Here is a 72,089-nt window from a genome sequence, read left to right as displayed (position 1 = left end):
GTTGAACTTTTTCGTAGATTTGTGTCCCTCAAGCCCGAAAAAGTATAAAATAATACCTGGGGGAACCGCTTGATCTTGCGACCAAGGAGTACTTTCATAATTACTGTCACCGACCTGAAAAGTAAAAAGTGATCAAGGACACGTCGTTTTATTTCCGTATCGAGTTTGAAACGACAAAAACCCGGCAATCTTTTCCTGATTTTACAGTCAGAAAAGAGCTATAAGGGGACCGTCTTTTAATTCCGTTTTAACGAGTGTAAAAGAAACGCTCGGCAATCTTTTCATTTTTTAGGAGTCAGAAAAGGGCTTAAAAGATGACTCTGATATTTTGGTTCGTGAAAAATGACAATTTTCCCTCTAAGTCCCTTTGTACTGCACAAAAGCAACACATTACTCATACCTGTTTAAGATAGGCAAAAATACATCGAAAAACATCTTTCCATGGTGAAAAATGAACTAATTCATCCAAAAAACCTATAAAAAGACTTTTTACAATATCATTTTTACCATTTTACTGTTGAGGTTGAAAAAAGGGCTTTTGGCAAGAAACTTCCCGTGGTTGCTGCGGAAAATCCGACCGTCAGAATCGAACGCCGTCTCTTCCAGGTATTTTACAACATCCTACTCTTCAATTTCATCCAATTAAAATTGTATTTTAGGTTTTAGTTTTGATTTTTGGGGGGTTTTAGGTTTCAAAATGCGCTCTGCGGTGGACGCAGGTGCCCTTCGGGTGACCTGCATCCCCCGACTTTTTTCTATACAGAAAAAAGGTCGGGGGACGCAGCCCACCTTCAGGCCAGCTGCGTCCCGACGCCCTGTGTTATAAAAGCGGGGTACGTCCTCCGCAAAACGCGGATTTTGAAACCCCAAACTCCAAAATCAACCATTCAAATTTCCCAAAATTAATTCTAATGCCTATTTATTCATGTTTCTTGGTGTGTAGGGCATTTACCATGTTGGATTGGAGAGAAAGAGAGCACGAGGACGTTGATTTAGCTGCAATTGAACATCAACCTTCCATTGATGCCCTAAAAGAATGCGGGCTATATAAATACTGGGCCATACCTGGCATGAGGGCTCAGGTGAGATTCTTAGAATGGCTGGTTGAGAGATGGAACGTTCAAGAGCAATGCTTTTACATAGGAGGGCACCAGCTCGAGATAGAGCCCTCGGATGTATACTTTCTCACTGGCTTGCCAAACAGAGGCGAGCAACTCAATCTAGCCGGGACTAGGCCGGGTGGCCAATCCCTTGTTAGTCTCCGGGAAGATTGGTGCACACCTGATGCACACCATTCGAAAGGCGTGGAGATCAAACACATCTCTCTGCGTGAACTCAAAGTTATAGCGTTCACGGTTACCAGAATTTGCGGCGCAGCCGCTTTACACATTGCTTTTGGGTCCCAAATGCGGATGGCAATTGACTGTTACCAAGGCACCATTTTCAACTGGTGTGATGCTGTGTCGGCTAATGTGAAGAGCCAACTAACTAAGGCAAAGAACGGACGACTGAAAAATTTTTGATATGGGCCTTTAGTCGTGAGCTTTGCCTTAGAGAGAGTTCCGATGCTGATCCCTCAGCAACTCACTGTTGATATCTTGGGTCCTCGGGAGCCAAAGCTGGTACGATGGGTTGCGGTGATGGCCCGGCATCCTGACGAGGGCGCGGCAGTTGTTCGATTTTTTGATAGTTACTTTCACTGGTTGGAGGACCAGGTTTTCTCAATCCAGGACTTTCCGTACGCCGGAGTAGATTTTCGACATGATCCGGACATGGTTCTTCCACAGGGAGAACAATGGGATGACAGAGGTACTTTATTTTTCACAAGTTTTCAAATTATGTATTTTTTTGTTTTTATATATATCGTCTTAAAACTAACAGTAAAAATTTTCAAAATGCAGATGTTGGTCCACAGCGCCCAGCCAACCTTCGACCTTTTGAGAGGAGACATCCAATTGCACCGGTACCGGCCCCACAGGACGCGGCGGCTACAGAGGTACTGGCTGAGTTGGAGCATGATCTAGAGCGTCTGACAGCGGATATGCCTGAGACTACCATTGATGATATTCCTATCAAGCTTCAGCGCTATGTAGTCGCGGTCCCTGGACCATTTAGGAGATTTTTGCGCAAGGTAGCCCGTGCAGTGGTGTCGTACAGGGAGCACCACCAGTGATTGGCTAGTCACTTTGTAGACACATGTGACATTTTTGACTTTTTGTACTCTATCATTTTTACCAATCATAAGGTGTTTTTCAACCTATGATCGAAGACGATGTATATTTTTTGACACACTCCTATCTATATATATATCACTATTACCGGCTTATCTTGTTTAACATATGTGATGAAATGTTTTTAAATTTACTTGCATGATTATCGTAAATGTCTCTCTAACATTCGAGAAGCAATTGCATCTGCTAATGTATTTAAAGACCTTGGAATATGCTGATATTCAATGTAATCAAATTCACGTTCCAAGAGACGCACCCTCAAAAACAACCTTAATAACACAGGATTTCTAATGGCATAAACTCTATTAAGCTGTAATACAACAAGTTCAGAATCTAACCTCACTATCAAACGCCGAATTCCAAATGAAATAGATTCGGATAATAATTCAACCACTGCACTGTATTCTGCAATGTTGTTCGTTGTTTGACCAAGGCTTACCCCATGCATAGAAACTAACTCGTCAGAGGGTGAACAGATAACCCAAGCTGCGGAAGAGATATTCCGTGTACTACGACAAGCACCATCAGCAAATCCAATGTATGTTTGGAGAGGCGTCGACATCTGCAATATCAAGAGTGAAACCAAGATAAGCCAGAATAACGACGAAAAACACACTCTCTAAGCTAAACACACTGACTAACTAACAAGCATACTAGCTAGAAAGAAAACCTAACCTAACTAAAAAATTCTCCATACCCACCATATAAGCATAATACCTCTTTAGGTAAAGTTCATTTCTGGGTTTACCCAAAGAGTCCCCATCAAAATCAACCAGCTCATAAGCCCCTTTTGCTAGCTTTCACTTTACAATGTAGGGTCCATGCCACATAGGAACGAATTTTCCAGCACCTAGCTTATCGTTAGCTTGATCATATAATAGCACTAGGTCTCCCTCCGAAAAACTTCGAGGGGTCACATTTCTATCATACTGAGCTTTCATTCGCTTCGCGTGAGTCTCGATTGCCAATGTAGCGTCACGTTGAGTCTCATCTAATTTAGCTAAGTATAATAAACGTTTCTCCTCTTCGGAAGTAGTTGGGAGTAATTCGACAGCCATTTGAAGTGATGGGATTTCGCATTCAATGGGTAACACAGCTTCTAAGCCATAAACTAGCTGGAAAGGAGTGAACCCTGTTGAATTTTTCACTGAGGTTCGGTATGCCCATAGCGCTGAAAATAACATGTTGTGCCAATTCAACCGATGAATACCAATGGTTCGTCGGATCATGATAACCAAAACTTTGTTGATAGACTCAACCAAACTGTTGGCTTGCGGATAATAAGGAGTAGAGCTATCGTGGCGCAAACCAAGCTGGCTTGTAAGCTCAGTCATCATGATGTTTCGAAAATGGCTCCCATGGTCAGTAATGATTGCTTGTGGGACACCAAACCTAGTTATAATATGATTGAATACGAAAACTGCAGCTGTTTTTCCGCTTGCGTCGAATGTAGGCATCGCCTCGGCCCATTTAGTAAAATAATCAACCGCGAGGATGATATACGCATGCCCCCCGGCCGAGTGAGGGTTACAAGTAATAAAGTCGATACCCCATTTGGCGAATGGACCAACGACAATTATAGGGTGGAGAGGAGCAGGTGGTGCGCGCATCTTTCAATCAAACACTTGGCAGTTGTGGCACTTCCGGACTGCAATGATACAATCTTTAAACATAGATGGCCAGAAGTAACCAGCGCGCAACACCTTCTGAGCTGTGGCATACCCAGACATATGACCGCCACATGCTCCAGAGTGACAATCATTTAAAACCTTCTCAGCCTCTTCATGAGTTAAACAACGTCGAAAAACTAAGTCTGCCCCCCGGCGATAAAGTGTATCTCCAATAATTTTATATTGCTGGGATTGAAACCGAATTTTTCGACGGTCCGCTTTGGAAGCTTCAGGCCGAAAGGTTTGGGTTTGGAGATAGATGATTATATCTCCGTACCACGGATCTAAAGTACTGATAAGAAACAAAGATTCGTCCGCAATGGACTCCTCTGCCACAGTCTCTGTGTCAGCACGCGGGAAATCACACATCAATTCCGCAAAAACTAAGGATTTCTTAGACTTGGACTTCTCAAACTCCAAGTCGAACTCTTGCAGGATAACGATCCATTTAGAGTACTTGCCCCCTAGCAGTTGTTTTGTCAAAATATAAATCATAGGGTTGCAATCCGAAATAACTGTAGTTTTACGGAGAAGAATGTAGTGACGAAAACGCTGGACAGCTTGAACGGCTGCCAGGGCCAATTTCTCCACATGCGAATATTTTAACTCAGTGGGATTTAAGGTCCTACTAAGATAATATATCACATGTTCCGCTCCGAATTCATCTTCTTGAACTAACACCATTCCAATGGTGGAATGCGAAGCTGCGAGGTATAAGAAGTAGTCCTGGTTGTAGTTGGGAGGATGCAACAATGGTGCATGGGTCAACGCATGTTTTAGTGCATCAAAAGATTGTTGGGCAATCTCGTCCCAAGAGAATTGAGCGTTCTGTTTCAACAACCGTGTAAAACCTTTAGTGACCTCGGCGTAGTTTGGGATGAATCGGCGTAAAAAGTTTGCTTTCCCTTGCAAACTTTGGAGTTGGCGCAAACTCGAAGGAGGAGGCAATTTGATGATAGCTTCGACCTTCGAGGGATCGACGCGAATGCCGGCTCTTGAAACAACAAATCCCAGCAATCGACCTGTTTCTATACAGAAAACACACTTGTGGGGATTCAACCTAATTCGATAATGCCTACACCTCATAAAGATTGCTCGTAAGTGGACAAGGTGATCAACTCGATTTAAAGAATGAGCAGGCAAATCATCGAGGTACGGTTGCACAATGTGCTTGATGTCATGAAATGCGTAAGACATCACCCGTTGAAAAGTGGCGCCGACATTCTTAAGCCCAAAAGGTAATTTGCAATAAGCAAATGTCCCCCATGGACAAATGAATGTCGTTTTTGGTTGGTCGGCAGGTAGAATATTGATTTGATTATAGCCCGAAAAACCATCCATAAAGGAAAACATTTCACTTCCGGCACAATCATCAATAATTTGATCGATATAAGGCGTAGGATAGTTGTCTTTTGGACAAGCTCGATTGATATCCCTATAGTCGATACAGATTCTTATTGTTCCTTGTTTCTTGTTGACCGGAACAATATTCGATACCCAATCCGTTAACGGGATCGGATATATGAAACCTGCTTTCAACAGCTTTTCGACTTCTGCTTTAATCGCAGCCGCTTTTCGAGGGTGAATCTGACGCAACCGTTGCCGGATGGGTTTAGCATCCGGGTAGGTCTTTATTTCATGAACAACAATGGCAGGATCGATTCCCGGCATTTCCTCGTAAGACCAGGCAAACACATCGCGGAATTCTTGGAATAGGGCCTTGTAAGTTTGGATTTCATCTTCTGTACATGCGGCACCTATATGAATGTTTTCCTCAATTCCGGGCTTCACTGAAATATCAATGGGAATAGTACGAGAAATATTCCCTAAATTCAATTCTGAATCAGAATGTTTCGTTGGATCCTGAGCATCTTTGACATATTCAGCGGTAAAGATAGATGAAAAATCATTTTCAAAAGCATCATCCTTAGGTAAAAACGAAGATCTGTGATGGAGATCTTCCCATGGTAGATTGTCTACACTTAGGATTTCGCGAAGTTGTTCATCAGATGACACGACTTCGGGAAATGCTATCCGTTCTAAGGTTGAGGTGAAAAGTGATTCTTCACTGACCACATTCATTTGGTCGATTTCGGTTGAACGCGAGTCGGTAAAAGACATGACAGCTTCATAAGCAATTTCATATGGACTCAAAGGCATAGCTTCACCGAATGAGTCTATCTCAGATTCAGATGGGACAATCCAAGGATCATCATAAATAATGTTTTCTGATGTAATCATATGAATTGTTGCAAATGAAGGATCTACGCTGAGTGGAGGGAGAGGAAAAGTTCCCAGTAAACCGGAATCTTTAACTAAACCTACACCAACGTCCCTATAAGGGATTGTCGTCTTACCGACATGCTGGATACTCTCTAAAGAGGCTGGGTCGGATGAAAAGTATGTCAGCTGATCAATAGTCACGATCTTACCGTTATGTGGAAACTTAATTACTCTGAAGACCGATGAAACGACCGCTGTCATAGCATATGACCAACTTCGACCCAAAAGAAGGTTGTAGTCTAGAGGGGCATCAACCACCTCCACATCCAGACTAACGGTTTTGCCTTCTACCCCTATAGGCAATTCCTGTAGAATACCAAATGGACGGAACCCACGGCCATCGAAGGCCTTAAGGATGGTGGGGGATTGGTTCAACGAAGGAGAACCAAGAGATCTCCAACATTGAATCGACATAATACACGTAGAGGCTCCCTCATCAATCACAGTCCGATGAATGGGCCTGTTTTTGACTATCACTGGAATTTGGAAAGCCATTTGATGGGGGAGACGTGGTGTACTATTTTCTAGATCGAAGATTATCAGGTTCGGGTCCTGAACATCAACAGCTCCGATAGCCGACAAAAGTAACTTTCGTTGTGCTAGGCATGATTGCAGCACTTCTAAAGTCGACATTGCTGAGGGTGAAATAGCTAAGTCCTCAACAATGTTGTAATTCTGGGCTGCTCTCGCATGTGGATTGAAAACGGACCTTCGAAGTACACCCTTGGCGGGCGGTTTAATTACTAAGTCCGGGTTAGGTTTCTCGATCTGTAGTGGATCGGAACCAGGAGCTGAGGTTGATGGGTTAGAATGAGAAGATTCTGCTTCCTTACCATCAACAGGAGCCTTACTACCATAATCTTGCGATCGAGTCGCAATCCGCACATGAGACATCATCAAAATGGGTTCTTCACTGGCATTTGAGGAAGAACCTATCATCTTATTCTCCTGCTCCGGAAATGGATTTTTTAACACGGCAGGAGTGGGAGAACCTTTGACTATTTTCACAACCTCGGCCCGATGAGGGCAATCTCTCGTAAAATGATCCTCTTCACAAATAAGACAAGGATATCGAGGTTTGCATTTTTCGTCATTGGTTTCCGACTTTTCCATTTTCTCCTTCGGAGCCTTGTCTGCTTTAGCCTTCTTCTTTCCTTTCTTCTTTCCACCGTTTTTTGATTTGGCCGTAGATGTCTCTACAACGTGAATATCGGCGGTAAGTTCAGGAGAAGACTCTCCTGTCGGGGAATCTGGCAAAGTGATAATAGGAGTAGTCGAAGCTTTGGAAGACTTCTTCTTGCTCTTTGTATTCACGATACCAATCATACCATCAGCGGCATGAGATCCCGAAGGAGCAGCAGCAATTTGATTCGACTTTGGAAGATCTAGAATCTTCTCGTGTAACGTACCCGACTGAGTGTAAACTAAGTCAAGGTATTGCGCCTGAGCAATGACTTGCTCCTCAGTAACTACTCCGGCCTTAGCTACATCTTCAGTAATCTTCGGTAATAATGATTTAACAAACCATTCAGCTAAGATTTGGTCCGGGATAAAAACTTTCACTAGCCTTCTTTGACGTCTCCACTCATGAATGTGATCAGAAATATACGTGGACGTTGATTGTTTCAGTGAAGTTAATAGCTCCGTGCCGTTATCGTATCTGACCGGCAACTGAAAGTGAGTTAAGAACGAGGTAGCTAACTGGCTAAAATTGTAAAAAGAGGCCCGTGGTAACTCAATGTACCACTTGGCCGCGAGACCAATGAGTGTACGCTGGAAAAGACGTAAGCAGATCGAATCATCCGAGATAGAATTTGAAGCACACCAGAGGTGGTAAGTCATCACGTGATTGGACGGATCCTCTCCAGACTTACCTTCGAACTTGGGTATATCACTGGGCAACTTATTTGGCATTGGCGGCCAGAACTGAAGATATTGAATTGGATCGTTCGTTAGGCGCGTCAAGTCTGGTAAATCTAAAGTTGCGATAAACGGTAACTGCCGGTTAGGATCTCTAAAACTCTGGGTCACAATACCAGCCCCAGGAGGAGGATATCCAGGATAACTAGGAACAGGAGTCGCATTTGGGATATTATATCCTCCTGGAAAACCAGGATTAACCGGACCGTACTGGGGTTGTTGAGGTTGTTGATAAGTGTACCCAGGATACGATTGATACTGGTAAACCGGTTGTTGGACAGCTTGCCCAGGTTGGTACTGTCCCTGGTACGGTTGGTGAACAAATTGAGGTTGAGTAGTGACAACCGTACTTATACCAGGCTGACCTGCAGGCATCTGGACTGTGGTTTGAATCGTAGATCCAGACAACGATAAAGATGTCTGAGGAGTGGTTACAGAGACAGTAGAAACCGGAGCCGTCGATACTCCAGAAGTAAGTATGGTAGATGTGGCGGTAGTTGCAGCAGCCGTTTGAGATGGAGTACTAGGTGCAATTGGCGGCTGAGTAACTACCGAAGTTACAGAAGTTTGAACATTTGACTGGACAGGTTGCGGTTGCTGGGGTGGACCAGAAACTACGGGTTGTCCAGCTTGAGGTACCAACTGTATACTTGGCTGCAACACCTGTTGACCCTGTGACGGATCCCACACTAACATTCCAGGGTATTGACCCGTAACAGGTTGAGGATACTGAGATCCATAGCCGGATTGAGGATAGGATTGATAATTGTAAGGTGTAGTTCCCACATTTTGACCATATGATTGACCTTGAGGTGGTTGATAACCTTGACCTGAGTATTGACCTTGAGGTTGATAACCTTGAGGTAAATACGGATACTGGGGTTGACCTTGACCTTGAGGTTGGTACCCTTGAGGTTGATACCCTTGGGGTTGATAGCCTTGAGGTTGATACCCTTGAGGTTGTCATCCTTGAGGTTGATATTGATACCGAGGTTGACCTTGGGGTACATATTGAGGCTGGGGTTGACCTTGAGGTAAGTATTGCACCATAGGCGCGTACTGACCTTGAGGTTGTTCCCCAGACACAAATGATGTACCTTGAGGTTGCCCCCCAGGCGTTAACTGAGGCTGCCCCCCAGGCGGTAATTGGCCACCTTGAGGTTGGGAAACGGGAACTGAACCTGACATCATGTAAATGTCTCCTACACCCAATGGTATATTACCATTGTTTCCAACTAATAACCCATGATCAACGGGTTGAGGAGATTCCCCCGCAAAAGTACCAGAAAGAGATTAATACCCGGTGGGAACAGAAGGACCGCCGTGTAAGAAAGATTCAGGATTTTGAGTAAACACGGATGACTGACTAGACATATTTACAGGAGTATGAATACCTCTAGGTGGAAAAGGAGTACGAGGTGTAGAAAAACCTAGCCCAAAATTGTCTAAATAATTGGTTAACGAAAGGTACCAAGTAGTACTTCTAGGAGGACTGTAAAAGATAGATTCACGCTCCCTTAGATCAATAGTAAGTTGATCTTCAAGGTTAGAGACGCCTATTTCTTCCTCTGGAGCAAGTTCTTCAATAGCAATCAAACCAGTAGGAAGATTTTCGGTGATAATTCTTTCTATTCTCGGTGAATCAGGAACACTAGAAGTCGGAGTAACAGGTTCAGATATTTCTGGTTCTTCGCCTGTATCACTAGCAGACGAAAAACTACCAACAAGCTCAGAAACTGTAACAGCTTCGGGATTATAACCTGTCTCTAAACTTTGGTAATCTGGATGGACTACCAAGGAAGATTCCCCTTCTTCAGGTGAACCTACTCTACTGCCACTAGGAGGAGTCACAAGGACCTTCAACCCTTCGTACTGACCCGGAACGTCTTCAGGAGATCCACCCCGCGATCTACGGAGTTTTCTTAACAAATCTGTTCCGCTAACAATTTCAGGTGACTTGCCCCGAAGTCTACGGGACTGTCTCGGTAATTCCGCCACAGCTAAAAACTTTTAACTACTACACACGAAAACAAAATAAAATTTCAAATCAAACCACCTAAAGCCTCTAAAGAACCAAACAAATTTGAATCACATGCCTAAAGAATCTAGGGCGTCAAACCAAGCACAAACAGTAGCCTTCCAAACCGAAAGCGCTAGTTGGTGATGAAGCCCAACATCGCTGGATTCAGTACAGAAGTGGCTGGTGGAACAGTTACCCCGACAACCTGCTTAATGAATAGACTGGACCAAGTTCCTCCACTTTAACCGTCTCGAGTGAAGTGAACCCCCCAGAAAATCCAAGTGAGTATAGCCGACGTCTACTCCAGGTACAGTGGGACCTTCCCTCCACCGTCACCTCGGTAGAATCCTAAAGATAATGGTTACTAAGGTTACCAATCGCAACAAATGCACCTGGGGGAACAGTCTAAACTCCGACAGCACGCAAGGGCAGAGTAGCAAGCTCAATCCCCTTGCCGGCTCCTTGACAATAATCCAAGGTTTACCGACAAGTGACCCCTGGCTCCTCGACAATGGTTAATCCGAGGTTTACCGTTTGTAATACGTGCGTGTCTGGCGTCGTTCCCAACGAGGGGGGAATGATCCCCTCACTGGTTCGGACACGAGCTCGTGCTTCTCCTTTAAGAGGAGCTTTCCCAGAGTACAAATGAGACAATTGGATTTATTCTATCACAAGATAAGCTACTTGTTTGGTTTTGTTGTCTTGGAGAGTTAATTACTCACCTACTCCAAGACACTAGCCTGATCTAAATTGGTGTTTCAGAGCCCTAGTAAATAAAAATTACTACGTCGATTTTACTTTAAGCGTTAATTTTATGGTTTTTCTTAAAGACAAAAGGTAGCGGAAGTGAAACCAATGGTGTGTAGACTCGACTCAAACCACTACAAAGATGCACCTAAGATGATTTACGCTACTTTTCCTTTTTCAATGAATTTCTTAACTAAGAGAGTTGAGAGAATGCAAATTTTAAAGAAAACCACTTCCTTAGAAAAGACAATCAAAGAAACAATTCTCTTTTTCTTTTCAAGCATACAAACATGACCACTCCTTACGTGCACGAAAAAACTCTTTTTCTTTCAAAACTTTTCAAAGCTACTTGAAACAAAACTTTTCAAAGGAGATGTTTTTGTATTTTCTCTTTTTAATAAAGCATATAAATCTATTGTAACGAAAATCAATCTTAAAAGCTATAAAAACTATGAAAACTTGACTCACAAGAAAATCAAAAAGGAAATTACTCTAAGCAAACCTAACAAGGCAAAAGCTCACAAAGATGATTCTAGGTTGTTTTACTTGACCAAAATCAGATCAAGGACCAGCTAATGCAGAATCAAAAGACTAGTCAAAACAAAATTCAAATCTTTTTATTCTTTTTGTAAAATGGAATTCAAGACTTAAACAGCAAGCACTTCGAAATTTGCCCAAAGAGACAACTCAATAGTAAGTTGCTCACACAGGTAGACTTTACGACAGATCTGACTTCTTAGAATGTTGACAAAACTAGAGAGATCTAAGGCTTCACAACTTCTACCGCCAAAGTCACTACAAGACCTACTCAAAAATCAAACCCTAGGGCTTAAACTTCCATGAAATCCACTAAAACACTCAATGCTATCGAAACAAGTTCAGGTGAAGATCTCTGACAAAGGACTAATGAATCTGGGCAGTAAAAACTAAGAAAAAACTAAATCTAAGAGCAAAAATGCAAAAAATGGAATTTTCTCAAATTTTAGCAGGGGACGCAGGCGACCCGTTAGCACACGTGCGGGCCCGCTCTGTGCACACAGCGACAGTGCATCTAGGGACGCACTGTGCAACACTCAGAGGGTGCGTCCTACTGAAAAACTCAAGAAAAACCAAAATGAATCTAATCCTAAGCTAACCCACCCACAGACAAAGTCACAGAGCCAAAACCAGAAAAATAAACCAATTTTCTCAGAGCAAAGTTCACACAAAGGAAAAGACTTTTCACTTTAATGGAATCCCCAGTGGAGTCGCCAATTTGTCAGGTGGAAAGAGTCGATTGTGTGGACACAACCAACCTCCCTAGGAGCCTAAGACTCTCTAGTGACAAACAAGACAAACTAGAACTATCCTTCTCTAAACATGCATTATAATATGAGAAATCAAGTGTTTTGTTCTTACCTTTGTCCAAATGCTGTTGTAGAAGTCCAAGCTTTGTTGATCTGGATGAGCTCCTCCTTTTCTCCAAAACCTGCAATCACCAACAGTCAAACAATTAAATAGCACCTGATTATAAGATAAAACAAAGCATATTCAACATATAGACCAAGGAGTACATGAAATAACTCATAAACAACAAGTTATTGAGAAGAATGGACCAATTTGCATTAAGGGTAATCAAAAGGAACCATTACAACCTGAGCCTTGGTGTTGTGCAAGCTCCTTCCAGGGTCCACAAGAGTCTTCCTTTACTTTGACAAAGCTCACCCACTTCCAAATAGAACAAGCAAAGATGGCAATCTCTCCTCACAAGCTTCTAAATGGGAGTCCTAATTCCTGCAGCATTTACCCTTAGAAATGTTTAGCTTTCAACCTTCTCTCCTTCTGGCCCAATGCCTGTACTTATAGTGCTCAAGAGGAAGTTAATCAGGTCCACCATCAATGGGATAATCCCCTCTTTGGATGGGATAGCTCCCCTATTGATGGGATAAGTTCCTCTTTGGTAGGAGTGCATGAACCATCTGGAGGCGCTCAATACACGTCGAACAACCTTCTAGAATGCTCTAGAAATAACCACAAGTGACTTTTTAAAGATGAAACTTGCGCATTTTAACCTTTTCAGGGGGACGCACCTGCACCTTTACATACAGAGCGTCCAAAGATGCAGTTTTTGTGAACATTGGGTGCGTCCCTGCAGGTAAGGTTGAGAGAACCTGCGTCCCCAGAGATAAATACATTTAGAAAGACTTTCTCTCTTTTTTGGAGTTTGACATGGAAAGCAGAGGCATAAGACTTGCCTAAGAGGGTAGCATGACTGTTGATAGAGTCATCCTAACTGTAAATGGTCATGGTGACATTTTTTTGTGTAACAATTCCTTTCAATGTTACAATACATATTTATACATGCCGAAGCATCCAATACCATGGACCGAAAACCATCGCGTCCAATACCATGGACCGAAAAACCATTGCGTCCAAAAAACATGTGCGAAAATCATGCACAAAACCATAGGTGGGTCCGCCCAACCTAACATATGGTCCAAAACCAAAATTTTCCGAGGCGCTGCCCCAGACCCCATAAAGTGGGGTTACGGGTGTCCTTAAAACCCCCTATTAACTATGTGGAAAGAATATAACACAACCCAACAATCTCCCACTTGTTGTTTTCTTTCCACAGGGGGCCACAGGAGAGCTTAGTCATTTTTTCAGCCCTGAGATTCCCATTGCTTCTCTACACCAAGAGAACTTCTCAAAGCTCACAGATTTTGTCAATGCATCTGTAGTATTCTTCAAAGTGTCCACCTTTACCAGCAACACCTTTCTATCTTCTATCATATCCCTCACAAAGTGATACTGAACATCAATGTGCTTTGTCTTTGAATGATAAGCAGGGTTCTTTGCCAAGAAAATTGCACTTTGGCTGTCACAGTCTATTCTTATAGCTCCCTGTACTAACCTCATACTTGAACACAATCCCTACAACCAAACTACTTCCTTGCTTACATGAGTGGCTGCCATGTATTCTGCCTCTGTAGTTGATAGTGCCACTACAGATTGTTTCTTACTCATCCAACTGACTGCACCTCCAAATAGGTTAAACACATACCCACTTGTAGATTTTCTCTGATCCAGATCTCCAGCCCAGTCTGCATCAACAAAGCCATGAATATCCAACACTCTGTCCAATCCTGGTCTTCCTTGGTAGCACAAACCATAATCACTAGTGCCACGCAAATACCTGAAAACCCGCTTCACTGTTGTCTAGTGCTCCTTCCCAGGTTTTGACATAAACCTGCTCAATACTCCCACTGCATGTGCAATGTCTGGTCTAGTACAGACCATTGCATACATCAGGCTACCCACTACACTTTCATATGGAACACGAGACATGTCCTCTTCCTCTTCTTGTGTCTTGGGACATTGTTCAGCAGATAACCTCACACCTACAGGAATAGGAACCTTCACTGGTTTACTATCCTGCATATCAAACCTCTACAGTATTGTCTCGACATACTTCCTCTGGTTTAACCAGAGCTTCCTCTTTGACCGATCTCTTTTAATTTCCATGCCCAAAATATAGTTTGCAGCACCAAGATCTTTCATGTCGAATTTGGAGGACAATTGGGTCTTCAAATCTTGGATAATTTCTTTGTCATTTCCAACCAGAAACATATCATCCACATACAAGACCAGATAAATAACACGGTCACCAATTAATTTAAAATAAACACAATGATCTGCTTTGCTTCTGGTGAAGCCAAGTCCCCGTATAAATGTATCAAATTTCTAATACCACATCCTTGGTGACTGTTTTAACCCATACAGAGACTTCTTTAACTTGCATACCAGTTCTTTCTTACCCTTCACCGCAAAGCCTTCAGGTTGCTTCATGTAGATTTCCTCCTCCAAATCCCCGTGAAGAAATGCTGTCTTCACATCCATCTATTCTACCTCAAAATCAAAAGCAGCAGCAACAGATAAAAGTAATCTAATAGAAGTTACCTTGGCGACAGGAGAAAAAATATCACCAAAATCAATTCCCGGCACCTGGGAATAACCTTTTGCTACCAACCGAGCTTTGTATTTCTCCACCTTTCCTTCTGCATTTGTCTTCTTCTTGAACACCCATTTGCTGCCAATGGGTTTCCTTCCAGCCGGCAACTCCACCAGATCCCAAGCCTCATTTTTATGCAAAGATGCCATTTCATCAACCATGGCCTCTTTCCAGAGTTTTCCATCCTCTGAATCCACTACTTCCTTCACAGTTCTGGGATCATTATCAGTAGCAGACAAAGAAAAATTTGAACTGAAAGCAGATGGACTATACCTTTCTGGCTGCCTTCTTTCTCGAACTGATCTTCTCACAGCCGGAGTTTGTGGCTCTTCATCTTCTGATTCCTCCTCTACTGCAGAGTCTGATTCTTCCTCCTTTGGCTCAAACTCTATCTTCTCAGGTTCCTTTGGTTGGACTTCATGTTGAATAACATCTTTTACCTCTCTGAACAACACATCTCGGCTATACACAACCTTCCATGTGACTGGGTTCCAAAGCTTATAACCCTTTAAACCATCCTTATACCCAATGAAGATGCACTTTTCAGATTTACTGTCCAACTTGGTTCGTTTCTCCTTTGGAACATGTACATATGCATCACATCCAAATACCCTTAGATGTGAAAGAGAGGCTTTCTTACCAGTCCATACTTCTTGTGGAGTCTTATCCTCCAACGCTGATGAAGGTGATCTATTGATCAAGTAACATGCAGTATCCATCGCCTCTACCCAGAATTACTGTCCTAACCCGACACTACTGAGCATGCTTCTTGCCCTTTCCATCAACGTCTTGTTCATTCTTTCTGCGACTCCATTTTGTTGAGGTGTATATGGAGTAGTCTTCTGTCATGCTATACCACACTTCTTACAAAATTCTTCAAATTCCTTGCTGCAAAATTCTCCACCATTATCTGTCCTCAACACCTTTATCTTCTTTTCTGTCTGATTTTCCACCAGAGCCTTAAATTCTTTAAACCTGTCAAAGACTTCAGATTTATTCTTAAGAAAATATATCCATGTATTCCTTGAGATGTCATCTATGAATGATACATAGTACACAGACTTACCCAGTGATGGAACCTTCACAGGTCCAAACACATCACTGTGCACAAGCTCTAATATCTGTTTCGTCCTCTTACCACTAGAGGGGAAACTCACCCGATTCTGCTTCCCATATACACAATTTTCACAGAAATCAAAATCCAGAGAGTTATTATTCATACCTTCTACCATACCTTTACCATGAAGTATTCGAAGGCCCTTCTCTCCAATATGTCCAAGCCTTTGATGCCACAACATGGTCTTCTCTCCAGGGACCACTAGATTCTCTACTCCATTTTCAGGAACCATAGAACTATTGCACCCATCAACAACAGTGCTACCTTGCAGCTTGTACAGAGTTCCAATCCGAACTCCCCGCATTAATATCAATGCTCCTCGAACCATCTTGCAGGTATCTTTCTCGAACACTGTCTTTACACCTGCATCATCCAACTTGCTTACAGAAATCAGATTTCTGGCCAATGCAGGAATATGTAGAACACCCGGAAGTGTTCTAATCCTTCCACCTTGCAACTTCAACTTTACTTTTCCCCGACCAATGATTCTAGCCTTCCTATCATCTCCTAAGAAGACATCACCACCATCGTATTTCTCATACTCGCAGAACCACTCTCTATGGGGAGTGAAGTGAAAGGATGCACCTGAGTCAATCAACCATGCCTCATGATCTACATGTGTACTTGAAGAAGCCAAGTACACATCCCCACCTTCATCTGAGGTGGTTTTCGCCTCTGCAGAAGGAGCATCATCAGATCCCTTTCCTTTATCAGGAGCTTTAGATTTACAATCCCTTCTGAAGTGCCCTTCCTTTCCGCATTTCTAGCACACCACCTTTGTAGGTTTTCCTGGAGATTTAGATCTCCCTCTAGATTTAGATCTCCCACTCGATGACTTATTTTTGTTTCTGTTCTGGGACCGTCCTCGTACAGACAAGGCATCACCATTCTGGTTGTCCATATTTTTCCGTCTCATCTCCTCCGTCAGCAAGGCTGAGACTATTTCATCAAACTGCAAAGCAGTTGCATTGCTACCTATTGCAATAACCAGACTATCCCACGAATCTGGTAGAGAACACAACAGACTGATGCACTTATCTTCATCTGAAATTTTAATATCAACAGATAATAAATTACTTACCACAGTATTAAACGCATTCAAATGCTCTGTCACCAAGTCTCCATCTTTCATCCTCAGGTTATACAGCTTTTTCCGCAGGAATAGTTTATTCACCAGAGACTTAGATTGTTACAAAGTCCCTAACTTGACCCACAAAGGCTTTGCCGTAGCTTCCCCTGATAGAGTCAGCAATACTGAATCCGAGACACACAATCGTATTGTGCTCTTTGCCTTCCGATCCAACTTCTTCCATTCTTCATCGGTCACTCCCGATGGTTTAGTACCCGGATCTACTGCGATCCACTGATCTTTATCCACCAATAGATCCTCCATCTTGAGTTTCCACAACTCAAAATTCTGACCATTGAACTTCTCAATCTCTATCTTTCCACTGCTCGCCATCTTCTTTCACCACCAGAATCGATCTCGCAGATTGCCCACTGAACAGGGTCTACCACAGGCCCGAGCGAAACCCCTCAGCAACAAAGGCGTCCCCTTGAAGCCAAAACAGCTCCGATACCAAATGTAGGTTTTAACCCTGTACAGAAATTACCTGCATACAAATTCTTAAACAAAGAAAATAAAAAATGCGAGAGCATAACCCATAAAACACATATGCACAGAGATTTTTCCCTGGATCCCAAAACTGGGACTACCAGCTTGATTTTTCATTATATTCCTTTCAATGTTACAATACATATTTATACATGCCGAAGCATCCAATACCATGGACCGAAAACCATCGCATCCAAAAAACATGTGCGAAAATCATGCACAAAACCATAGGTGGGTCCACCCAACCTAACATATGGTCCAAAACCAAAATTTTATGGGGCGCTGCCCCGGACCCCATAAAGTGGGGTTATGGGTGTCCTTCAAACCCCCTATTAACTACGTGGAAAGAATATAACACAACCCAACAAGTATAACAACATAACATATTTATAAATAATTGTGGAGCTTATCAATCCAAAGTTGAATATAGCTACTTAGAATATGATTTAGACATAGCTAGTTGGGAGGTTCAACAAGCAAAGCATAAGAGTAGGAAGTGAGTTTAGGATTAGGATTTGATCTACAATTATGACTAGGATCATCTTTGAGATCATGATTAAGAACATTTTTTTTAAATAAAAGTTTCAATCTATACCTCCTATTGAAATTTCAAAATAAATTTCTACCTTATTAATAATATTTGTGTAATAAATTACAACCATCAAATCATTTTTCAATCGCATTTGTAATATCCATTTTCAACATTTTTTTAATCTAAAATTGTCCTTTTTATAAACAATTTTGACCTATATTTTGATGGTTGTTTTTCCATATATTATATTTGTTTTTTTATACTAAATACTTTTCAACCTTATTATCGACCTAATTTTTGACCCCTATTTAAAATATAGGTTTATAATAAAGTCACATAATAGGTTGAAAAAACCTTTTCATAAGTAATTTCAAGGTGCATTTGAGGCATTAAAAAAAAGGCTGATGGTTGTAGTGCTTGCTACATTCTCTTCAACTACTAATTAACCATAAATATGAAGATCATCAAAATCAACACCATGAAAGGGGAATTGGTTGTCCTTGGTGAAGAGATAGAGAGGGTGTAGATGAGCATAGAGGTTGGGCAACTAAGGAAGCTTTCACCCATTGGTTATAATTGTTCATTGGTTGTTTGAGAGGCACATTTTAATCTTCCAAGTTATTCCTAGAAAACATTCAACAAATTGGACTCTTTTTGTCTACACTAAAGAGCACTCTGATAATCTTTCTGATGGATAAATAGAACTATGAAGAAGCCCTTAGAACAAAGGAGAACCCTATAGGATTTTGTACATTTAGAGTGGATCCATTGATAAAGATCCATTGTACAAGGCCACAACCCATTGAAGCAACAAATCTGATTGTTCTCTGCAAGTAGCTCATGAAAATCTTCTAGATCTAAATGGGAAATTTCAACAGAGGGAATATCCTCATATTTTTCCACTATAAATGGACTAGGAACAACCTAGGAAGGGGTTGTTTTGCTTAAAGGTTGAGAATGAGTTCAAGGAGGAACAACACCTTGGGGAGCCTGATTACGAACTGTGTCTTTATATGAGAAAGCTTGGGAGGAGAAGGGATTCCCCAAGGCACCCTCTCGCAAGTGAAGAGTCAAGAGCACAATAACATCCTTGCAAATATTATAATCAAAGATGGGAAGATGATCTTCTAATTGCTTACCTTCAAAAAGGAGGCGTTGAATCCCGCATGGAATCCTTGATTTGAGCTCCAATGAGAGTTTGAAGTCCCTTATTAGATCCGTAGATCTCACTTAAAAAATTAGAGAGTGTCTAGACAACATTTTGACTGAGATCTGGAAGGGGCTCTCACAAATTGCCTCTCTAAGTTCGTGGGTAGCTCTAGAGATCTTGAAACTGCATATCGAGTTTCCTAAAGTCAATCTTAGAAACTAATACGAGGAATTGGGTGGTTTGAGACCTATTTGTTATTTCCCTGCAAGAACTTCCTCCATATTCTCTATACTATATGATTTAGAAAGCTTAGAGGTTTTCCCCGACATCCCCTTGAATCGCCAAGATTCAACATCTCCTGTCCAAGCCGATAGAGGAAATAAGGGAGGAAAGGTCGCGAAAGGGAGAAAATCTAAAGGAGGGTTTCTATTACACTAGAGGCCACCAAATTTGTAAGGAAAACCACCATTGGGAGGCGCATCTCTAAGAAGAGGGTTGTCGGCTTTGCAATGGAAGGAAGCCCGCTACCATAAAATAGAGGCTACAAGGGTTCGGTCCTGGTAAAATTCAATTCCAACCCAACGATTAATATAATGAAAGTTTAATATACTCTTTATTTTTTATTCTTAAATTAAAATATTAATATTTTGTCAAATCATTTTGAAAATAGGGTGTTTCAACCAAATTTGAAATTGAAACATCCTAACAAAGTATCAAAATTACTCACCAAAATTTGACATGGAGACATTTTAAGGAAGTATCCATGCTAATATTAAAAATTCAACCCTATCAATAAGAAATGACTAGGAAATTTAGTCATAGATTAATTATCAACATGACTTAGAAGGTAAATTTTTGTGTGCATTACCGGGGAAGGAATTCAATACGCAAGAGTCATAGTCAACCAGAAATCCTAAACATTAAACTTCAACATGTACACACTCGCACCTCTCCCAGATCAGGGAATTTCTCTTCTGGCATTTCCATTTTCTAGATTCTCACAAGATCTTCACTGGCACATTCTTTAATCCATTTCATACCTACGGGCTTCTGGATCTGCACCTTCTCCCAGAGAATGAACTGCAACATTGTTATTATCAATTTGTGCAGAATTGGTCTGATGTTGCTTTTGGTCAAATACAACCAATTTATCATGAGACAGTTGTCATTTCTGACAATTGATAGCATAAGATGATATTGATATAGGTTGTTGCATTATTTTCCTTTGACTTCTATCACCTCCATATGGCCTATCCTTGGATAATTTCCCATCCCTTGAAATTCATTTGAAATATTTGGACACTCTCCACTCAGAATCTCATCTTGGGGATTGACTCTTCCATTTGCAAACCATTCTGTAATGTCTAGAAACTTTTCGTCCTACAGCTCCATGTCTGATATCGTACGTAAACTCTGGAATACACTCTGCATAGTGGTAGATATGGAATTCAACATCAAATGTTTCTCTCTAATTTCTTTGCAATCAATAGGTAGAAAGAACTCCAAGATGTATTCATTGGTCCCAGAGTAGATACTCCTTAAGCGAATGGCAACAATGGTGCTTAAGCCTAACATGAATGAATAGTGCACCAATGGATACTACGTCTTACTCAAAGTTAATACTTCAACTGAAAAATATGTTTGATTGGACGCATATGCCCTTCTAGGAACACCTAGCTGAGGGGTTTTGAATGTAGTTAAATCTCAGGTTAGAAGTCTGTAGGGACCGGTGCAGAGAGTTCTATCCGAGATAGTGGAGCCCTACAAACAGATCAGGTTAAATTCCCAACAACTTTCACACCTCCATGAGACTGTTGAGATTTTGCAGACCACTATTAGGGTTATAAGATAGGTGAGAAAGTTGAGAGAATTGATGGATTCTAAAGGTGCTAGCAACAAGTTGGACCTCATGAAAGTTGCTCAAATGTATAATGAAATCGAAACCCTGAGAAAGGAAGGGGATCTGCTGGGCATCGAGGTTGTCGATGAGGAGATCCCCTAGTTAATGGAAGCGGGGAACTGATTGCAATTGGAGGCGATGAAGGTTTCTGAGAGTGTAATGGAGGCTTTGAACTAGGTTGATGTATGAAGTACCTTGCAACTGTATTACAACATGGGGGAATTGAGGTTGGCTGTGGACACCATGATTACTAAATACAGGTCCTAAGTTGTGGAGCTTGTGAGTTAGGGATTGGGCATGAAGGCCATATGGGTTAGTTTTGGTTCGGGCTTTGGCTTGCATAGGATTCATAGGAGTGGAACACAGCGTATCAGAGTAGTCTAAACTTTAAATGCAAAGGAGGGGCTATGGCAGAGGATGGGATCTTGTATGGACCAGTTTCATTTGACTGTCGTTACAGTGTGGCATTTGCAAAGGGTGCCATCGAGGAAGAGGGATCCTTTCATGTATTCTTTGTTTCTTGAAGAAGTAATGCATGTAATGCAGGTATGTACTTGTATGTAAATTCTACCATCAGTTTCTTGATCTTAAATTTACAATTTTTATAACTAACACTTGTTTTGGTGAATAAAATTATACATATTTTTTATTAATTTGCATGGGATGTTACAGGGATTTTAATACAAAATATTACTTGAGCCATATAAAATCACTACAAATTATCCTTTGGATTCTCAATCTTTTAATGAATCTACTTAATACCATTCTTGGTTATGTCTCTTATTCAAAACTTTCATAACAAAGCCCTTCATATGATCAGCCCTATAATTTATAATTTATTTGTTTGACACACATAAAAAAACATTCTCCCAATGTTCACCACAGAAACTATGATCTTTATTTCCAACATCTGATAAAATGAGATCAATTCTCTACTTCTACATGCTACCTAGTTGTTTTCTAGCAGACTGTAAATGATACATTGATATCAATACCAGAAGGCCAAAAAAAAGAATAGGACTAAGCATTCTGCTTTTCTACTTGGAGATGTTTTCCACCTGATATTTCTGGCTTACAAACCATGAAAATCGTTCATACTCCTTTCCTATGCCTTTCAGTCACTTGATGTCCAACTTGAAGAGAAGGTAATATATCATGTTCATCTACAACTATATGTTCCTATGCTTGTGTTGGATGTGATTGCTGGTTCCTCCTCTTGCCCAGGTTTTATGAGTCAGAATTTTTGTTCACATTGATCAATTGGATGAGCTTACTATTTGGCTTGCACATCTGGATCATGGTAGAGTTCATATTTCCATCTATATTGTTACAGATCCATTTTGGCACATCACTCCCATCATCCAGATTAGTACTATTAGGGCTCATCAAAAACTAATTCAGTTGCTACATGCCCTAGACAAGTCAACACTTTGAATGCCTCCTTTGCTAACATTTTCATGGCTTGGAGACATTTTGAAATGACTCCTAGAAGGACCAGCATAGGTAGGCCCATGCAAGGGTGCTCTCCAAAGCACTTAAGCCCACTTTGACCTGTGTTGGGTGAGATTGAGCGAATTCAACATAGGGTTATGGGAATATTATTATCTTTTGGAGCTTTCTAGAAGATTCCCACACTTATCATCTCCTATGAGCTCAAAAATGGATGAGGAATGAGTTAAGTTACCCTCTATACTCTCGTCCCTTCCTCCATGGAAACTAACTCTAAGTTTGGAAGGCCATTCAATACCCTCATTTATGACCAAATCTCCTCCATTTGCCTATAATTTGAGCACTCATCTAAGTGATCAAGGGCTAGAATTTGAGAATTCGTAAGGAGATACTGTTGGAGTGAGAATTGAGATTGTAAGTGAGTAGTGTTATGCTACCAGAGTGATGTGCTATTGATTTGAGGTTGGTTGGAACCCAAGTTGGAAGAGTGACAATGGATCAGACTTCATGGTTGTCATTCTTCCTTCTACTCAATAAAGCAGTTTATACCTTTTTCCATATGCTTATCTTGATATATGATGTTTATATGTGTGAATGTATTTGATTCCATTTACTTGTATTCGATAGATCTCTTGCTTTGATTGGTTCTCTATATTTTGTTTATGCTTGCAAGTACTTTTTGAGCGAGCTAAGTTCGAGAAGGAGCAACGAGAGTCAAACAAAGGAGACAAAAGGAAAGCGAAAGAACAAGTAGGTCCTTTGATTCCTTTGTCTTATTTATAGTCTATAAAAAAAGGATAAGCACATTAAATCTGTTGTTCTATATATAGCTACCTACCTAGGGAATTAGTATTTATCCATAGATACCAAAGTCCTCATAACAAATTGGCGACTCCACTGGGGAACGATCATTGTTACGGGTAGTTTACCTTCGTCCTAGTACACTCTAGTAGTCATTACTTGCTTCCATTAATCTTATTTCAACCCTTTTCAAGTTTTTTAGTCAAAATTTGCACTAGAATACCTACTTTAGGAATGTGCTAGAATCAGTGCACCCTTGGCCAAGGTACAGTGCACTAATCAGTGCATTGTCTCCCATTCAAACATGTGCTGATCAATGCACTATCTCCCATTCAGACCTGCGTTGATCAGTGCACCCTTGGCTTAGAGACAGTGCATTTTAGCGCACTGTCTCCCATTCAGACCTGTGCTGATCCTCCTTAGGAAAAAAATCCCTCCCTTGAGTCGATTTTTTGCCAAATTTCCTTCTGTTTCTGCTTGCTGAAGGATCAATGATGCTTGTGTCTCTGAAATCAATTTGTATTTCCTTTGCTAGCACTACTTTGTCCTTGATTTTTTAGTGTTTCTTAAATTATTTCTTTATCACTATCAATTCATTGTCAAAGTTAGTCCATAGTCGATTAATCTTTGTTCAAAATAAAGTGTCGTAAAAGTCTTCATTTTTTGAGAAACGGAACTGTCGTAAAGTCTTCGTTCTTGCAAAAAGATTGATTGATTATATGTGCATTAGCTTCCTTTTTTTCATTTCAACATTAAGGGAATTGAAAAGAAAAACTTGCATTGTGCATGTTGTAGTTTGTGAATGCTCGATAGGAATAGTTAGGGAAATTGCATTAGATGTGCTGTTTGCTCTTTGTCAAAGATCTGATTGCTCTATCCCTTTCTAGCTAAGATTTTCATTGTTCAGTTTGAATGAAAATAATGTTTATCATAATAGTTTCATTCTAAGAATTGCAAACTTACATCATGTGGTGAACCTTGAATGGAAAATTGTTAAGAAGATCAACTTAAAATTCATATGAATTAACCTAATGGAGCATTGTCACATAACGCAAAACATTTAGAGGTTTTTGGCTAGAGATGTGTTCTGGCATCGTAAAACATAACAGCTGTCACTAAATTGTCTGCAATACATCCCGAGTGTGATACCCCATTCCACATATGTGAGTATACCATAGCTCGTCCAGGTACCTTCAGGTATATAAGGTGGTGTTACAGTACCTAAAGTATATGGGAATGCTCTCACTGTGCGGTTTCACATTAGACAATGCTAATGCAGATTGGGCCTCCATATACTTTCAGGTATATATGGGAGGACAAAAATAGGTTTTTATCCATCCTTAGGTGACTGAGTCAGCCGCCTTGTACACTATGATACACCGAACACATCATTCGGGGAGATTTATTGCTCGTATTTCTCGATTTTCTTGGAGGTATTCTACAGTTCAGAGTTGCTTGGTAATCATTTTTCCTAGATCATCCATCTTTTGTTTTGTTATGTTATTTTAATTAAAATAAAATTAATTGACTATGGATAACATCCTCCACGTCGTTCCTTAGTTGATCTTAGGTTGAGACATATGGCAACAACTCTGGAGTCCACCGATCAAGGAGTTCCTTTTGATGGGAACCCTAGTCCTTTCCTCCTTTTAGAAATATTGGTGCTACTTATATGGCTACATTGTCCCTTCCAAGACTTACCATTGGCTTTCTAGTATGGGTTTTCTCAACCTCCTTGGCCCGACAATTGAATATTCCTACAACTGGACAAAATCAACCTCCAGTTGATCCTAAAGTTGACCCTTTGCCTTCTTCCTTGGTTGTTTCTTCCTCTCCTTCTTCCTCTTCACCTAGTGAAAGTATTGACACTTGTAACTAGGTGGCTAAGAAGAAGAAGAAAGGGAAGAAGAAGAAAAAGAAGAAAATTTAGTAAGGGAAACCAAGCAACCATTGCTTTGAATGTAACTTCTGATGAGAAACCATCCGATAAGCCTCACCAACTTAGATATCCATGCAAACATTGTACGAGAGACCATCTTCTTTTAAATTTCTCTGGTATTCCTCAGATCTTAGAATAATGGTCTTCTCATTCACATCATCATGTTTCATCAACTTCTAGAGATAATGCTAGTGACACACCATCAACTAGTGGTAGTAAAGTTCATGGAAAGAAGGGTAATGTTAAGTTTCCCTATAGGTTATGTGAAGGGAATCACCCCATTCACCTTTGTCCCTATATGGATGAAGCCAAAAAAGTGTTGGATAACCATCCTTCTTCAACACAGCAACTTCCACCTCATTATAGTAGACTATCCCTTAATCCTTCACTAGTTGATAAAGTGATTGACCCAAATCAATTGTTTGTCAAACCCACTCTCTATAAATGTGAATCCCATGAGTCTATACCTGACCAATCACACGTCAAGGAAACAGTTGACCTGATTTCACCTTCAATTAATCATATCTTTCCCAAAGAGAGTGAATATGATACCACTCAGGTTCTTTTTGTTTCTTTAGATTCCAATGAGCTTGGGGGAAATCCTCTTATTCCATTAATACAGGAGGAAAATCCTCCTGTTCTCATAACTCAAGGGGGAAATTCTCACGTTCTTATGGTGCCCCCTCCAGATAGTCTACTCACTTCCTTTGATTGGAATCAATTGACAAGATGGCATCTTCCTTCTTATGTGCATTTCCAGATCATAGTACAGGTTTGTAATATGATTGTACCTGGGACTATTATAGATGAAGGTGCATCTGTGAGTATCCTTTCCTCCACTGCTTGGCAAGCACTTGGTTCGCTGCAACTTATACCTGTTACCCAATATTTGTTGGATTTTAACATAGAACCGACCAACCATTAGGGATCATTCCTCAGTTGCCTATTACTTTGGGAGGAAAAATCATCTATTTGAATGTGATGATAGTTCTAGGCCCTTTATATTACAATTTACTTCTTGGGCATGACTATGTTTATGACATGGAAGCTATCGTTTCAAAACTCTTTCAAGTGATTTGTTTCCTGCATGAAGGCAAAATTGTCACCGTCGACCAACTTTCATTTCCTAGTCCCAGTCAACCATCTTCCCTAAATGGTCCTTTTGTACCAATGGTATCATCCCCGACAAGGGTTAATTATGTGGCAACCCGTTCCATGCCTACATCAACTAATGATCAATTCGATGATGTTGTACATTATGTACTAGGGGCATTGGAACCAGATCTCTCTAATGATCCCTTCCACAGAATTGTTCTCCCATTTGATGAGAACCTCTTGGAAACCATGACCTCTTATGGGTCGTGAACAAAGGAATATGAGCATAGTTCCTTGTATTGTGTCAATCTCATTAAAAACTGAAACAAGGAATATGAGAATAGTTCTTTTACTGTGTCAACCTCATTAAAAAATGGAACAAGTCTTTGAGCGTAGTTCCTTGTCTTGTGTCAAGCTTGTTAAAAGATGAAACTAGGAATCTGAGTAGAGGTCCTTCTCTTGTGTCAAGCTCATTAAAAAATGAAACAAGGTCTGCTGGAGCAAAGTTCCAATGAAAGTCTTTGATTAGATCTCGTAAAATCCCAGTCGAGCCTTTCACTTGGTCTCATATATGAACCTTCATTCCATCCACCTGATAGCCACTTGTAGTCTACATAGGTGAACGTAATGAAGCTTGGGGGGCATGCACCTAGAATCGAGTCATCATGCTGGGGGCATGTAAACTAAATCCAAGCATATTTTTTCATTTCAAGCTTACACAAAAATGAAACTAAATCCAAGCATAGTTTTTTTGTTTCAAGCTTGTGTAAAAATGAAGCTGAATCCAAGCATAGTTTTTCATTTTAAGCTAGTGTAAACATGAAATTGAATCCAAGCATAGTTCTCCATGGTTCAAGCTCGTGTAAAAATTAACCCATCTCCATTTTAACCCTCATGATTTCCATTCTATCAGCCTCTTCCATCAGATGCGCCTTTGTTTTTCTCCTTCTATTGTCACCATCTACTTGGCCGATCATACGGTTTCACTTGCTTGTTTTACCCTTTTTAAGGAACAGTTGCTGTTGAGCTATGGAAAAGGTATGAATTTGCCATTTATTTCATCATCCTTTCCTTTAATTATATCCCCTTTATGTTCTAAAGATATTCATATATCAAAGGAGTTTAGTAAAAACTAGGGAACTAGTTATTATTGCAATTTAGCTAATTATTGTCTTTTCCTATGTAGGAAAAAGACAAAGTGGAGTAACTGTTGTTCCTTCACTAGGAAGCAGCATACAAGAAACAAGCCAAGGATGGAGTCCGCAGTTATGGATATGGATAGAGAAGATCACAACATCAGCGCAAAGGACAAAGAGCTAACTGAAGATGGAAGATTGAGCAGATCTCTTAGGATCTCTTGATCTTGAGGGATCACTATTACTATTCTATCCGTTGTTACTATTTTATCCATCTAACCATTATAAAAGGGACAACGATTGTGAAGAACAGGAGATTATTTAGAAATTACTTTTGTATTTTTACTTTGATCATCGACTCTCGTTGTTGAAACAGAGTACGAACTGGCTGTAACCATTTTGCATATGATTAATATATAATATAGTTGTTGTTCCTTCTTTCATACTAAAGTAATCTGGCGGTGTTCACTAGCGGCTAAGGGCCCGGCCCTGGTGGATTCACTTGCTATTCTTGTATCATTCCTTTATGATTTCTGTTGTGTGATGGTTTGGTTTCATTTCTATCTATTGTAATCGCATCGCTTTACTATTTCGTATTTCCAAACTTAATGAATTGATCTGTTTTATATGCTGTAATTGAATTGCATTGCTGTTCATTTCCCTCATAACAAGATCACTGCTTTTTGCAAGTATATTGTTGTGTTGTTCATTTTACTTATAGATCTTCACTGTTCATTTTAGTAACTTAGCTTTGTTGTTCATTGCAGTTACATAAGTTTTGTTGTTCATTTCTATTATATAGCGTTGTTGCTCATTTACTTTTTGCAATCATCTGGTTTTTCCTTTTAGCATTATTACAGTTAACATAATTATCTCATTTCGATCAGTTGTAGTAGCATTATTGATTTAATTCATTTCCATTTCCAATTGGTTATTTAGCATGGTGTGTGTGATATCAACAACTGTAAAGAAAATTGGCTATTACTGTCAAAGCTCTCAGATTGAGGATCTTATTTATGCTTGATTTAGTTTACATCAGTTAAACAAGGAATGAGTTATTGCTACTATATCCTTGACTGATAATTGTTGTTACTTTGTCGAATAAATGATTTAGCTTCAAAGCATTGAGTTTCCTTTAATTGCGAGTGATTTTTATTTAAAGCATCTGTTTACTCTTGTATTTGAAAGCACTGTACTGCAATTTAGAAAAATTACTCTTGAGTAAATAGCCGCGTCAAACTATGTACACTCTTGGAATAGAAAATCTTTCCCATATTTATAACTAATCTGAAGATAATTAGGAGTTAAAAAGACACCTTTTATACCTCAACATTTTAGCGTTGTTGCCAGGGAGAGTGTAGCGATTTCTAAAGAGTAGTGTGCATGTGATGGGTGCCTGTTAGGAAAGAGTTGGGTATTAAAAATGAAAGGTAAGAACCTGCGTATGGAGCATGTAAAAGCCCTGCTCCCCCACCCGCTTTCCAGCAGGATTGTTAAAGAACTTAGGGTAGAAATAAATATTTGAGTTGTGTGTATGACTAAGAAGAAAAAACTTGAAAATAATCCAAAACCACTACCCAAACCCGACAAAGCTAAGGGACTGGTGACCCTTGGTCAATCAACCTTCATAGACGATATCATTAAGAAAGTCGAATCTTAGCCATCAGTAGGCCCTAGAAAAGTTTCTTCTAGACAACCTACTGGCTCCCTTCAGGCCACAGACTCACCATTTGTAACCTTTGCTAAGGTGCACAGCAAAACAGAAGAAACTGAGCAAGATTTTCAAGAAATTGAGAATTCGCGCCTAATTTATTTACAAGAATTGAATTCTAGTAATCTCCGTGAAGGAGGAGGAGAAACAGGGGAAACAGAAGAGCCAAGATCCCCTCTCTAAATAATTCAAACACTTAGTAGCACAAATATGGGGAGTGTTGTTAAGTTTATCCAGAACGAAGTAGAAGAACCTGAGGAGCCAAGATCCCCCAGGTAGTAGTTCAGCAAGGAACACTCATTATGCTAGACCAGGGAAGTGTTGTTAAGCTCATTCCTATTCCTTCTATTCATCCTATGAATAACTCTATGGAAATCCCAGAAGGGTATTAGCACATATTTGATCAAATGGCCCAGAACCAAAAAACACCTCAAACCTTGACACTGCAGTATCCCATCATGGACACCGTAGTTAATGCACCTATGAAGGCCATTCCTCTCTAGAATATTCCTACATTTCATGGCCTAACATCATAGGATACAAATGCATTTTGTTTGAGTTTGATGTATTATACCATGGGTATATCTATACTACTGATCCCCAAAAGCTAAAATTATTTCCCTCCACATTAAAAGGAGCAGCTTTACGAAGGTTTATGGGGTTAGGTGAGGGCATTATAAACGACTGGGATTAGATGAAAGTTGATTTTCTAAAGAAATCTCAAGACTATTGCAGATCCAGAGAATTAAAGGATGAGATATTTCAAATGACAGCAAGACATAGTGAAACACTGGAGGAATATGTAGAACACTTTCAATACAATCTCCAGAGATCTCCTTATGCATCTTTACCCTTACCTGACAACGTGTTAAAAACTACAGTAATTAAAAGGGTGAAAGAACAATGGATTGAAAATTTGACATATATCAGGAAAATTTTGCTGACATCATTGATTTGTGTATCGGGAGTTCAAGAGGCAGCACAAGACTGAAGCCAGCAAAATGTGACATGATCACAAGGGATAACAAGATCTCAAGTGGAGGTATAACCTGCGTAGAAATCGGCAATCTACTAGAAGATTTCAAAATTGATATTCTAGGGACTCTGACAACGCAGATGGACATTATGCAAGATAAACAAAAGCAAGCAGAAGCGAAACAAAATTTGGTGATATTCTACCCTAGATGTAGAAAGAAACATAGCCACAAAGATGCCCGATGGATATGGTTAAAATTTGCGCTATTTGTACGAAAGATCACGCCACAGAAAGCTTCCCATCACTCCCAAGATTGAAAATAGTCTACAAAGAAGCAGAAGAAGAAACACAACTAGTTTACCTACAAAATCAGTGCCGCCAGTGGTAGTCACGACAAACAGGTATGCGCATTGATCCATCCTCTTATTTTTAGCCTCCTCAGTATAATGCTCAGCAGTATAATGGAATGTGGCAGAATCAGCCACCTTTCTCCAGCTGGTCACAATAGCCATTCCCCATATCACCATGGCCAAATCAAACCAATTGGCCGAACTTTCCTTACTGTCCACCATTTTGGAAAAATAATGCATATTCAACACAATGGTCACCCTCCACCTCGCAGAGTCAAAACTGGCAGTCGAACTAGCAAAGACCTATAAATTAGCCAGCTGGAATGATCCCTCTCCCTCAACCCACACTACCAACACCTTATACATTGCAACAAAACCCCCAAACCAACTTAAGACCACAGCTCCCAGCCCAACCCAACCCGAACCCCAACAATAGACCAGTTCAATTTGTGCAAATAATTGAAGGACCAGAACAAGAAACCGAGTTAAGGGAGTGTAATGACCTTCAATTAAGATCTGGGCATATAATGGAATCATAGGGATATAAAAATGTTCAAACTAAAAATTCGTTACCTATAGAACAAACACTACAAGAAGAGAATCTGCTTAGACAGACAAATCATGAACAAACAACCACCTCTTCTCCACCATTCCCAGAATCATTGATCATACCTCAACCAATAGAACATCCTGATTTTGATCTTCTGGGAGAACTAAAAAATTTGTGTATAAAAATTCCACTCCTCCAGGCTATTCAATACATCCCGATTTATGCAAAAACTATCAAAGAATTATGTATGAAAAAACCAAAGAGGAAAATAACAACAAATCCAACTGTCCATGTAGTCGGTACCCTATTTGACTTACTATCAGGAAGATAAGCACCTGTAAAATATGAGGACCTAGGAAATCCTATAGTCACGGTGCAAATCAATGGATGCTCCTTCCCCAATGCCTTAGTTGATTTAGGAGCTGCAATCAATATTCTTACAACCACCACTTGTCAAAAACTTGGCATTACATCATTAGACCCAACCACAACCTTATTGGATTTGGCTGACCAATCGATAGTTAGACCAGAAGGCACATTACATGATGTAATGGTGTATGTAGACTCCTGGGAATACCCTGCAGACTTTCTGATCATCAATCCTAGAAACCGACTGGATGGACACCCCTTAATTCTAGATAGACCTTGGCTAGCAACTACTGACACTTACATTGGATGTCGACAAGGCAGCATGACTATAGCAAGAGGAAGCAATGTAAAGAATTTAGCCTTATATCCTCTAGCCCAACCAAGTTTAACAATAATCAAAACAAAAAAACAACCTGTATCATACCTAACTGAAAACATTAGATCACCATTAACAATAGAAGATGCTCTCGAATTTAAAGACCAAACAGAGGATGACATCATTAACAGCTTCATTAACCAACCAGAAACCAGATCCCATCTAAAATGTCACATGATCGAAGTAGCATTCGATAATGAAGTAGAAGAAGATCCCCTAAAAGATACTCATGATCAATCAATACCAACCACCTCTGTTTATAACAGCAAAACCATAGAAATTGAGCCAGGAAAAACTTTGAACATTAACAAAAACTTGACTGTTGAACAAGAGGAAAAGTTGGTTCAACTCCTGAGAAAATATAAAGAAGCCTTTGCATGGGATTACCCGGACATGAAAGGAATTGATCCCCAGTTGTGTACGCACCACATCTATACAGAAAAGGATGCTAGACCCATTCGCCAACCCCAATGGAGATTAAATCCTCATCTTAAGGATATTGTGAAAGCTGAATTGCAAAAACTTTTAGATGTAAACTTTATCTACCCAATATCTGACAGCAAGTGGGTCTCTCCATTAGTAGTGGTGCTGAAAAAGAATGGAAAGTGGCGGATATGTGTTGACTATAGAGAACTGAATAAAGCAACCCAGAAAGACCACTTCCCCCTTCCATTCATTGATCAGGTCTTGGACACTTTAGCAGGAAAGAAATTCTTTTCTTTCCTAGATGGCTTCAGTGGATACAATCAGATCTAGATTGCCCCTAAAGATCAAGATAAAACTACCTTTACCTATCCTTGGAGAACATTTGCTTACAGGGTCTTACCCTTTGGGCTATGCAATGCACTTGCCACATTTCAAAGGGTTTTACTCAACATTTTTTTAGATGTAATAAATGAAGGGCTCCAAGTATATATGGGTGACTTCACACCTTATGGGGATGACTTTGAGCCAGCATTACAAACATTAGAAAAAGTGTTGCAAAGATGCATTGCCACCAGGCTTCGTTTGAGCCATGAAAAGTGTCATATGATGATGATCGAGGGACTCATCTTAGGTCATTATATCTCAGCAACTAGAATACAGGTAGATCTAGCTAAAATTTAGATAATTTTGTTAATACCTACCCCTACCACACAAACAGAGGTATGCAGTTTTTTGGGATTTTCTGGTTATTATAGAAGATTTATAAAGCATTTTTCTCAGATTGCTACACCTTTATATGTACTAATAGGAAATATTGATTTCATTTGGACAGATAAGTGTGACCATGCTTTTGAGGATCCAAAAAATCTTGTATCAATGGCCCCAGTGCTAAGGGGCCCAAACTGGGATTTGCCAATCTAGATTTCATCTGATGCTTCAGACACAACAATCGGAGCAATTCTTGGACAAGAAGAAGATAAAAAGCCATATGCAATATATTATATAGGCAAAAATCTATCTCCTGCTGAATTAAACTATTCTGTGACTGAAAAAGAATTTTTAGTTGTAATATATGCTGTAAAAAAATTTAGACATTATATAACTGGATATCCTATAGTTTTATATATAGATCACTCTGCCATTAAGTATTTAGCAAATAAACTTGTTACAAATGGAAGAGTGACAATATAGTTGACTCTTTTACAGGAATTTGACATCACAATTAAGGATCGACCAGGAAAAGAAAACCTTGTAGCTGATTTTCTCTCACGAATGCCAAAGCGAGTGGACGAAGGAGTAGTTGAGGATCAATTTATTAACGAACATTTATTTTTTGTTACTATTAGAACACCATGGTATTTGGACATTGCAAATTACTTTTCAATAGGCAAATTACCCAAGCACCTAACGCCTATTGAATGAAAACAAATAGTGGAGCGCAGTACCTGATTCTCTTGGATCAGGGGCTACTTATTCCATACGGGGGCAGATATGCACATCAGAAGATGCGTCCGGGAAGATGAAGTGTTTGACATTCTAAAAGCATGCCATGATGGGCTATGTGGCAGACATTTTGCAGACTGCAGAACCGGTCACAAAGTCTTACAAATAGGCTATTACTGGCCCACTATCTTTGAAGATGCTAAAAAGTTTGTTCAAGCCTATGATAGCTGCCAGAGGGCGGGATGCCTTAGACAATCTGATGAGATGCCTTTGAGCCCGCAATTAGTGATCGAGCCTTTTGAGCGGTGGGCACTAGACTTTGTTGGTCCTATTAACCCATCATCCAATCAAAAAACATACATACTCGTTGCAACAAAGTATGTTACTAAATGGGTTGAAGCATAGGCGCTGCCAAGAGCTACAGAGGATTCAATAATACATTTTCTTTTCCAATTATTTGTGCAATATGGCATGCCGAGAGACATAATTATAGATGGAGGACCGAAATTCGTAGGTAACAAGATTTTCGCAACATTGAGAAATTACCATATTATGCACAAAATTAAAACTCCATACCACCCACAAGCAAATGGCCAAGTAGAAAGTACTAATAAAGTAATTGAGGCAATAATTACAAAAAAAGTTGCATCACACAGATGTGACTGGGCTTCAAGATTGCGAGAAGCCTTGTGGGTATACCGTACAACATGGAGAAACACCATGGGATATTCACCCTATCAATTGGTATTTGGTAAGGAACCCATCTTCCCAATCGAATTCGAGATTCAAACATTAAGAACAGTGCAAGAGGTTGGTTTGAATTTAAATGAAGCTTAGACCAATAGATTACAACAAGTCAATGAATTAGATGAAATCGGGCTCTCAGCTCTTGAACACACTGCATTAGTTCAATAGCAAAGGGAGAAATGACATGATTCCCTTATTAAAAATAAGATCTTCCACGAAGGAGACTGGGCTCCTATATGATTCAAGGTTCCAGGATTTCCTCAGAAAACTCCACACCATATGGCTATGACCTTATGAGATACAAAAAGTGCATGATAATGGCACCATTACATTGACAACCATTGATGGATTTGGATATTCTTTCAAAGTGAATGGTAATTGAGTGCGACTTTGTCATAAATCGCTTACTGAGGAGTCCTTTTACCAACAGTTACGAGAAGACTCCACCATGAAAATTCTCACTGAGGAGGATAACCCATCCTCAGCATCAATCCAGTAAACAACTCATTTGCTTTTGAATTTTGTATACAAACTTTTCTTTTTTTTAAATTTTCTTGTATAAACTATTTTTTGTACATATTTTATAACTATTCTGTTTAAGGAACAACTATTGTTCCTCTTAAGGAACAACAGTCGTTCCATTTAAAGAACAACACTTTTCTCTTTATTTAATTTTTGTGTTGTTCCTCTTAAGGAACAACTGTTATTCCTCTTAAGGAACAACAGCCGTTCCATTTAAGGAACAACAGTTTTTGCGTGTGTTTTCTTTTTGTTGTTCCTCCTAAGGAACAACTACTATTCCTCTTAAGGAACAACAGTCATTCCTCTTAAGGAACAATAGTTTGTGTGTTTATATTATTGTTGTTCCTCTTAAGGAATAGCGTCTGTTCCTCTTAACGAGCAATAGTCGTTCCATTTAAGGAACAACAATTTTGCACATGTTTATATTTTTGTCATCCCTCTCGGGGAACAACTGTTGTTCCTCTTAAGGAATACCAGTCGTTCCATTTAAAGAACAACAGTGTTGCGTGTTTGAATTTTTGTTGTTCCTCTCAAGGAACAGCTGTTGTCCCTCCTAAGGAACAACAACTGTTCCATTTAAAGAACAGCAGTTCGGCATGTGGTCTATTTTTGTTGTTCCATTTAAGGAACAACTGTTGTTCCTCTTAAGGAATAACAGTTGTTCCATTTAAGGAACAACAGTTCTACATTTTTGTATGTTGTTGTTCCTCTTAAGGAACAGTTGTAGCCATTCCATTTAAGGAACAACAGTCTCGTTTACATTTGTTTGCACTATTCCATTTAAGGAATAGTTGTTTTTCCCTTTAAAAGGAACAACAACCGTTCCATCTAAGGAACAACAGTTTCATATGTGCATGCTTTATGCTATTCTATTTAAGGAACAGTTGTTGTTCCTCCTAAGGAACAGCTGCCCTTCCTTCTAAGGAACAACAGTGTCGTCATTTTTTTGCTTGTTGTTGTTCCTTTTAAGGAACATCAATTTCACTTCGATTTGTTTTGATGCTATTCCGCTGAAGGATCAGCACTTTCACTTGCATCTATTTTAATTGTTGTTCCTCTTAAGGAACAATAGTTGCATGTGCAATTTTCTTACCCTTCTATCGTTCCTCTTAAGGAACAATAGTTTTGCGCGCAGTTGTATTTTTTTTGTTCCTATTAAGGAAGAGCAGCTGTTCCATTTAAGGAACAACACCTTTTTTTTGAGTGCATTTTTTTGTGAATAATGTTGCACTCTTCATGATCCTTTTAAAGCAAGAATACAAAAAAATGCAAGGATACAAAATTAGAGGTTACTAGAATAAGCAAATCAAAGAAAAATTATCATCTTTAATGAGATTGCTTTGTATTGATTAGGAAAATGGAAGGACACATCTATCTATATTACTTTGTTGTCCTTATCTTCACTAGAACTCAAATTGATTGATTACTTGTATCATGTTGGTTCTTCCCTAATTCTCATAATTATATTTGATTATTAATTAGTAAATAAGAATAAGGGCATATTTTCTCCTATTGGTTCTTCCCTAATTCTCATAATTATATTTGATTATTAATTAGTAAATAAGAATAAGGGCATATTTTCTCCTATTGGTATGTTTAGACTTCTTCCATCATCCCTACTCTTAAGGAGTGTTGAGCCACCCTACCATGATCGTAAGGAAGCAGTGAAGTGGCATTCCCACTGTGGCCATCACACCAGGGATATGCTCCAATGGACACATCAGAAAAATAAAAGTCCTTAAAACAGGAGGTCTCATCACGAGATGGCCTTCCACCTTTCACTCCTTCCCAGTGAATGGCATTGCGATCCATCTGGTTACCAAGCCAGCACAATGATCTCCATTCTGACATCACAAGGCACTTTCCTAGGCATACATAAAGGATTATGGTTCCAAAGGGTGAAAAAGTAACTTTGTCAAGGTTATAAACACCTGTGGGCAACAAAGCTCTGCTGATGGTATTGGAGTCATATGTTTCAAACATCAATAGTAATTATAAACCATTTTCTTATTTCTTTATCTTTATTTCAAAAGAGATTATGTTCCCAATTCCTTTTGAACCTTTTATGCATGAAATACTATTTAAAAAAAAGTCAATCATAATGGTTTAAGTAGAATAATGACCGCATAGCATCTTACCTACGTCAGCTGTCCTTTTCCCTTTTTCGCATCACTCCATAGCATCTCCATATTTATTCATAATTTCCATTCTAATGCATCGATTTCAGCAACTCGATATTTTTGTGATCTTGTCATAAATATGTACACCTTGCCATTTTTTCACCACGGTACGATTGCCGTCAGTACGTCGTTCCTCCATTTAACCGGTCGAAGGCGACCTATCATTTTTTAGGGGGGCACGGGTGACTTCCAAAGCACTTTTGCATATGTGTCAGTCTTTTATTTGGTTGTACCAGGCTGCATGATATCCCATAATAGCAAGTTTTAACAGTATCTATGTTAAAAAAAAAGGTATTATCCGATATTTACAGTTTGTTGTTCCATTGTTGGCTCTGTGCATTGCTGTGTAAAAATAACAGTGTGCAGAATTCAGACAAAATGGGAGGACGATCAGTACGCAGCGAGCCACAGACACTAGCAGTTCCGATGCCACACGAGAAATTCTAGTAAGGGCTGGATGGGTCGCATATTTTACATGACTATAGCAACCCAATGAAACCGTGGCTATCAAATTTTTATAGAATTTGTAGGATGATCATTCTATAGTAAGAGGAAGACGAATAATAGTGATGGATATAGTAATAGCTGAGGTATCTAGACTACCAGCAGTCAGACCCATATGGACACATAAAAAATTGAGGCTTCAAGACACCATGGCCGTCTTTTGGGACAAGGGACAGAACCTGATTGTCAAAGGTAAAGGAGTCTAGCCTTCATCTCTAGGAGAACCATGGACAAAGCTGGCTAGAGTAGTTCAGAGCTACATTACATGTGACGGAAGAAAGGATGTGGTAAGACCACGCCACCTTAAATTACTAGCAGTTTTAAAACAGAAATGTTCTGTAAACTTGCCTGCATATTTGAATTTTTTGTTGCATGATGCTGCTCAAAGCATAAAGAAATCCCGGCATATAGATACAGTTGTAAGTAAACATTTTCTAATTCAGTTGATAGTAAGCTACAATCTTGTCTAGCAACAAACCAGTTGGGAAGAATTAGTGTTTTCTATAGACGGGGGATTAGCCTTACCTGCCCCAAAAAGAAAAAGGACCACCAGCACAACAAACAGACCACAAAAATGTAGACACTCTTCCAGATTAAGAACAAGCATGGGAACAGCTCAAAACCTCCAGGGTAACAACAACAACCCTTAGAATTATCTAGCCATGAAAATGAGCAACCCTTACAGCTGGAAGGAAGGGACAACCAAGAATCAGAACTTGAAGAGGAAATAGAGCACACTAGTGAAGAAGATAGGGATGAAGCAGAACTTTCCCTAACTCCCAGCACAAGTCCGCCACAAGACCCATTATATGAGGCAAAATTGTCCTAGATTTTGGCCAATATGAGTGAATATATTCAGCCTGAAAGTCTGCTCAACCTCAATGTTGAATCAGAACAATCAAAAGAAAACTTTGCCCACAATAGGAGTATATCAAAAGAAATAGTCGGTGAAGTAGAAACAGGGGCAGAAACCACTCAGGAAAAGGCAGACCAAACTAGGGTTACCTCTCTAGAAGAACCTATATCGGTCGATGTAAACACAGAAGATGTGGGCCAAATAGAGGAAATGGAAACTAGTCAGGGCAAAGACACAGCCCTTGGAGAACAAAACCCAACTGAGCAACCAAGCTCAGTAAGAGTAGAAACGGTTAGTGAAATAGTTGTTCCTCCCAAGAAGAAGAAAATTAAAATTAAGAGGTTGCGAAAGGAACAACAGAAGTTGCAGAGCTTAGTGAAAAGACTTAGACAAAAGATAAGAATATTAAAAAGGAGAAAAATTGCAAGTAGAACCCCGAAAATGGTGAATGCAGCCATTCAAACTGAATTCCATGATACAAGGGCTATGGAGACTCAAACCAAGCCCATACTCATTCAAAATGATAAGGAACAGCATGCAACCATTACAGAAGTGGCTGCCCAAACAGAGACTGCACATTTCTGCAATACAGTTGTTCAAATGGAGGCAATACCCTCCAACAGTGCGGACACCCAGACAGATATCCAAGCCAGAGATGTTTTGATAAGTAGCGATCCTAGTATAACAAATCTTCAAGAGAAGCTGGCACAGGCTCAGCTGACTATAGAAAAGCTTGAGGAAGAGACTGTTCCCCAACAAAGGTACCAGGAATTACAGAGGCAATTGTGGAATATCAACGCATCAGAAAGTGAGGCCTTCGAGAAATGTCGGAGGGCAGAAGAAAGAACTGAAAAGATAAAGAACAGACTGGAAACAGTCATGTGTTAGATGGATACTCTTTGTTCCCTTTACACAAATGTTTTAGCATGTAGGTCCCCTGCCAAGAACTATGCTTTATTTTTATTAGAAAGGTATTTACAGTTAAAAATTAAGGCTGTTAGGGCAGGGAAACCCATAGAATTAAAAATTGTTGAGGATTTTATAAACTGCTATAAACACCATGGAGTAAAAGTTCAACGATTACTCTGTGAGTTTTATTTGCATAATTTTATATTGGAAGAAGAAATGGAGAAGAACCCCAGCCCTTTTGTGGGTGATGTACAGTTTCAAGCATTCATTTCATTTGTTGTTAACCAGTTGAAGTGGTTCAAAGCCCATAACACTTTCTAGAGGCAAGAAAATGGGTTGGACCTTTGGGTCAGGGGTGAACCGAAAAACCCATTACAACTTTTGACCAAACATAAGGGTCTAATTCAAAAGGAAGGAGTAATCTAGACCTTGGGACCGATCCATAAAGGAATTGTCCAGCAAGGGGTAGAGTATTTTCTCTCTATCAAAGACAATTCCTTGGCAACAGCTAAATTCAGATGGAAAACTTCCAATCATAATGTACAGGACAAAGAACCATTTAACTATAAAAACTTTAAATTAGCTACAGATCGCTTGGTTACTTATAGCAACCTCATCTTGAGGGAATGGCCATATTGGCTAGGCTGTCGATTTCGTTGTCCTATTGTCTGGAATCCCGCAAAAGGGTATAAAGCTATATATGAGCTACCTGAAGGACAGACATGGCACATATTTGAAATTTTGGCTAAAAATCATGGTTTTAGACCACCTCATGACATCCCTTCTCCAGCCTATTCTTTGACTACTTTGCACACAAACTACATGGTTTTCATGAGGGCATGAAAAAGGGTAAGCAGGGGAATGTGTTGAGCTATGGAAAAGGTATGAATTTTCCATTTATTTCATCATCCTTTCCTTTAATTATATCCCCTTTATGTTCTAAAGATATTCATATATGAAAGGATTATAGTAAAAACTAAGGAACTAGTTATTATTACAATTTAGCTAATTATTGTCTTTTCTCATGTAGGAAAAAGACAAAGTGGAGTAACTTCTGTTCCTTCACCGGGAAGTAGTGTACAGACAGCAATCCAAGGATGCACCATGCAGTTATGGATAAGGACAGAGAAGATCCCAACATCAGCGCAAAATACAAAGAGCTAACTGAAGATGGAAGATTGAGAGGAACTCTTAGGATCTCTTGATCCTAAGGGATCATTGTTACTATTCTATCTGCTGTTACTATTTTATCCGCCTGGCCATTATAAAAGGGACAGAGATTGTTAAGAACAAGAGATTATTCAGAAATTGCTTTTGTATTTTTACTTTGATCATCGACTCTCATTGTTGAAACAGAGTACGAACTGGTTGTAACCATTTTGCATATGATTAATATATAATACAGTTATTGTTCCTTCTTTCATACTGAAGTAATCCGGCGGTGTTCACTAGTGGCTAAGGGCCCGGCCGTGGAGGATTCACTTGATGTTCTTGTATCATTCCTTTACGATTTCTACTATGTGATGGTTTGGTTTCATTTCTATCTATTGTAACCGTATCACTTTATTGTTTCGTATTTCCAGATTTAATGAATTGATCTGTTTTATATGCTGTAATTGAATTACATTGCTGTTCATTTCCCTCATAACAAGATCACTGCTTTTTTCAAGCATATTGTTGTCCTTTTCATTTTACTTACAGAGCTTCACTATTCATTTCAGTAACTTAGCCTTGCTATTCATTGCGGTTACATAAGTTTTGTTGTTCATTTCTATTATATAGTGTTGTTGCTCATTTACTTTCTGCAATCATTTAGTTTTGCCTTTTAGCATTCTTACAGTTAGCATAATTATCTCATTTCGATCAGTTGCAGTAGCATTATTGATTTAAGTCATTGCCATTTCCAATTTGTTATTTAGCATGGTATGTGTGAGATCAACAACTGTAAAGAACATTAGCTATTACTCTCAAAGCTCTCATATTGAGGATCTTATTTATGCTTGATTTAGTTTACATCATTTAAACAAGAAATGAGTTATTGCTACTGTATCCTTGACTGATAATTACTGTTACTTTGTCGAATAAATGATTTATTTTAAGAGCATTGAGTTTCCTTTAATTGCAAGTGAGTTTTATTTAAAGCATCTATTTACTCTTGTATTTGAAAGCACTGTACTGCAATTTAAAAACTGAGTAAATAGCCGCCACAAACTGTGTACACTCTTGAAATAGAAAATCTTGCCCGGATTGATAACTAATGTGAAGATAATTAGGAGTTAAAAAGACACCTTTTATACCTCAACAATTGCAATGAGTTGTCTTATTAGCTAACCTCTTCACATAAATCAACATGTTTTGAGAGGTTCCAACATCACCAGAACTAGTTGCTATCTTAGAAACCACTCGTTCCTCAAAGTGGATTTCTCCTTAAGCTCTTTTCAGACTCTCAAAATATGAAAAGATTGTCAAGCACTTGTCCTTTTCAACTCGTTAATGTTTTGGAAATGACACCTACTTGGTATAAGTTTAACCCTTTTTCCCGCAGAGATAGATTATTTACGAAAAAGGAATAGGTTGAGCGAACATGGTCAATAGGTTCTCTCTTGTATTATTTTACGCTTTTTCGAACTTGAGAGACAAATCTACAAAAAGGAACTTGTGGATTTTATTTTTGTCTTTTTTCAAACTCTCTAAACATGAAAAAGACTGAGTTAGCATTGTCGTTAGACTCGTTAAAACTTCAAATAGCGACAAACGTGTTCATCACGAAAAGACCAAGTTTCACCATCGCTAGACTCGTTAAAACATCACATAGTGATAGATTCACCTGAAGGGTGGAATTATATAGCAAGAATATGTTATCTTCCTCAAGCTTGATAAAAATAAAGAGGTACTAGTAAGCAATGACTGGGGAAAATGGGAAAAGGGGTAAACCACTTTACCGCAGCAGGTCGCTCTTGAACATGACACTTTCACTTCATCATTATGACTATTTGGGTTGGGTTATCTCCTCGATGGTCATCATACCTTGGTCTATCATACCATCCATTACTTTTTTTTTTGGGTCAATACTACCAATTCATTCAGTTTCACCGACATGTTCAAGAGAAGTCACTCAGTTAAAATTCATCCTTTGCAATACTCATAAACCTTCATTTTCATGACTGCCATTCCTAAACCTTGAGTCATCAGTTAAATTTCGTCTCCAAAATCATTACACTCGTTTAGTGTCGTTGATGTGGGATACATCAAGGCCCTCCTACAATGAGTCACTTCTTGTCGACATCAACACATTATCCAAGAAGTTGACTTAGAAACACCCTTCCTATACCTTGAGGCCTGCATACATCAATGGTAAGTTTCTCGCTTTCGGAAATAGGTTGATGTCACTAGCCTTCGACCGAAAGACTTTGTATGGTTTTCAACATCAAAACATCCATTTTAACCATGCAGAATGTAGTGCAGTACCTTGAGGACCATTATCATTATTGGTGATTTCTCTCGCGTTTGTTAATGGCTTACATCATTGGCTGGTAATCAGACAATGTCTTCCCATATTCGACTTCAGATCACATGTTCACATGGTTAGACTTGTAATTGAGCGAACGATTGAATGAGATAGAAAATCCTGGATCTAGTTTCATCCATCTGGGCTACTATTTTAGGAAAGTACCAAACCATCCATACAATGGCTTTACATTAATGGTCATTTGATCATGGGTCTATATCTGTAGATGACTGTCTATGTACCTGTAATGAAAGTTTATATGCCAAGCATGGGTATGCCTTGCCCCAGCGATTCATGAGAGAAAATAAAAATATCATGATATTATGTATTGTAATCGATGCAGGTCACCATCCACTTCAGAACCTCCTCATCACATCGTAAAGCATATCACTCGACATTATTATTTTCAACTTCATGCTTTAGGGGGCAGTTGTTACAGATCCATTTGGGCACATCACTCCCATCATCTAGATCAGAACTATTAGGGCTCATCAAACCGTAACTCAGTTGCTACATGCCCTAGACAAGTCAACACTTTGAATGCCTCCTTCCCTAACAAGTTCATGGCTTGAAGACATCCTGAAATGACACCTAGAAGGACCAGCGCATGTAGGCCCATGCAAGGGTGCTCTGCAAAGAACTTAGGCCCATGTAAGTGTGCTCTGCAGAGCACTTAGGCCCACTTTGACCTGTGTTGGGCGAGATTGAATGAATTCAACATAGGGTTCTGGGAATATTCTTATCTTCTGGAGCTTCCTAGAAGATTGCCACACTTATCATCTCCTATGAGCTCCAAAATGTATGAGGAATGAGTTAAGTTACCTCCTATCCTCTCATCCCTTCTTCCATGGAAACTAACTCTAAGTTTGGAAGGCCATTTAATACCCTCATTTATGACCAAACCTCCTCCATTTTCCTATAAATTGAGAACTAATCTAAGTGATCAAGGGCTGGACTTTGTGAATTAGTAAGGAGAAACTATTGGAGTGAGAATTGAGATTGTAAGTGAGTAGTGTTATGTTGCTGAAGTGTTGTGCTATTGATGGGATGTTGGTTGGAACCCAAGGTGGAAGAGTGACAATGGATCGGACTTCATGGTTGCCATTCTTCCTTCTACTCAATAAAGTAGTTTACACCTTTTTCCATATGCTTATCTTGATATATGATGTTTATATGTGTGAATGTGTTTGATTCCATTTACTTGTATTCGATAGATCTCTTGCTTTTATTGGTTCTCTGTCTTCTCTTTATGCTTTCAGGTACTTTTTGAGCGAGTTAAGTTTGAGAAGGAGCAACAGGAGTCAAACAAAGGATACAAAAGGAAAGTGAAAGAACGAGTAGGTCCTTTGATTCCTTTGTCTTATTTATCATCTATAGAAAAAGGATAAGTTCTTTAAATATGTTGTTCTCGGTATATCTACCTACCTAGGGAATTAGTATTTATCTGTAGATACCAAATTCCTCATAACACGTATGCAACAACATATTCCTCTTCATGTTCTCCTTGTTGAATTTCTTCTCGATGATATGAGCCATAATATCTATAAGGAACAATTCATTGCACAAGAATGCAATTGCTCAGACTACATAAATCTATTAATACATGGAAAACAGATCAGTGTGAATGTAAATGAGAAAATATGTTTTGTTGATGATCCATCTATGTTCCAACCAATTTATCTCCAATGGAATGTACTTTTAATTAATAAAGAAACTAGTGTGGGACATGAGTAGACTCCCAAATTATAATGAAATAAAGTAGCCAAGTTATGGATTTTCATATTTACATAAATATATAAATTGTTTAAATTGATAAAACATAAATTATAAAATGGAATTGCAGAGAAGAGAAACAATCTGCTTGAATTATACCAAGTTCAAAATGTTTCTCCTGAGTATGTCTAATGTCATAAGAAGGATGCATGCTCAAAATGAAATTTATCAGATAACTGCTACAAGGTTGCAATTGAATGGATTATTTTATGTTCAATTATGGGAAGGCTAACATGCAGACTAAAAGAACAATACTTCAAGTATGTTAAATCTAATTGGCAAATTATAACACTAGATTGGTTGATTCTAACCTTTAGGCTTTAGGGCATGGCAGTTTTGTCACTACATTGTAATAAAAAATACAAGGAATCATTCTGTATATATATAGGCTGTCGAGAGTTTGATATAATGAACACATCCTTGCTACAGATAGTGAATGCATCCTATTATGACTATTTATGAAATATTGTCAAAGGTTCATTGTAATTTCTTTGAGTAGTGTTCTATCTTTTCCACAGTCTGGAAAAAATTTGCAAATATATTTGTGCTCTTGAAATTGTTTAAACTTTAAATTGATTTGTTGTTGGCATTCTAGAACCTTGCAGTTGATCAAAACACTCATTCTCAAGTTGACCTAGGTAAATTTGTTCCTCCTTTTCTGGTAAGGGCCAGTTTGATATTATTATTTTATTTTATTGATTATGTTTATATGAATAAAATAAAAGACACATGTCAATTGGGTTTATCTCAGGCAGTTGGGGGGAATGATTGTTATCATCCCCACCTAGGTTCAATTCACGCAAGTGACATGATGAGCTTTTTTGTAGTGGCTTTGAGCCTTGTTGAGTCTGAGTAGTCTCTTGAGGACTGAAACATGCATATTCCTCATACGGGATATAAAGATATTTCTCATGAAAGAAATTAACAGACCCATATTTTTGTTGTTTAGCTATCATTTATTTATACATATTGTCTTCAAGTTCTCAAATACTTATTTCTAAACTGCATTATCCCTTTTAATTCCTCTTTATAAATATTTCCTTTAAATATTGGATTTATACAATTTCGTAAGGTTATGGATTTCTTAAGAAATTCTCCTATTACATCTAATGTTGTCGTTAACACGTTGCATAACTTATCAACTAATTTAGCATTGAAGTAAGAAATGCCCCCTGATTCTGTTTGCAATTTTTTTTCCTCTAAACCATTGAATGCTACATGGCCTTTTGCTTTATGTGTTGTAGTATATAGTCATGTGATTATTATTCTCACAATTTTAGCTTGGTCGATCTATTTACATAAAGCTTGTCATGACTATACAAGAAGGTGATCCAATGTTGATAGATCGAGTTTGGGATGTGCTTGTCAAGGCTTTTGCAAGTCAAATGAAATCTACATTCACACCATAAAGTTTTGTAAAAGAGATACTTATCTTGGGTGATCGAAATTTTTTTTCCATGGTAGAGAATCTAATTGAGAGAATTTTGCGAGACATCAATATTAAGACTGTTCTTCCAGCTATTATGATAGAAGGGAAAAATCAAATGCTAGCTACTATAAAATCTTTCCAGACAACTTCTTTGGCACATTGTCTGAGTAGTCTTTCAAATCTTGTCAATACTTTGTTACTTTGTCCAATTCAGGGAGTATTCCATCATAGGAGCAAATATCAATCCTTATTTCTTGCATTCAAGAAGAAATTGAAGCAGGTAAATTGGACACACATCTAACACTCCTTATTTTACATGAGATCGGTAAAGTCTTGTAGTTTCTAGTAGAAAAAGATGAGTATTAGGTACCACGTTTTTTCCCATATTCAGTTTGTTGTTTGTAAAATTAACCTTAAGTTGATTTTCATATATGCATTACATTTTCCTTTGTAATGTTTCTTGGATGCACATTTATCATTTCACCCTTTTGGATTCACTTATTTATATTGATATGTTTTGTTTTGGGGGTCTGTTCTTGTATTCCAAATTTCTATGTAATTCTATAATTTGCAATTGTTCATATCATGTAACAAACAAATAGACATGGTTACTGGACTCCACCCTCAAAGCCCACAAACTGGAACTATTTGCATCTAGGATTGAGTTGATGTTTACATGGGACCAACCTACTGAATGAATTTTGGTTCAGTATCTTGGGACTGCTCTGCTGCATTTCTTTTGCATAAAAAATCATTATAAATTTAGCTCTATAAGAAAGGACACAAAATAACTACCATACTGCAAATCCTAAAAATTTAAAACAAGAATCCCCAATTCTTGACTTTGCAAGTAGAAGTATTTCTGTGTCTATTATAATTTTTGAATTATGAATGATTTATGCATCTCATATAATTATTTTATTTCACGTTAGAGGATGATGTTTTCATGTATCATTTCATTCTCATTTAATGATGAGAAGCAATGGTTCACCCATTTAAATTTCAAATATGTTTCATTGTCTATTAGTGATTAATCATTCCAAATAAAATTCTTTTTTATAATTTTATATATAATCATTTAGTTTGAGAGTTTTCCCCAGCCCACTATTTTTTTTTTATTTTTTTTTTATCAAACTCAAACATGAACACAAATTAGGTGATGTAGAATATAATATTGAACACATCATTAAAAATAGTTATATATACCACACTTAATGGGTCCTTGGCACATGACCTCCCATACTGCAAAACTACGTGGCCACCACCTAGATGCTTCTTAATGTAACTACTACATAGAAATGTTTCAATATATATAATATAAAAATGAGGTATTGTTACATGAAGGTAATGGAGATGCCTTTTAATATCAATTCCTCTAGCTCCCCTTACAATTTATAGGCAACAATGAAATCACTTAGTTTGAGAGTGGCCTAGGTCCTTTTGCTCATCCTTAGAGACCCCAAAACGAGAACTCATTGTTTTAATTGTCATGTTTTTTCAAGGCTTCCCTACCTTTAGCTCATAACTTTTCTTTTTCGAAATTTGGTTGTGAGCTAGCAAGCCATGCATTCTACAGTGTGAACTGCTCATTCTTTGTCTATTAGACCTAAGCATAGAAGCTTGATGATAAATTATCCTCCTTGAGCCTAAAATTTAGTGCACATAATATGTATTTCTTGTTGGAAATAATACTGAGAGGGGGGGTGAATCAGTATTATCTAGCAATTTACCAAATCTTCCTTATTTGATCTTTTGAATTATTCTTGCATATCAGTACCATAAAACAATGAGCATGAATAAAGAAAATAGACAGTCACACCAAAGAACACAAGATGTAAGGTGGAAACCCAATGTGGGAGAAAACCACCTGCTGCAATATGTCTCTATCTTCTTTCAAGAAATTCTTTTTACAATGATTTTGTACGGGTGCAGTCCTTTACCAGCACGCAGGCTGCAACCTGCAGAGAGCTACAACTCTCTCTCGTTTTCCAGTCTCTCCTGGAAGGGAGCTACAACCCCCTACTTCTTTTCATGAAGAATCAAATGATCAACAAGTATACAACAGATACAGTCTACTACAGATATCAGATCAATAATTACAGAAACAACCCAGAACACTTTATGAACAGAAATATACAGTCAACAGATCATCTTAAGACAGGGACGCATATTTTCTTTCTGTGGCCTGCGACTGGACGCAGTCTACCTTCTGTTGTTCTGCGTGCAGACGCACTGTTCCTCTATGCTTTGCTGCGACCGACGCACCCAGCATAACTATCGCGCCGCGTCTTTCGCTTCAGAGACGCACCCAATAACACAGTCGCGCCGCGTCCTTTGCCTCAGAGACACACCTGAGCCTTTACTGTACTGCGTCCCGGCGCACTTGCCCTTCACTGAACTTGCGTCCCTTCAGATATAAGAAATATGAGGACTTCAGAACCAACCCAAACTCTCAGATCCACAGATCTGATCATGCGCCATAAAGATCATAGTCCATTAGAAGATTTGCCCTTATAGATCTGGACTAGATCTCACCAAGAGATATTCAACCAAGATGATGCTTAATCCAAATGAATTCCTATGCTTTATATAGGCAAGCTTCTCCCCAAAACATGGAACAATATCACGAGCCGACACCATAGAAACACAAAACCGTCGGCTAGATACCACACAAGAAACCCCCACGTGCTTTTCTCTGCCTTGAAATTTGTGCACTGGGCGGACGCACCTCCTGAACGGCTGGCCTGCGTCCCTGGACGCGGGTTCTGCATGGTATGCCTGCGGGGACGCACTTGCTGAACATATTTCCTGCGTCCTTCTTGATTTATCACCTGAATGGGTTTGCCATCAAGGACAACACCTGAATCATAATGCCAACAATCTCCCCCTTTGGACTTGATGGCAACCATATAAACTTCAGCTTCATTCTCCCCCTTTGACATCAAGGGCAAAGGGTATGCTCCCCCTATGCTCATGCTTCTCCAGATCTGTAACCAGAAATCCATCATGAAGGAGATAGAGACATATTGCAGCTATTTCCAAGATCTCCTTCTCCATAATGCCAACAATGCATTATGTGCTCCCCCTGAGCCTATACCACCAATAGGAAGATGATCAACAATAGGATGATGCATCAACAACCCCCAGCTTTTGCCTGAGGTATTCAAAAGTGTCCCTGGGCAACGGTTTGGTGAAAATATCAGCAACTTGTTCCTTCGAAGGAACATACTCCAACTTGACCTTCTGTTCAAGTACTTGTTCCCGGAGAAAATGGTACTTGATTGGTATGTGCTTGGTTTTTGAATGCATAACCGGATTCTTTGAGATGCTGATTGCACTTGTGTTGTCACATAAGATAGGGATTGGAGGTGTACAAGTGATTTGATAATCCTGCAAAGTCTGCATCATCCAAAGGAGTTGGGTGCAACAAGATGCAGCAGCAACATATTCTGCTTCAGCTGTAGACAAGGCAATTGAACTCTGTTTCTTGCTGAACCAAGATACCAGTCTGGGACCCATAAAGAACGCACCACCACTTGTGCTTTTCCTGTCATCCACGCTTCCAGCCCAATCTGCATCTGTATAAGCATGAAGAGTGAGATCTGTATCTCTAGGATACCATAAGCCATAATTTTGAGTCCCTTGAAGATATTTGAAAATTCTCTTCACTGCTTGAAGATGAGTCTCCTTTGGATTTGCCTGAAATCTTCCAACTATTCCAACTGCATGCATGATGTCTGGTCGGGTACCTGTTAAATATAGTAAACTTCCAATCATAGATCTGTAGGTTGGTTGATGTACTGCTGCAGACTCATCATTTGCACTGAGACTACATCCTGTGACCATGGGCGTACATACTGGTTTTGCATCTTCCATGCCATATTTCTTCAAAATATGCTTGAGATACTTGGTTTGAGATAAAAGGATTCCTCCTTCCTTTTGTTGGATTTGCAAACCAAGAAAGTATGTCAGTTCTCCTAGCAAGGACATTTCAAATTCTTTCTGCATGACTGAGGCAAAGCTTTGACTCATAGCTTCTTCATTGCTGCCAAAAATAATGTCATCTACATACACAACAAGTATTAGCAATTTGTCATTTTCAATTTTTATATATAGATTGCTATCTGCTGAACCTTTTGAAAAACCTTGTTGATGAAGATATTTGTCCAACCGGTAGTACCAAGCCCTTGGGGCTTGTTTGAGACCATAGAGAGCCTTTTTCAATTGGCATACAAGATTTGGATCATTTCCAAGAATGAACCCATCTGGCTGTTCAATGTACACTTCTTCTTCCAAGTCTCCATTCAGAAAGGCTGATTTTACGTCCATTTGAAATACTTTGAAATTCTGAGAACTTGAGAGAGCAAGGAACATTCGGATGGCCTCAAGTCTTGCAACAGGAGCAAAAGTTTCTTCAAAGTCTATTCCTTCTTGCTGTGCATACCCTTTACAAACAAGTATGGCTTTGTTTCTAATTACTTCTCCATTTTCATTCAATTTATTTTTGAAGACCCATTTTGTTCCGATAACATTCTTATCCTTTGGTCTAGGAACTAGCTCCCAAGTGTTGTTCTTTTCGATTTGCTCAAGTTCTTCATCCATTGCTTTCACCCAACATTCATCTTTGCATGCCTCTTTCACATTTTGTGGTTCAGTAGAGGAGAGTAATGCCAAATAACTTGAAGCTTCTGCAACTGTTCTTCTAGTTTGTATACCTGCTTCTTTCTGTCCCATGATCTGAGATTCTGGATGGTTCTTTTGAACATATCTGGATGGAGTCTTTTCTTCTATTCTTGTTCGTTCTTCTGCTTCTTCGTGAGGTTCTTCTTGAGATTGTTCTTGCGGTTCTTCTTCTTCATCATTCTGTCTTTGAGGGTAGCTTTCATCTTCTTCGATGTCTTCACGATGTATTTGCCTAGGAATGTATCCCTTCTCATCAACCACTACATCAATGCTGTCAACAATTCTGCCAAGTCTTTTATTGTAGCATTTGTATGCTTTGCTATGTGGAGAGTAGCCAAGAAGAATACCTTCATCTGCTCTAGGATCAAGTTTGCCAAGCTGCTCCTTAGTATTCTTGATATAGCATTTGCTCCCAAAGATTTTGAAGTGCTTTACCGAAGGAGTTTTACCACTCCAGAGCTCATGAGGAGTTTGAGTGCTGTTCACTCGGACATTTGTTTTGTTGAGAATAATAACCGCAGCATGTGCAGCTTCACCCCAGAAGGTTGCGGGAGTTCCTGATTCATCGAGCATAGCACGAGCCATTTGTTGGATTGTTCTGTTCATTCTTTCAACTACTCCATTTTGCTGAGGAGTTCTAGCTGTAGAGAATTCTCTCCTTATCCCATGTTCATCACAGAAATCGAAAAATTCATTTGAAGTAAATTCCCCACCTCTGTCAGATCTGAGGCACTTAATTTTGTGACCTGATTCATTTTCAACCAAAGCTTTGAAGGATTTGAATTTTTCGAATGCTTCATCTTTGTGCTTCATAAGTCCTAACCAAACAAACCTGGAGAAATCGTCAATAAATAATATCAAGTATTCCTCTCCTCTAGGTGTTCTTTTTCTGAATGGTCCACATACATCTGTATGTACTAGCTCAAGAGGCATGCTGGCTGATCCTTCTTTCTCTGGAAAGTTAGTTCTGGTTTGTTTTCCAAACTGACATGATCTGCATATGGTGTTGTCAGGAATTTTGATATCTGGAAGATCACGAACTGCCTGATATTTGCAAGCTTTCCTTATTTGTGAGAAGCTTAGATGTCCCAACCTTCGATGCCATAACAAGTGCTCTTCATCCTTGCTTAGATAACATTGTTGTTGTCCTTCATCAAATATGTATAGATTATTTGGAGTTCTTTTTCCTTTGAGAACTGTTTTACCTGTATCAAGATCACGAACAAGACATCCATTTGATCTGAATATAACCTCGGTTCTTTGATCACACATCTGGCTGACACTTAGTAGATTATGCTTCAGTCCATCAACAAACAAAACATTTCCAGCCTTAACATCTTCTTTTAAAGGAGCAATACCTTTTCCTTTTATAGTTGCAGGAGTATCATTTCCAAAAGAGACTTTCTTTCCCTTTTCTAAATTAGAATAAGACTCAAGTTTTTCTTTATCACCTGTCATATGCTTCGAACATCCACTGTCAATGTACCATAGATTTTCTTGTCCTTCTGCATAAAATGCTATCCCACATCTTTCTGTTTGAGGTTCCTTTATTCTCCATGTTTTGGTGCCTGAGGCTTGTTCCTTTTTCTGTTCTTGTACCTTTCTTTCCGGAAACCTGCTTCTGCATTCAAAGTCTTCATGTCCAAAATTATTGCAAATAGAACATTCAACTTCATTTTCAAGAGCTGAAAAGTTGTTATAGCTCCTTTTTGCAATCCCTGTCATACTTCTTTGTTTTTGAGCTTCCCTAGTCATGATTGTTTTATAAGCAACACATTGAGCTGCTTTGTGACCAAAGTTATGGCAAGAAAAGCATTGTCCATTGAAGAAGCTTCTGCGATTATTGGATCTACCAGCCAACTGATTGTAATTTCTATTTTCATCTATTCTTGAACCAAATTGAGAAGATTTTACCTGTGGCTGGTTGTGGCTTTTGTTCACCCTTAAGCTGGATTGCCCCTGATATTTTCTGTTTGACATTTGTCCCTGCTTTACCTGATGATCTTCCTTGTGCTCTTGCTCATTTCTTCTTGCTGCATCAAGATAACTTTTTGAAGTGGATGCTTGAGAAGTTTCTCCATTATAGCCCAAACCTGTCTTATTTAGTGGAGACCGCTGCACACTGATAATCTCATCCAAAGTTTCAGATCCTTTGACAAACTTGAGATTAATAGTTTTTGTTTTCTCAATTTCTTTTCTAAGACCAACAATTTCACCTTCTAATTTTTCAAGATGTTTTTCCTTTTCATCAATTTGGAATTGTAGAGTATCAATAATCATGTTCTTTTCTTCTATACATCTCTTGAGTCTAGTAATTTCATCATAAAGGTTATCCACATCTACAGCATCCTCATAATCATCATCTTCAAATGCCATTAACAGTCTATATTTATTACCTTGTTCATCTTCATCACTGTTTGATAAGCCATCACTATCTTCATGGGTGTAGTAGCTTTTCTTATTTGCACTTTGTTTCTTGTTCCATCTAACTGGTTCCTTTCCTTTATCCTTATAAGAGCATTTTGCAGCATAATGACCTACTCTTCCACAAGCAAAGCATTTGAAAGGTAGCTTACCTCTGAACCTTCCAGAACCTCTTTGAAGATTTCTGACAAAATTTGATTCTTCTTCTTCTTCTTCTGGATCATGGCTTGCTTCATAGTAATCTTCTTTGCCTGATGCTTTAAAAGCAGCCTCCCTTCTGTCTGATGGTCCTCCCTTTCTCATTTCATAAGCAGTTAGAATTCCATGTAGCTGAGACATAGTAAGAACACGAAGATTTTCTTTTTCTTCTATTGCAGATACTTTGGATTCAAACTTGGGGGATAATGATCTTAGAATCTTTTGAACTACTATAGACTCCTTTACTTCTTCACCCAAATTTTTCATACAATTTACAATCTCATCTACCCGAAGAAAATAATTAGCCACACTTTCATCATTATACATCTTGAGAGTCTCATATTGAATCCTGAGAGTTTGAAGTTTAGCTTGTTTTACCTGTTCATCTCCTTCATAGCTTGTGATCATTTTGTCCCATATTTCTTTTGCTGATTTGAAGTGCATTACCTTCATGAATTCTGTTTGGGATATACTTCCTAATAGAGTACTGACTGCTTTTGCATTTGTTTCATACTTCTTTTTCTCAGCTGGATCTGTAGGAGTAGCTGAAGGAAAAGCATAGCCTGTTTCTACAATGTCCCAAACTTCAGTACCAAGAGATTGAAGATATGCAGTAACTCTTACCTTCCAATAATTGAAGTTTGTCCCATCAAAAACTAGTGGCCTGATTGATGCTTCTCTCTCGTAGTTGCTCATGATGAACGATCTACCTTCAAGCGATCAAGCTTTTCTGAAGGACCTGCTCTGATACCAATTGTTGGAAATAATACTGAGAGGGGGGGTGAATCAGTATTATCTAGTAATTTACCAAATCTTCCTTATTTGATCTTTTGAATTATTCTTGCATATCAGTACCATAAAACAATGAGCATGAATAAAGAAAATAGACAGTCACACCAAAGAACACAAGATGTAAGGTGGAAACCCAATGTGGGAGAAAACCACCTACTGCAATATGTCTCTATCTTCTTTCAAGAAATTCTTTTTACAATGATTTTGTACTGGTGCAGTCCTTTACCAGCACGCAGGCTGCAACCTGCAGAGAGCTACAACTCTCTCTCGTTTTCCAGTCTCTCCTGGAAGGGAGCTACAACCCCTACTTCTTTTCATGAAGAATCAAATGATCAACAAGTATACAACAGATACAGTCTACTACAGATATCAGATCAATAATTACAGAAACAACCCAGAAGACTTTATGAACAGAAATATACAGTCAACAGATCATCTTAAGACAGGGACGCATATTTTCTTTCTGTGGCCTGCGACTGGACGCAGTCTACCTTCTGTTGTTCTGCGTGCAGACGCACTGTTCCTCTATGCTTTGCTGCGACCGACGCACCCAGCATAACTATCGCGCCGCGTCTTTCGCTTCAGAGACGCACCCAATAACACAGTCGCGCCGCGTCCTTTGCCTCAGAGACGCACCTGAGCCTTTACTGTACTGCGTCCCGGCGCACTTGCCCTTCACTGAACTTGCGTCCCTTCAGATATAAGAAATATGAGGACTTCAGAACCAACCCAAACTCTCAGATCCACAGATCTGATCATGCGCCATAAAGATCATAGTCCATTAGAAGATTCGCCCTTATAGATCTGGACTAGATCTCACCAAGAGATATTCAACCAAGATGATGCTTAATCCAAATGAATTCCTCTGCTTTATATAGGCAAGCTTCTCCCCAAAACATGGAACAATATCACGAGCCGACACCATAGAAACACAAAACCGTCGGCTAGATACCACACAAGAAACCCCCACATGCTTTTCTCTGCCTTGAAATGTGTGCACTGGGCGGACGCACCTCCTGAACGGCTGGCCTGCGTCCCTGGACGCGGGTTCTGCATGGTATGCCTGCGGGGACGCACTTGCTGAACATATTTCCTGCGTCCTTCTTGATTTATCACCTGAATGGGTTTGCCATCAAGGACAACACCTGAATCATAATGCCAACATTTCTCTTCACTTCATTTGTCATTTCATTGTACATTGATTTATTGGGGCAACATTTTAATTATAGTATTTACTCTTCAAATTGTTGAAGGGATCATTTAAAATAGGAAAGACAAAATGTTTGTTTTAAATCAGTTGGAAGAGACAAGTAAATTATTAGACTTGAAGGGAACTGTTGAAAATTGTAGCAAGACAAGGTCTTCTCTGGCTCGTTCTTTAGCCAAAAAGACCACTAGTTGTCTTTCCTTTGAGCATGGAGTGTGTTCATGGAGATGGTGAGTGTCTTTCCATCTTGCAGGAGTAATATTCACAAGTTAATGCATAGCGTTGGAGAATCAGTCATGCGTAGTGTTGGAGAATCAGTCGTGCATACTGTTGGAGGATTAGTCAAATCCCACAAACTTACTTGTCATTGTCACAAAATATGTGACCTGAATTTGCAACCTACAAGCAGAGAATCTACTAGCTCTCTAAATCTGCTAAATTGAATCCTTTGCAAATTAAACTTCCTTTGCAAATTAGTCTTATATGCTAACTCTTTCAAATTAGACAATTAGATTTCTATGAAAAAAAACATATAGTGATGTTATGTAAAAACCATAAATCAATTTGCTTCATAGAACTTGTATGTCGCCTATTGAAGGAGTTTCCTCAATTACTACCATACTTAACATAGAGCAGTTAGATTTTTTTGGGCCCTGAGCAGGCCCTTGTTCCTTTCTTTATTGGGGGCAAGAATGCACCATTTCTCTCAAAGCTTTCTATTTGGGCATGATTAATGGGATAAAAAATTGTGCTCTTCAATGGAATCTCAATATCTGAAACTTCAAGAAGTAATATCAGTTCAAGGTCTGAAATTTCACAAAATAGAACATGAAAAGAACAAGGACATGATATTGTTGTAAGTGTGCTAGAAATGAGGCAATGGAATGAAGAATCAAGCAAGCAATCAGATAGTAGATCAATACCTTCACAACTTATATGAGGTACATGAATAATATTACCCTGTGCTTGGAATATCCAGTGAATATTAATTTTCTTTTTCAATGATACTTTTGGAACAATATTTCACAACAACATTTGTTATTTGAAATGTTGTAAGAAAATTATATCTTACTCAATGACATCATGTAGTCATAGATTGTACCAGATATATGTATTTTGGAGACTTACAAGTTAGTACTAATCACTAAATTTTAATCAACAAGTACCTAACCACATTTCACTATAAAATCAGTAGCAAGCAACACATATAGTTAACCAAATCACGTAATATTAGTTGGAGCCAACTAAATAGACTGTAGTGGGTTCTCCATTTTCCTGTGCTAAGTGAGTTTTCATGTTGAATTGTTTTGGTTTTGTAAGTATTCCATGAGTTTTTAAAGTTCCTTTCAGTTATATCCTTGATTAGAATTTAAACAACTGTACAGTATTTTATAAAACTGAAACTCTAATCTAACAGCCTGCCAACCTCCAAACATAGTTCGAATAGTTTACAAACAATCCATGCTAATTGTTTGTGTTATCTTTACTATAGCTAAACAGTCCTCATTTTTCTGTTTCCAAATTTCATTTCCACCACCCATAGTTATTGCATCGTTCATCACTTTCTGATCCTTTCTCTTGTCATCCCCTGCAACTTTCTGGGGATTCTCATCTCTATTATAGCTAGTGCAGATGTTCATTTATAGACACCTAGCCTTCAACCAATGAAGAATTTTGTTTCAAGAACTTAGAATCACCAATATATGATACCTTATTAAGCATTTCAAATCCCACTTGACTACTGTTTATTTTTACTATTGGAATATGTTCCAGCAGCTGCACTGCCCCAAGGAGAAATGTACGTATGACATTCTTCATAGCTCACACTAGAATAGTGTCCATCACATAAGCCATACATATCCTATCAAAACAGTGCCACCATCTGCTAGATGGGAAGCTTCTTCCCTCAAGCTATGAAGCACTAGCACTAGCACCAACACCATATTTTGAGTGAGCCCTTGAGTTCCTTGTAGTAGGTGTTCCATATCTATGTGGTACTTCCACTGCAAAATATTGACATTTGGAGAGGGGCAAATCCCAAACCAAAATTTTGGAAACTCTCATGTGACAGGTGGTCCTTAAGAGCAGATAATTTTAGGTTGTAGATTCAATAATCCATGGTGTCAAATGTTCCTTGCACATGGAATTGAATGCTCAAGATCTTAAATTTCAAACATATAATGTTGGTCCTTCCTCTTGTGATCCCTTGTAACATTTTGGGTATTCTAATCTCTATTATAGCCAGTGCACATGTTCATTTCTATACACCTACCCTTCAACTAGCGAAGAATTTTGTTGGAAGAACATAGAATCACCAATATATGTAACCTTATTAGGCATGTCACATCTCACATGAGAAATATTTATTGTTACTCTTGGAATATGTTTCACTAGCTTCACTGCCCCAAGAAGAAATGTAGGTATGCCATTCTCCATATCTCACACTAGATGTCCATCACATAAGCCATACAAGTCCTATCCAACAGTGTCACTATAGGCTAGATGGGAAGCTTCTTCCCTCAAACTGTGAAGCACTAGCACCAACACCAACACCATATTCTGAGTGAGCCCCTAAGTTCCTTATAGCAGGTGTTCCATATCTATGTGGTATTTCCACTGCATAATATTGACGTTTTGAGAGGGGTAAATCGCAAAAAAAAAAAATGGAAACTCTCATGTGATAGCTAGTCCTTAAGAGCAAATAATTGTAGCTTGTAGATTCAATAATCGGTGGTGTCAAATTTTCCGTTCATGCTCAAGATCTGAAATTTCAAATCTATAATTCCAATCCTTGCCCTTTTGATCCCTTGTAACATTTTGGGGATTCTCATCTATATTATTTCCAGTGCACATGTTCATTTCTAGACACCTACCCTTCAACTAATGAAACATTTTGTTGCAAGAACTTAGAATCATCAATATATGCAACCTTATTAGGCATGTCACATCCCACTTGACAAATGTTTATTGTTACTGCTGGAATATGTTGCACCAGCTTCACAGCCCCAAGGAGAAATGTACTTATGAAATTCTCCATATCTCACACTAGAATAGTTTTGATTACATAAGCCATACAAATCTATCCAACAATGCCACCATAGGCTAGATGGGAAGCTTCTTCCCTCAAACTGTGAAGCACTAGCACCAACACGATATTCTGAGTGAGCCCTTGAGTTCATTGCAGCAGGTGTTCCACATCTATGCGATACTTCCACTGCAGAATATTGACGTTTTGAGAGGGGAAAATCTCAAACCAAAATTTTGGAAATTGTCATGTGATAGCTAGTCCTTAAGAGAAGATAGTTTTAGCTTGTAGATTCAATAATCCATGGTGTCAAATTTTCCTTTCACATGGAATTGCACGCTCAATATCTAAGATTTCAAATCTATAATGCTGATCCTTGCTCTTGCGATCCCCTCCAATATTTTGGGGATTCTCATCTCTTTTATAGCCAGTGCGCACATTCATTTCTAGACACCTACACTTCAACTAATGAAGAATTTTGTTGCAAGAACTTATAATCACCAATATATGCAACCTTATTAGGCATTCCACATCCCGCTTGACAAATATTTATTGTTATTGCAAGAGAATGTTTCACTAGCCTCATCACCCCAAGGATAAATGTACGTATGACATTCTCCATAGTTCACACTAGAATAATGTCCACCACATAAGCCATACAAGTCCTATCCGACAGTGCCACCATAGGCTAGATGGGAAGCTTCTTCCATCAAGCTATGAAGCACTAGCACCACCACCATGACCATATTCTATGTGAACCCTTGAGTTCCTTGTAGTAGGCGTTCCATATCTATGTGTTACTTCCACTGCAGAATATTGAAGTTTTAAGAGGGGAAAATCACAAACCAAATTTTTGGAAACTCTCATGTGACAGGTGGTCCTTAAGAGAAGATAATTTTAGCTTGTAGATTCAATAATCCATGGTGTCAAATGTTCATTGCACATGGAATTGCATGCTCAAGATCTGAAATTTCAAATCTATAATGTTGATCCTTGCTCTTGTGATCCCCTGCAACATTTTGGGGATTCTCATCTTTATTATAGCTAGTGCACATGTTCATTTCTAGAAACCTACCCTTCAACTAAAGAATAATTTTCTTGTAAGAACTTAGAATAACCAATATATGCAACCTTGTTAGGCATGTCACATCCCACTTGACAAATTTCTATTGTTATTGTTGGAATATGTTCCATGAGCTTCACTACCCCAAGGAGAAATGTACATATGACATTCCGCATAGCTCACACTAGAATATTGTCCATCACATAAGCCATACAAGTCCTATCCAACACTGCCAAAATAGGTTAGATGGAAAGCTTCTTCCCTGAAACTGTGAAGCACTAGCAGCAACACCATATTCTGAGTGAGCCCTTGAGTTCCTTGTAGCAGGTGTTCCATATCTATGCAGTACTTCCACTGCAAAATATTGAAGTTTTGAGAGGGGAAAATCACAAACCAAATTTTTGGAAACTCTCATGTGACAGGTGGTCCTTAAGAGTAGATAATTTTATCTTGTAGATTCAATAATCCATGGTGTCAAATGTTCCTTGCATGCTCAAGATCTGAAATTTCAAATCTGTAATGTTGATCCTTGCTCTTGTGATCCCCTGAATCATTCTGGAGATTCTCATCTCTATTATAGCCAGTGTATGTGTTCACTTCTAGACACCTACCCTTCCTCTAATGAAGAATTGTTTTGCAAGAACTTAGAATCACCAATATATGTGACCTTATTACGCATTTCACATCCCACTTGACAAATGTTTATTATTGCTGGTGGAATATGTTCCACCAACTTCACTGCCCCAAGCAGAAATATTCGTATGACACTCTCCATAGCCCACACTAGAATATTGTCCATCACATAAGCCATACAAGTCCTATCCAACAGTACCACCATATGCTAAATGGGAAGCTTCTTCCCTCAAACTGTGAAGCACTAGCATGAGCACCAACACCATATTCTGAGTGAGCTCATGTGCTCCTTATAGCGGGTGTTCCATATCTACGCGATACTTCCACTGCAGAATATTGATGTTTTGAGAGGGGCAAATCACAAACCAAATTTTTGGAAACTCTCATGTGACAAGTGGTCCTTAAGAGTAGATAATTTTAGCTTGTAGATTCAATAATCCATGGTGTCAAATGTTCCTTGCACATGGAACTGCACACTCAGGATTTAATATTTTAAATCTGTAATGCAGTGAGGTACCAAGCATCTTAAAGATTTGAATTGCAAGCATCTCCACAGATTCAAGATCCAACTATGACCTTGGTACCCAAACAATGGCCTTGTCCTCACAAACACTAATTATTTGTTTCCCATCAAATGTGGGTGCAATCAAGTATACATCTGGTATTCCTAATCCCATAGGGTGCCTTTCAGGATGCCCAAAATGTTCAAACAAATGATGAATAACAGTGCCAAAGCCATAATTAATGATTTTTTAGTCTTATCTAAAGTACCTTAACCATAAGAGGATCATCCTTGGAATTTGTGTATAAGGGGATGGATAAATACTTTTCGCTATGTTGAGTGTCAACATGGAAGCATGCACACTTAACCTTTGTCTTTGTGAGTTGAAGTTCATTCTTGCATATTATTTCTAACCAATTTTGCATTGATGTCCAAGCTTAGTAATGGGAGAATTATAGAGAGCTAATTTATAGGGAAAACTGAAGTATAACTACCATAGAAGCATCCCTGGTATCCCTGCATAAATATTTTTCTGGACAGTCTGCACTAAATCCCTAGAAGAGGGAGTTAACCTGATGGACTGTAGTTGCAGAGAAGGGGGATCCCCTCTAGGGTTGTGTGGACTGAGGAGAAAATGAAAGTTGATGATAGAGATAGTTGAGTGCATGAGCAACCTGTGTACCAGAGGGTATTGGACTGAGTGGAAGAATTGAATAGTTAGCCCTTGTGGTGTCATAGCCCCAGCTTAAGGGTGAGCTTGTTGCTGAAATACTTGGAACCTAAATGCCTAAGGAGGGGAGGAACAACCTTATTTAGAAGCCAATTCATGGAATTCATTAAACATAAATTTTTATGATTATGTGTATGTTACGCTATTATCTATTATGTGTAATTTATGTGTTTAATTTTGCTCTGATGTGCAAATATGGTTATCCATGTTATTAATTGTTATGCATGAATTTGTAAATTGTTAGGCCTGCATGTTGTTCATGTGTAGGAAATAATTTAAGAAAATGGTCTGAGTTGTTGTTTGGAAAAAGAAATAAGATCCAGTTGTAAGAAGAAATGCAAAATGAAGGTGTTCAGAGTTAGTTTGTGGAACTGTGACTAAGCCTTGTGGAGACTCAGTATGTTACAATGCAACAAATCTCTAATACCAACAAATACATCTCTTGGAGCATGGTGGATTCTAAATGTGAATCCACAATAAATTGAATCAAGATATTAGTAACTTTCACAGGAAATGGACCAAGCTGCCTAAATTCATAAGAATGATGTTAAATGAGCATGAAGAAGAGTGTCCAAGGACATAGGACATGCCCTAACTAAGTGATACCTTATGAAACTAGAGGGAAACCTTGTGATGCCTTACAATATTAAGACCTATAATCCAGTTATATGAACGTCTTTAACACTACAATACTGGCATTAGAACCAAGTGCTACTACAAAATGTATTAATAACAATAAATACGATATTCATGTAATATAATAGTAGAGTACACATGATGAGCATGACTAACTTGAGGTACTAATTATAGTGACTTTGCAATCCACTTTTGAGAGAAGTAAAGTTCTTGCAACCTTATCTTGCAAGAAGTGAAGCCCTTGGAATTGATTGCCATAGGGGAGAAACAACCATGCAATTCAAATTGACTATTGGAGGAAAGGTAGAACCCATGAACTATTGTTGTGGATAACTTGAACCTTCCTAGATAAGGTCGTAAAGATTGTTTATTTTTTGCACGCCTTTTATTTCACTCAATCTATAACATATTGCATTTGTCTTCACCAATTCTCTTCTTCCATATGTTATCCACTTGTGACATTTCCTTTGCAATATTTGGTGCATTTGCTAGTTATAGATCATTTATAAGTTATAAATGTCTTAAGAGTCTCACTTCTAATGAAGTATAAAAATTAACATATTGATTCTTCTATATGTAGCTTTTTTTCCCTCCACCCACATTTCATAACTTCCATAACCATTAGGTAGGGACCTGCAACTTCGATGTTGCTTTGCTTGTTTAGTAAAGGATTTACAAGACTTTAATTTATTGAAAGTTGTAGAATTTACAATTTATGAAGTTTCAAGGTCTAATTTTTAAATGTCTAATTCTTTAAAGGGTGCTAGCTCAATGGAAGAGCATCTACATTACAAGTAGAATGTTGGTGGTTCGATCCCATCGTGCCCTGGTATCCATATGGAATGACAGTGATCAGTTTTTGCTGACGAAGGATCTTTTTCCCATCACCAATGAGCTTATGGTGACATTTTTCGACCCTCACCAAAATATGAAATGGTGACGGTCAACAAAAGCCACCATATATACACATCAATAGTGATGATGATGGAAGGTCCATAACCAGAAATCATTGTTTTTGATATGAAATGGTGACGGCCACTGTCCGTCATTATAGTCATTATTCGTGACGAACCTTGAATGTCATCACAACGCCTATAGTTTTGGCAATGCAGATTTTGGTGACAATCAATAATCGTCACCATATATATGGACCAATAGTGACAGCCATGAAATATACATCACAATAAATCATTGTAGTTCATATGAAATGGTGATGGTGACTATTCGTCATTATAATCAATATCCATGACAAACCTTTAATGTCACCATAACACATACTTTTGGCGACAACACCTTTGGTGATGTTCAATTTTTGGTGACCGAGGCTATGGTCCATCACCATTACTCATATGAAAAGGTGACCGTCGCTATCTGTCATTATAAATCATTATTGGTGACAAACTTTGAATATCACTACAACACCTATACTTTTGGTGACGCCACCTTTGGTGACATTCAGTTTTTGGTGATGAAGGCTCTTTTGACTATCACCAATGAGCTTATGGTGATATTTTTTGCCCCTCACCAATGTCCTTTTTTCTTGTAGTGCATACTTATAATCAACATATAAATATAATAGTAACCATGATAGAATGACCATCAAATCCACATAATAACAAGTACAATTACTCATGAAAATACAAGAGGAAAGGAGCTCTTATTAACATATGTAAAATCCATCCAAGTCAGGGACTTCCATGTACCACCCAACCATAGACTTTGCTGAATCAAATATCTCTTTAAATCAATCACACTCGTTCCATATTCCAAGCTTGAATGTGGGATCTCATGGAATAAAGAAAAACCAAACCAACGCTTCCAGAGTCTTAACCATATCAACCCTCAACCTATGATTCCACCTCATGATCAAATATCACTAACACCAACTAGATCAATATCTACCCAAGTTGTCCAAGGCTCCAAAGCGTTTGTACCAACCACGGCTATAGGAACTAATAACTCAACCCATAGCCTTTTAGGTCTCTAGAGCCTTTTTCCAACCTAGCTCCAGGACTATTGACTCAACCCACTAAGGGCTCCATAGTGTGTTTCCAACCTAGGCTCTAGGACTAGTAACTCAAACCAAGTTGTTCTAGGCCTCCAAAGTCTTTGTTCCAACCAATGGATACAAGAACTAGCATGTCAACCAATAACCATAAGGAACATGAACACCAATTAAAAACAACAAGTGGAAAAACCCACAACACCATGGCTATCTAAGAAAAACCATTGTCAATCTAGGCAATCATCCATCCCAATGACAGATCATAACCAAATAATAACATGCATATACCATGAATCCATGATCAATAATGACAATCACACATGAAACCTATTATGAGCAAATAAATCCAACTGTAACTACTGATCCACCTGTTCCCTTACACTTTCCTACTTTCCTTTGCCTTCCTTCTCCAAATCCAATGAAAAGTAGAGTTCTCCAACAATTCTCCATGATTTTTCAAAGTGTGCAAGAGTATGAGAAAGAGAGAGAATAGAGAGAAAGAGAGATCCAAGCTAAAACTAACAAAAGCTTCAACTAACAAAAGTTGTGAATTGATCCTCAAAAGCCTTTTTATTATTGAGGCCTCTATTTTCTTCATTTTTCCTCAAGTTTCCTTCAATGTCCTCCTCATGCAATCCTGTGGCCTTTCATCTCTATTTTCTCCTATTTTCTATTATTTTCATAAATAAAATATCAATTAATGCCACTTTTCCTTTGCCAATGCCTTTTCCAATTTCCATAGCCATTTATTAATCACAAGTGATTGCAACCACTACATTTTGCCCAACATTAAGCTTGGAATACGTGTCTCGTGACCTTGGATATTGTTTTTTATTTATTTACATAAGAAATCAACCACAACCTATTACATTGATCCTATAGGAATTTTGTTTTCAAGTAATTTTTTTAATTCCCAAGTTTCATTTTTCAGTATAGAGTCATATTGTTCTTTCATATCATCCATCCATTCTTTATGATTTTTAACTTGTTCAAAATTTAAAGGCTCAACAACAGTCATCACTTGAGTTGTTAAAGCATAATATTTATACTAGATAGGCATTTGAATTTGTCATGTTTATCTTCTTAGTGGCTCATGTTGCTATAGATTTCCTTCTCATTTCCTTCTTTTTGGAGTACCTTCATCAATTCTTTGTTTGTGTTGACTTCTTGAAATTCCTTTTGGGACATCCATGTTTCCTTTATTTTTAGATGAGTCAACAACTTCTTCTTCTTCTTTGAAGTTTTCATGCGAAGGATGCCACACACTATGTTCATCCTATTTTAGTTTTTCATCTACATGCTCATGAAATATAACATCTTTGCTTGCAAAAAGCTTGTGAGTATATGTATCATACATTTTGTACATTATTTGGTCTGTACAATAACTAATGAAAATGCCTTTGATAACTTTGACATCAAATTTTATCTTATCTTCCTTATGAATATGAGGAAATTCCTTACGTACACATATTCTAAAATGATGAAATTTAGGTTGAAAACCATAAAATTATTTAAACGGTGTTTTTTGTTGAAGAAATTTTGTGGGCCTTCAACTCTTGAGACATATTGTTGGCTTCAACCCAAAAGCTATTAAAAATTCCTTTAAATTTCAACATGATATGAGCACATTCAATTAATGTTATATTCTTCCCCTGAGATACTCCATTTTTGTTATATGTATGTAGTATTGTAAACTGTTGTAGAACTCTAAAATCCTTGCAGTATTTGATGAAATATCCTGAATTGTACTCACCTACTTTATCTAATCGAAGAATTTTAATGCTTCTTCTTGTTTGTTTTTCAACTATATTCTTGAATTCTTTAAGTATTCAAGCACCACTTTTATTTCTTATAATGTATAACCATGTATACCTAGTGCTATCAACAATAAATAGAAGAAAGTAAGAAGCTCCACCAAGTGACCTTGTTTGCATAGAGACACATATATCAATATGCACTAATTTAATAATTTCAGGTTTTCTTCTATTAGTATGGATGGGAAATTCTTCCATATGTTGTTTTTCTAGCACACATCCTTCACACTACTACATTAAGGGTACTTTTAAGACATTTTTTTAAGACAAAAGAAATCTTTTTTCTTAAAAAGTTATTTTTTATTTTAGTTATTTAACATTAAAATTTAATATCAATTGAATTGTCTTAAATATAAAATTTAGACAAAAAAAATTAAGAAAAAACTTTATATTTAATACAAAAACACTTTGAAACAAAAATATTTTAAGACAAAACTTTAAATTTAAGACAAAAATTGTTTGAGACAAAAATATTTTAACACAAAACAATTTAAGACAAAAATTTATATTTAAGACAAAAACAATTTGAGACAAAATTATTTTAAGACAAAACTTTATATTTAAGACAAAAATAATTTGAGACAAAATTATTTTAAGACAAAACTTTATATTTAAGACAAAAACAGTTTAAGACAAAATTATTTTAAGACAAAGCTTTATATTTAAGAAAATGACCACTTAAAATGAAACGCATTTAAGATAATTAACAATTAAGACAAAAACATATCAATTTAAGACAATATTATCTAACAACTGTGAAATTGACTCTGACAGTGCACCCTAAGTTCATGAGCTTGCAGACTACTACTATTTCACACCTATACCTAGGTTGTTTTTTCACTTACCATTCACGTTATCTTATATAAAAACAATGATTTGTTGGGCTCTTCATTTTGTGGGGGTAGTCGACTCTGAAGAATGCAACAACTTTTCCTTGCAAGATTTCCTGGACATCAATTCCACTTTTGTCCCTTCAATCTTTGTTGATACGATTAGAGACAATTTGTTTGTCATTGCATTCAGTCGGTGAGTCACTTTGGTGCTTACTATTGTAGAGCAATTGATAAACTAACTAAAATGTGGACTCCTTCTCCTGGTTATGTGATTAAGCCTCAAGTTTAAATTTCCCTTAATATGCATCCCCTTAGACTTTGGATCTATATCAAGGTAATCAGCTACAAGAAAGATTGCAATGTGGTTGGCTTACAATTAGGTAGAGAGTTGAAGTTCTTCCTTCATTTTTGAGTCATCATTAAACACACAGATCGATAAGTGTACATTTCTTATGTGTATTGACTTATGGAGTGTGATGAATCTTGTTACAATGTGAATGGTGCAATATCTTGCATGTTTGTAAATGTAAATGAATGTCTGAGTTTTGACGCTCACTGTGTCTTTGTGATTAGAACGGTGTCATGTATGCACATGAATTTTAAAGTGTGCCTAGGATATGTTATTCATTATTATGTGCATGGTGAATGCGCAATTATGTGTTCATATTCAATCAGTTGAATTCCAAATTTATGGGTATACTTAGTTTAACCAATCCCTATGCTAGTTATTCTATCAAAACTAAGAATTTAGGTATCAAGAATTGGGCCATGAGTCTCCTTAAAACTACAGGAGGGTGGGCGCACAACAGTTGTAGTTCTTCTTTATGAACATAGCCTAGGTTTCTTTTTAGTCCATATACGCTATGTTTTCAAGGTCGAGAGGAAGTGGGAGAACATGACTTTGTTGACATGTTAGCGGGTCCAACACCTAGTGGACACTGGTGAAACCAAACCCTAGTGGAACCATGTTGTGTGTATAGACACGAATCATAATCTATTGACCCTAGTGATCAAATTTGAGGTAAGGGCAGGGTCTATACATTTGGCCAAATGTTGTTTTATTTTTGGTGAGAATCCTAAAGGCCGAGAGTGTGGTCCAGGTAGAACTGGGAGTGTTGGGAAAATTTTTAGCTCCCATCACTAAGATATTTGTACCCTACAACACCCTAAGAGTGTAAAAATTAATATAAATTTGCTACTACTAATGTATTTGAACTGAAAACAAGATATTACAAATTTCCTCTACTATTTTGTAAAATGGAAATCACAATTTAGAAACACATGAAATGACATTCAACCATACAAAAAACACAAGAACACGATTATTTATAGGGAAACCCAATAGGGAAAAACCCTTCCACTACTTTTCATTAATCATATGAGAATGAAAAACTATTACAATGTCTTGCTTCAATCCTGAAGCACACCCTTCACTATAAAATTGTTCTCCTATTGATTGTCCTACTCTTGCAAACACTTAGTCAATTCAAAGACCCATATTTCTCCTATTTCCTTGCATGATTCTCGAGGAAATTAACTCATAAATAATAGGGGAATTCACTATTCCCTTGTGAAAAGCCCAAGTAACTGATCGTCTACCTCAATGCCCAGCATGTACACTCAACTAGTATACAATTAATAATTACAATGTGCCTTTTCCTCCACTTTAGTTTGAAAATTCAGATTCCATGCATGTCTGGGTTATTTTTAGCTGATTGACTAGTTTAACCGAGAGATCATTGAGTTAACAACAATTCTACTACTCAAGTGACTCAACTAGTTTCTTGAGCTCAGTTAGCTGAGTCAAACTGAAAAAAAACTAAATTAGATTGGTAAATTTTAGCAACGCTACATGCAAAACTCTACTTCTAGCCTATAACTACAATTTACTGAGTAAACAAGTAGACAAGACCATGACACACAAGCTAACTTCCATCCAATTCATCTTGTTGATTTGGAAAATTGAATTACTAAATTTGACTAAGGAGCAAGTCAAATTTAGCCTTTCTTGCTACATTTTCTAACACTCCCTCTTAGCAATAAAGGGGTTTTGAACCACCCATATCCTACACTTGTGGAAATTGAATTTTCCTCTTGACAATGCCTTTTTCAATATATTTTCATCTCGCTTCTCAGTTGGAATGTAATGTAACATCATAATTCTCCTCTACACACAATTCCGCAAGTGATGGTACCTGATATCAATGTGCTTGGACCTGTCATGTGTTATAGACATATTTGGGCACTACAACCCCAATCTTATATGTCGATAAACCAAGGGCATTTTAACCCCTAAAATTTTTGTTTCATACCCTAAAGGATCATGGTCAACTGATTACATCATTCCCCAAAAGTTCCACCTAAAAAACTACTCAGAACTGGCCAAAACTGGACCATACTGACTGCCCCACTGTCAAGGTGCGATGCATACTAACTTCTACACTAGCCAGGTGTGATGCATACTGAAGAGACCTTCTGTGGGCTGTGATGAGTGAGGATGGACAAATACCCGAAACAGTTTTCTAAGTGGATGCTCATGGAATCTTCCAGAAACTTATCATATGACACTTGCCTCTCTGAATTCGCCCAGGGATGAGATCCAAGAAATCTCCAAGTGGAACCAAGAACAACAAGAGGAAAGACACTAATCAAAAACCCAGAGATGAATCACACCCTTGAAGACATCTATAAATGGATCACTCATTTGAGAGATCTAGAGGTTGGAATTTTGTAATTTGTAAGGAAGTGCTAATAGTTTGTCTTTGAGAAAAGGCATTGTATTGTTGGTTGATCTTGCTTTTCATGAGGTGAAGAGGGCTTTGATGCTGGATTAGACAGCTGGGTTGTAATTCTCCCTTCTACTATTAATAAAGTTCTTTGAGTTTTCCTCAATACAATCATGTATTTGTGAATGCCATTGTATGATCAATGTATTTTTGATTCTGCATTGTCTATGATATAATAGATCAAGATGCTTTGATGGTGTTTTGTTACTTTGCTTCTACAGGTATTCATTGAGTGGGATAAGTAGGAGAAGAAGTGCAAGCTCTATCAAGGGAGAGAGGAATCAAGCAAGGAGTCAAGCAGAAGATCTAGGTTGGTCCCTTTTCTCCTCTCTTACCTATCATACATAAAAGAAATCAAAAATTGCTTTGATTGTTTGTTTCTAGGATGGCTACCAATCCTAGTGGGACTAGTAGATCGAAAAGACACTAGTTTTCCCAAAAAAAAAATGGCGACTCCATTGGGGATCGAATAGTTTATTTGTTTTTTGTTGATTGTTTGTTATATAAGCTATAGATGAAGCCTAAAGTTAGCCAGATGGCCTTTAAACTGCTCTTTCTCTGCAATTGCAAAGTAGATGAATGTTGCTTCAGTCAATCTCTGGTTCAGTTTATGATTTGAACATCTGACTTAAAATCATTCTAGATGCCCTGTTGGTAGCTCAATAACCTCCTAAGATCATACCCATGTGCTTTTTTTCTTTACTTTTCATGATAGCTTAGCCTAAATCACTGAACTCAGCTACAAATTTGAGTAAAAGCCCACCTCAGTTTCGTTCCCTAACCCATCACACTGTCTATCACTAGAAGCCAGTATGCATCGCACCTCCCATGTGTAGCACGTGAGATTCATCCCTGTTTCTGTGAAGTACAGGTGCAATGACTGAGTAATACTATTTATCTGTTTGAAATTTGGGTTTTTCTCCTTGTTTTCAGCTCTTTTCAGTTGTTTTGCTCCTTATGATCAGTATCTCATTGGTGAAGCCTCCTTCCTTTACATAGTTTAGCCTCCATTGGTTAGGATTAGTAAAAAAAATTATGTATTTGTCCATCATTTATGGTCCTTTTTCAAAAGTAGCTTAATCGAACTGTCATTTTGACGCAAAAAAGTGTTGTAACTGTCATTTTGAGTCAAAAAGAAGAGTGTCGTAAAGTCTTCCTCCTCTAGATAGTCGATTGTACTTTTGTCATTGTATTTGATTTGAATTGTTAATATTTGAAGTGTCGAAAGCAGTTTTCTATTCGAAATCAAAAAGTTTCGTTTAGTCTTCCTTTCATTTTGAAAAGAAATTGTCGAAATGTCGCTTTGAAGAAAATATTTTAGATCTATACTTAGTTTTCCTTGTTGGCATTTTTCAAATTAAAGGGAACGAAAAAAAAATACATGCATTTGCATTTGCATTTAGACTGTGTGCAAAAAATGATTTAGGAAAAGTGGATTTAGTGTGTGCTCTTTGCTCTCTGTTTGAAAGAATCGTAATCTTCTTTCCTTAGTAGCTACGATTTTCATTGCTAAAAATAAACAACGATTGTTTATCATTTTAGATTGCATATTTAGGAATTTTACATATACATCACGTGGTGAACCTTGAAAGGAAAACTTCTAAGCAGGATCAACTCTAAAATAAATTTCAATGAAGTTAACAACGCTTTGGAACCTAACGCAACACATCTAGAGGTCTAGGCAGGAGACGTGTTCCAGCGTCGAAAATCTAGTAACTATCATTTTCATCGAAGGTTGGGTGATTCCTCCTCTTTGATATGACAAGTGCTAGCATGGACTTGTGCTCACCGTACCATTGAGTATATATTGGGAGACCACAATAGGCTGATATCCTTTATCCATAGGAATCCATGTCTGTCGCTGTATCAATCGCAATGCACTGAACACAGCATTCGGAAAGATTGACTGTCGTACATAAGTCCTTGGTAATTTCTCTTTAATTTATCACCAAGGTGTATTTTGCAGTTTTGCGATTGGTTTGGTAATCCCTCTATCTAGATTTCCAGAGTAGTCACTTTCGTTCCTTTTCGACTCCTTAAAAGAAAAGGTCCATCTGAGCACTTGTCACTTCAGGCTCATTAAAAATCGAAGGGGAGTAGAGTCATCTTTAGCTTTTTCTCGACTCTTAAAAATTGAAAAATCAAAGTTGTGTCAAAGCGTCATTAAAATTTATTTAAATTCGAAATAACATTTTTCCCCTTAATTTTGAGTTAATCTAGTAATCCGCAATTGTGGAGGAAATTCAATCAAAACCCTGTCATTCGCAGAGACTAGTGAGTCAACCATCTTTGACTACGAAAAAAAAACCATTCCGGGCAAAACGGTCTCGTTTAACCGAGTCCAATTCACCTGATTTATTTGAAACTTTTGTTTCAACATCATTAGAGACTACAGATACTCTGATCATTTCTGGTACATCTGCCTTTAGAGAAGGAATTCAGCAGTTGCAAGAGGAAATTAGAACTGATCCTAGTGTAACGGTAAACACTTCTATACCTGAAACAGCTCAAGATAGAGTTGATCTAGAGACTG

At 38.3% G+C, this 72,089-nt stretch overlaps 1 pseudogene; it reads left to right on the top strand.

Moving 5' to 3' along the window:
* The first annotated feature begins 20,636 nt into the window (after window positions 1-20,636).
* On the top strand, window positions 20,637-46,591 carry LOC149189310 (conserved oligomeric Golgi complex subunit 5 pseudogene; annotated as a pseudogene).
* The last annotated feature ends 25,498 nt before the right edge of the window (window positions 46,592-72,089 follow it).

The sequence above is a fragment of the Pinus tabuliformis genome, chromosome 3_1, assembly GCF_031772625.1.
Source record: "Pinus tabuliformis cultivar Carrire ecotype Pingquan chromosome 3_1, CPIR1, whole genome shotgun sequence".
Classification (NCBI taxonomy): Eukaryota; Viridiplantae; Streptophyta; class Pinopsida; order Pinales; family Pinaceae; genus Pinus; species Pinus tabuliformis.
Note: the sequence above shows the minus strand (reverse complement) of the source record. Positions and strands in the feature narration are given on the sequence as shown.